The sequence below is a fragment of the Theropithecus gelada genome, chromosome X (genome assembly GCF_003255815.1).
Source record: "Theropithecus gelada isolate Dixy chromosome X, Tgel_1.0, whole genome shotgun sequence".
NCBI lineage: Eukaryota > Metazoa > Chordata > Mammalia > Primates > Cercopithecidae > Theropithecus > Theropithecus gelada.
The window spans coordinates 147,459,021-147,530,531 of NC_037689.1; the positions used below are offsets into that span (position 1 = coordinate 147,459,021).

General features: G+C 44.9%; 2 protein-coding genes and 1 pseudogene across 10 annotated transcripts; 1 reads left to right on the plus strand and 2 right to left on the minus strand.

Annotated features, from left to right (window-relative positions):
- Nucleotides 1-9,023: 9,023 nt before the first annotated feature.
- On the minus strand, nt 9,024-9,927 carry LOC112615862 (annotated as a pseudogene). Its single transcript, XR_003117487.1, has one exon. The product of XR_003117487.1 is annotated as a ferritin heavy chain pseudogene (transcript).
- A 5,562-nt stretch (nt 9,928-15,489) lies between these two features.
- On the plus strand, nt 15,490-16,991 carry HSFX4 (heat shock transcription factor family, X-linked member 4). Its single transcript, XM_025371865.1, is given in 3 exon segments — nt 15,490-15,715; nt 15,718-15,950; nt 16,419-16,991. Coding segments are annotated over 3 exon segments (1,032 nt in total).
- A 6,123-nt stretch (nt 16,992-23,114) lies between these two features.
- CXHXorf40B (chromosome X CXorf40B homolog) lies at nt 23,115-29,712 on the minus strand. 8 transcript variants are annotated; one of them, XM_025373404.1, is made up of 5 exons: nt 29,573-29,712; nt 28,350-28,396; nt 24,929-25,061; nt 24,546-24,827; nt 23,115-23,685 (listed from the first exon to the last, which is right to left on the minus strand). In XM_025373404.1, exons 4-5 carry the CDS (start codon nt 24,796-24,798, stop codon nt 23,462-23,464), a joined length of 477 nt encoding a protein of 158 aa, XP_025229189.1. In that variant the 5' UTR covers nt 24,799-24,827; nt 24,929-25,061; nt 28,350-28,396; nt 29,573-29,712; the 3' UTR covers nt 23,115-23,461. The 8 variants fall into 8 exon arrangements, with proteins under 8 accessions (XP_025229189.1, XP_025229186.1, XP_025229188.1 ...); XM_025373401.1 differs by lacking the exon at nt 29,573-29,712 and adding an exon at nt 29,104-29,430; XM_025373403.1 differs by lacking the exon at nt 29,573-29,712 and adding an exon at nt 29,104-29,430 and having other exon boundaries at nt 28,331-28,396.
- Nucleotides 29,713-71,511: the final 41,799 nt, after the last annotated feature.

The following is a 71,511-nucleotide window of genomic DNA, read 5'->3' on the forward strand; positions in this document are numbered from 1 at the left end:
CTGCCACCGTCCTCTGCTCGTACAACAGAGCTCTGAGTCACAAATGTCTTCTGGTGTTGTCCAAAATTGAGTTGTGATTCTGGTTCTCATTCTCTTGTGTTTTGGGGGTGAATTCAGTAGAAGGCAGAAACATCTTGCCTTCATAAATCTGTAAGTTTTCTTGAAGTGCCTAGCTACCTGGAAGGCAGCCTCCACTGGAGTGATTTTGCAATGAGACTGAATTATATAAAAATACCTTCATAATTTTAAAATTACAGTACAATTATTTTAAATGTATGACTATCTAAACCTATCAAGAGAATGATTTGGTTTTACAAACGTTGACAAAATGTGGGCTTTCTTAAAAAAGTTTTTTGTTTTAGTATGTTATTATCAAAGTTAGGTGATTTTACCTCTGGATTGAGGCAGATTACTTTTGAGACCCCATCCTAAGAAAAATAATTCAAGACAAGCACCAAATGAAATTGATCACTACAATGTTAAGTATAATTGTGAAAAATGGGATGATCTAAATGTCTAATGAGAAGAAAACTGATATGTGAATATACTGGAATGGTCTATTCAATATGGAAAATACGTCATTGTACTAAGTGAAAGAAGCTTAATGCAAAGTTGACTTCATGCTCTGGTTATAAGTATGTACGATACCCATTATTATCTTTGTTTTGCAAATTCTTCATTTGTAAAATGAGATAGTAAAATAACTACCTTACATAATCATCATGCGAATTAAAGGAAGTTTTTAGCTTTTGCCTTGCACACAGTAAATGTACAATAAATGCTAGCTACTACTACTACTGCTGTTACACAATGCAATGGTATATGCGTAAAGGTTGTGGGACTATGTGTGTTCCATTACCATTTTTTTAAATTACTTGTTCAATAAAAACAAAATCAAGACACAAAACATTACCTCCATAAAGAAACATTTCTATTATTGTTAAAAAACATATCATGTGCTAGGTAAATGGAATTGAGGAAAATAGGCCTTTACAGTGATAGTTTATTTTTATTTAACTAGGAGTTAAACTGTGTTTACTGTTTTGTGGAGCTAGAGGCTTCGCAGGTTGAACTTTCTTCTGGTTTCCTTTTTTTTTTTTTGGTCTGCCCCTGTCATCTTGGGTTTCCCCAGAGACTTCTTAAGTGAAGTTTGAGATGCACAGTTGTTTCAGTGCCATTCTCCTGCTATTACACAGGAGCCCTCCTGATGTAGTGGTAAGGCGTGGAGGCCTACACACCTATGAGCAGGCCTCAGTCTTTTTGTTAGCCTGTTCCCCTTGCTGTGACCTGCACAAGTACTTTTCATTTCCTCCTTGCAATCCCTCCAGGGTTTTTGGACGAAATTTCTTATCAGAGAGTAGGAATCACTGCCTGGAGTGTTTATGTGCCTGCCCGGCTGTGGTTGATGCTGCCGCCACAGGTTACAGATTCAGGACAGAGGCTGGCCTGGAGGTAGAGCAAGCAAGATAAAAAGGTTTTGTCCCTCATTATCTGTATGCTGTAAAGGCCTGTCTTTCTAGCTCTCGGTCAGTAAAGAAAAATCTTTCTCATAGATCTCTTCTTGTCCACACCTCATGTGCAATTCTCATATTTGGGCTGCCTTTGACTGTTGGATTGGAGATAGAAGGGGAAAACATGGTACAGGAATTTCACCACTACACTGATCTTACTGCAAATTCTGGTTTCTTTCCCCAATGTTCTTGTTACCATTTACCTTTTAGAAACCTAAACTTTTTGTTTTAGAACAGAGTTGGATTTAGAGAAAAGCTGCATATATAGGACTGAGGGTTTCCTTCACAAAATGGGTGGAACAATAGAATCTATCTCAAAGGGGAGTGGTAAGGATTAAATTAGATGTTTAAAAGGCATTGAGAACAGGCCTTGAGACCTAAGAAACACTCAAGCAAGCTTGTCCACTATGATTCTTCCCAGCAGTGTCCTGATCTGCAACTTCCTGGAGTGGGACATGGAGGGGCTGGATGGGTGTGTCAGGGTCCCAAAAATGGACCAAATGGGGGACCCCAAACCACTAAATCAGGTCTAGTAGCTCACTAGGAGAACTCATAGGACTCATGATATAGTCCTACCCATGACTACAACTTATTACAGTGAAAGGATACCAAGCACAATCAGCAAAGGGAAAGGGTGCACAGGGAGAAGTGCAGGAGACCAGACACAGGTTTCCAGAGTCATCTCATCTCCCAGTAGGGTCACACAGAATGCACTTAATTCCCCCACAACAAGGTGTGACCACACATGTAAAATGCTGCCAATCAGTGGAACTCAGTAAAACCTCATCACCCATGAATTGGACTTGGGCTGGTCACACAAGTAGTTCTTCCTGGCATGGACCAAAATTCCAGACTCCCAGGAGGAAAGCAGTGTGCAGCTTTTTGTTTGCACATACAGTTTAGATATAGTGAGCCACTCTGATCTGAGGAAAGTGGAATCCCTCCCAAATCCAAGTCCTCAGAATCCAGCCAGTGGACAACATTAAAAGACGCAGGGTTTCTAAGGAAAGCAATGAGGCTTGCTGTGTGAGGTCTTTTCTGCACAGTGCACCCCATTAGCCAAGGGATATTATAGGATAATAGGATCTGACACAGCAGGGTGACACTGAGCTGCATACAGATGTCACTTATGCCTGTTAGGGGTCCTGGACTGAAAAACATTATCAACCCCATTAACCACACAGGTCTTAGACAGCCACATGGATTGTCTTAAATTTCAGTACTAATCTGTTCTTTTTACCTGGCTGAGGGCATCAAGTCAGGTAAAACACAGCTCTGGCTAGCAAGTTTGAGCTGCCCTGAAAGCCATCCAGAGCCGAGGCAGTGTCATGACAGGCAGGGGACACACAGGATGTACAATGCCAGAGGGCACACATGGTCCCTTTCAAACACCGAGTGTACCATAGTTTTAGCACCCCAAGAGGGTGTACTGAAGTCAGTCAACACATGTTAACAGGGCCTCACCATGGACTCCCACTGTGGCACCTTCTGCCAGTCACAGGGTTTCCAGTACAAGACAAAAAATCCAGTTCCAACTATGGTTTCAGTTGCAGACAGTTTGGTTTGTCCATGACTGGTGCAGTGGATACCTACAGGTGCTCTGGGGGAACATGGAGGAGCCAGGGCCTCTCCCTCTGTCCCCTACTCAGCAGGGTCAGATGTTGTCGTGGGAGAAGCCATCAGTTTGGAGTCACAGAACTTGCAGCAGCTTGCAAAGGAGGCATGAAGAGTTTTCCTTCAGCAAGAGAAGAAAGCTTCCAGGAACAGTTCTGCAATATCAAGATCACAATGCCCTCCCCGACACCTCCCAAAATGTCTTGTTATATTTTTCCTCCATCCTTATAAAATCAGCATGGCCCACTCAGTAATAAAAGCTTTACATTGCTTCAATCATCCCCTACCCTCCCTCAGGCCTTCTCACCTGGCAGGGCTGTATGTCACAGGGACAAAAACATTTTCATAGAAAAATGCTGTCAAAAAACAAGATGTGAATGGAAAGACCCATCATGTTTAGGAAGCAGTCAGGAAAAAATCCTGCAATTCCAAAAGATTCCAAAATGGGTTTTACATACCCCGTTGCATCCTGCTCATTTATGCAGTGAATAGTGGAGAACAACAACAATTTTTAAAAATCCATCCCTTCCTGGGCCCAGCTGCATTTGATAATCCCACTGCCTGGAGTATGGACCAGGAGGGAGAGGAAGGACAGGAAGAAGAGTCAGTCTGTCACTGTCCCTAACAGCAACTGGTGTGGATTGTTGGACACAAGTCACCACCAGTGGACATCCCAGAGAAGGGGTCTGAGACTGGTCTGTCATGAGCGGGTGGAGGTATCACAGTCCCTGTGGGGTGCCCTCTCCCAATGCGCAGCTTTCGACAGACATCACCAGTTAGAAGTGCAACCTGTCTGCATCAGAAATGCAGTGCCCATGAGCAGCTCAACTCCAGCTTGCCCCATCTGAGAACAAGCCCTTCATCATGTGCATCTGAAACAGATGCAGATGGTCCAGGGCATCATCCGGAATGTGACAGTTTTGAGCCCCTGAAGAGGGTTGTCCAAAACCTACCAGAGTCCCAGAGTCAAAGACCCCTTCAGTGCATTAACCTATGACTGCTTTTTCTTTTCTTTTCTTTTTTTTTTTTTTTTTTTGAGACAGAGTCTTGTTCTTGTCACCCAGGCTGAAGTGCAGTGGCGCAATCTCAGGTCACTGCAACCTCTGCCTCTCAGGTTCCAGCAATTCTCCTGCCTCAGGCTCCTGAGTAGCTAGCTGGGATTACAGGTGCATGTCACCACGCTCGGCTGATCTTTTGTATTTTAGTAGAGATGGGGTTTCACCATGTTGCCCAGGCTGGTCTCGAACTCCTGAGCTCAGGCGATCCACCCGCCTCTGAGGGTGCCCAAAGTGCTGGGATTACAGGGGTGAGCCACTGTGCCCAGCCCCTATGACTGCTTTCTATTCAGCGCAGCTTTTGGTGAGTCTGAAACAGCCCAGAGGGGATAGTTTCAAGTTTCAGCAAAGATTCTAGATCAGCCTATTGAGACTTGTGAATTCAAGATTCCAAAAGAGTCAGAGAGTTTTCTATAGCCACAGGAAAGCTGAAATGCCTGCTAGACCAGGCAGCAGCAGCATTCCAGGACCCCTTTAGAAGTCCACCTGGTGTGCTTTCCTAAGGTATTGTGGCCTTCTTGGTCTTACAGCTCAGACCCACTCAAATCATGCACCTCGGCTCAATCCTCAGCCTCTAAGGGTCAAACATCTGAGTTCATAAGAGCTCACTGCAAGCTGTTTGGGATTAGGGGGCTAATCAAGGACAACAGTATGACTACCAGTGGCAGTATCACACAAGGAGTTTTATTGAGTTGTGCTTGGACAAGGTGCAGGAGAGCACATATCTTCAGAGCAGAAATCTGTCCAGAGTTTATGGATCTGGGGTCACCATCAGAAGAGGAGGAAAGCAGCGAACTACTGGGTGACATGGGAGTTGGAAAAGGGGCTTATGGGTCTAGGGGATGTTGCTTAGCAGCTAGGCAGAGTGGCTTGGGAATCTCCTAACCACAAGGCTCTATCTTATCTGTGGTTAGTAGGTTTGGGGAGAGATTTATCAGGGTATGGAAGCTAGGAAGGCTTTCAATGCCTAACAATCTGCTTGGCTGAGCTATGTTGAAAACAAGTTGGATGTGTGAAAATCTGAGTTTCATGCTGAGACCAACAGGTCTCAGCGTAGTGGAGAAAAGCAATAGAGAAACGTCAACAGTGCTGCAGGAAAGCTGACATGCTGCAAAGCCCTTTGACAGCAACATACCAAGTACAAACAACAGGCAACGCTTTCCTCCAGCCTAGGGGTTATACATACAGGTAATCTCTGATCCATTTAGAACATAACCTGAAAAGTGCTTTTAAAATCTCTGAAGATGTTATCTCCACCTGGAGACTGCCTCTCTTTTCCATGTGGATTTCTTTTCCAGGGATTCCAGTAGGTGAGAATTATCACCTGAAACATTTTCTAGTTTCCATGCTTGAAAAGTTTAACACAGGCTGGACATGGTGGCTCACACCTGTAATTCCAACACTTTGGGAGGGCGAGGAAGGTGGATCACAAGGTCAGGAGTTCAAGACCAGCCTGGGCAACATGGTGAAACCCCGTCTCTACTAAAAATACAAAAATTAGCTGGGAGTAGTGGCGCATGCCTACAATCCCAGCTACTCAGGAGGCTGAGGAAGGAGAATTGCTTGAACCTAGGAGGCAGAGGTTACAGTGAGCCGAGATCATGCCACTACACTCCAGCCTGTGTGACAGAGCAAGACTCTGTCTCAAAAAAAAAAAAAAAAAAAAAAACCCAGAAAAGTTTAACACAGACACAGACACACACAGAGAGAGTGAGCAAGCACACAAGCACTAAATAGATATTGATTCAGAAAAATTTTAAAACAATTCCTTACAGACAAACTTTCCTACAAAAGGATTTTAAGATACTATAGAAAACCAGTGGAATGGACACAGGGAGGGGAACATCACACACCGGGGCCTTTCAGGGGGTGGGGGGTTCGGGGAGGGATAGCATTAGGAGAAATACCTAATGTAGATGACAGCTTGATGGATGCAGCTAACCACCATGGCACGTGTATACCTATATAACAAACCTGCATGTTCTGCACATGTATCCCAGAACTTAAAGTATAATTAAAAAAAAAAAAAAGAAGAAGAAAAGAAAACCAGTAGAAATCATGAGCATCCAATTGTCCCTGTCTACAGCAAGGGACAAAAGATGGTTGATAACCAAAGCTAGCACAGCCCTCTTTAGAAAGGCTCATTAACCCAAGAGCCTCTGTGAAACAGTGTTCAGGGGAGGCCATTGCTATGAATTAGCATCCTTCACTAAGCCCCAGCCAACCACACCAAAGTAGAATGGGGTCACTTGTGCTGAGTGTACATAATCATACTGAACTTTCAAGTAGGCCAATTTTCAAAAAACAAATACAAAAATCCCAGAAGATTCAATTTAACCTAAGCCAGCATAATAAGGAAGTCCTCTCTGTTTTAATCCTAGATTGAAAGTAACTTTGAAATGATGTTCATCAGTTTCCTGTTACTATAAAAGAATACCTGAGGCTGGGTAATTTGTCATTAAAAGAAGTTTATTGGCTGGGCGCGGTGGCTCAAGCCTGTAATCCCAGCACTTTGGGAGGCCGAGACGGGCGGATCATGAGGTCAGGAGATCGAGACCATCCTGGCTAACACAGTGAAACCCCGTCTCTACTAAAAATACAAAAACTTAGCCGGGTGAGGTGGCAGGCGCCTGTAGTCCCAGCTACTCGGGAGGCTGAGGCAGGAGGATGGCGTAAACCCGGGAGGCGGAGCTTGCAGTGAGCTGAGATCCAGCCACTGCACTCTAGCCTGGGTGACAGAGCGAGACTCCATCTCAAAAAAAAAAAAAAAAAAAAAGAAGTTTATTTTGGCTTATGGTTCTGTAGGCTGTACGGGAAGCATAGTGACACAATCTGCTTCTTGTGAGGGCTCAGGAAGCTTCCAATTATGGCAGAAGGCAAAGAGGGAGAGAGTGTATCACACGGTGAGAGAGCAAGCAAGAAAGAAAGGGAGGAGTTTCCAGGCTCTTTTAAACAACCATGTATTAGTCCGTTTTCATACTGCTATAAAGAACTGCCTGAGACTGGGTAATTTATAAGGAAAAGAGGTTTAATTGATTCACAGTTCAGCATGACTGGGGAGGCCTATGGAAGTTTACAATCATGGTGGAAGGTGAAGGGGAAGCAAGGCATCTTATTCACAAGGTGGCAAGAAGGAGAAGTGCTGAGCAAAGGGGGAAGAGCCCCTTATAAAAACCTCATATCTTGTGAGAACTCACTATCATGAGAACAGCATGGGGGAAACTGCCCCCATGATTTAATGACCTCCACCTGTTCTCTCCCTTGACATGTGGGGATTATGAGGATTACAATTCAAGATGAGATTTGGGTGAGGACACAAAGTCTAACCACATCATTCTGCCCCTGGCCCCTCCCAAATCTCATGTCCTCACATTTCAAAACCAATCATGCCTTCTCAACTATCCCCCAAAGTCTTAACTCATTTCAGCATTAACTCAAAAGTCCAAGTCCAAAGTCTCATCTGAGATATGCCAAGTCCCTTCCACCTAGGAGCCTGTAAAATCAAAAAGAAGTTAGTTACTTCCAAAATACAATGAAGGTACAGGCATTGGGTAAATGCTCTCATTCCAAAAGGGAGAAATTGGCCAAAATAAGGGGCCACAGGCCCCTGCAATTCCAAAATCCAACAGGGCAGTCATTAAATCTTAAAGCTCTGAAATCATCTCCTTTGACTCCATGTCTCACATCCAGGTCATGCTGATGCAAGAGGTGGGCTCCCATGATCTTGGGCAGCTCCTCCCTTTATAGCTTTGAAGAGTACAGTACCCTTCCCAGCTGCTTTCCCAGGCTGACATTGAGTGTCTGAAGCTTTTCCAGGTGCATGGTGCAAGCTGTCAATGATCTACCATTCTGGGGTCTGGAGGATGGTGGCCCTCTCCTCATAGCTCCACTAGGCAGTGCCTCAGTGGGGACTCTGTGGGGGCTCCAACCCCACATTCCCCTTTCTCACTGCCCTAGCAGAGGTACTCCATGAGGGCTCTACCCCTGCACCACACCTCTGCCTTGACATCCAGACGTTTCCATAGATCCTCTGAAATCTAGGTGGAGGTTTCCAAACCTTAATTCTTGTCATCTGTGCACCCGCAGGACCAACATCACATGGAATCTGCCAAGCCTTGGGGCTTGCACCTTCTGAAGCAATGGCCTGAGCTGTACCTTGGTCCCTTTTAGCCACAGCTGGGATGCAGGGTACCAAGTCTTGAGACTGCAAGGCCTTGGGCCTGGCCCATGGAACCATTTTTTCCTTTTAGACCTCCAGGCCTTTAATGAGAGGGGCTGCCATAAAGACCTCTGACATGCCCTGGAGACATTTTCCCCATTGTCCTGGTGATTAACACTTGGCTCCTCTTTACTTATGCAAATTTCTGCAGCTGACTTGAATTTCTTCTAATAAAATGGGTTTTCCTTTTCTATTGCATCATCAGGCTGCAAATTTTCCAAACTTTTATGCTCTGCTTCCCTTTTAAACATAAGTTCCAATTCCAAACCATATCTTTGTGAATGCAAAAAACTGAATACTTTTAAGAGCACCAAGTCACATCTTGTGCACTTTGATGCTTAGAAATTTCTTCCACCAGATATCCTAAATCATCTCTCCCAAGTTCAAAGTTACACAGATCTCTAAATCAGGGGCAAAATGCCATTAGTCTCTTTGTTAAAGCATAGCAAGAGTCAACTTCATTCCAGTTCTCAACAAGTTCCTATCTCTATCTGAGACCACCTCAGCCTGAACTTCATTGTCCATATCACTATCAGCATTCTGGTCAAAGTCATTCAACAGTCTCTAGGAAGTTCCAAAACTTTCCCAAATCTTCCTATTTTCTTTTCTTTTCTTTTTTTTTTTGGTACCAAATTTCTTTATTTGAAGGAATGGTACAAATCAAAGAACTTAAGTGGATGTTTTGGTACTACTTATAGAAAAGGTAAAGGAAACCCCAACATGCATGCACTGCCTTGGTGACCAGGGAAGTCACCCCATGGCTATGGGGAAATTAGCCTGAGGCTTGGCTTTCATTATCACTGTCTCCCAGGGTGTGCTTGTCAAAGAGATACTCTGCCAAGCCAGATTCGGGTGCTCCCATCTTGTGCAAGTTGGTCACGTGGTCACCCAATTCTTTGATAGCTTTCACCTGCCCATTCAGGTAATGTATCTCAATGAAGTCACACAAATGGGGGTCATTTTTGTCAGTGGCCAGTTTGTGCAGTTCCAGTAGTGACTGATTCACATTTTTTTCCAAATGTAAAGCACACTCCATCACATTCAGCCCGCTCTCCCAGTTGTCATAGTCTGGTTTCTTAATATCCTGAAGGAAGATTCGGCCACCTGGTTGGTTCTGCAGCTTCATCAGTTTCTCGGCATGTTCCCTTTCCTCATGAGATTGGTGAAGAAAGTATTTGGCAAAGTTCTTCAAAGCCACATCATCGCGGTCAAAGTAGTAAGACATCGACAGGTAAACGTAGGAAGCGTAGAGCTCCAGGTTGATCTGGCGGTTGATGGCGGCCTCTGAGTCCTGGTGGTAGTTCTGGCGCACCTGCAAGGTGGACGCGGTCGTCATGGCGGAGGCTAAGGACAGGTGGCGGCGGTGGCGGCGGCGGTGGCTGTGCGGCACTGGAGCAGCGGTGGGGGCCTTGGGGCGGTCTGAGGACGCGGTGAAGAGGTGACGGAGGGCTGGCTATGGGCGGCTGGCCGGGATGGGGGACAAGCACCGGGTTCCGTCCAAGCACTGTTGAAGCAGGAAACCCCGACGACTCTCGGCGAAGAACGTTTGGCCTCCTATTTTCTTCTGAGCCCTCCAAACTGTTCCAATCTCTGCCTGTTATCCAGTTCCAAAGTCGCTTCCACATTTTTGGATATCTTTATAGCAGCACCTCACTCTCCATGGTATCAATTTACTTATTAGTCTATTCTCATGCTGCTTTGAAGAAATACCTGAGACTGTGTAACTTATAAAGAAAAGAGGTTTAATTGACTCACAGTTCTGCATGGCTGGGGAGGCCTCAGGAAACCTACAATCATGGTAGAAGTCACCTCTTCTCTTCACAGGGCAGCAAGAGAGAGAATGAGTGTAAGCAGGCAAAATGCCAGAGATGCTTATAAAACCATCAGATCTTGTGAAACTCACTCACTATCATGAGAACAGCATGGGGGAAACTGCCACCATGATGCCATTACCTCCACCTGGTCCCACCCTTGACACATGAGAATTATGAGGATTACAATTCAAAGTGAGATTTGGGTGGGGACACAGGGCCAAACCATAATCTCATGTGAACTCAGAGTGAGAACTCACTCATTACTGTAAGGACAACAACAAGCTATTCATGAGGGACCCACCCCCATGACTCAAACGCCTCCCAACAGGCCCACTTCCAACATTGGAGGTCACATTTTAACATGAAATTTGGAGGGGCCACAACATCCAAACTGTATTATTTTGCTCCTGGCCCTCCAAATCCCCTGTCCTTTTCACACTGCAAAACACAATCATCCCATCCCAATAGTTCCTCAAAAGTCTCATCTCATTTCAGCATCTACTGAAACTTCCAAAATCTCTTCTGAGACTTGAGGCATTTTCCTTCTGCCTATGAGCTTGTAAGATCGAAAACAAGTTATTTAATTCCAGGATACAATGGTGATACAGGCATTGGGTAAATATTCCCACTCCAAAAGGGAGAAATCAGCCAAAATAAAGGGGCAACAGGCCCCAGGTAAGTCTGAATCCCAGCACAGTCATCATTAAATTTTAAAGTTCCAAAATAATGTCCTTTGACTCCATGTCCTGCATCCAGGGCACACTGGTGCAAGGGGTGGGCTGCCAAGGCCTTGGTCATCTCTGCCCCTGTGGCTTTGCTGGGGCCAGTCCCCATGGCTGCTCTCATGAGTTAGAGTTGAGTGCCCATGGCCTTTTCAGTCTCAGGGTACAAGATGCTGGTGGCTCTTCCAGTATCAGCCCCCTTCTCAAAGTTCTACTCAGCAGTGCCCCAGTTGGGACTCCATGTAGGGGCTCCAACCCCATATTTCCCTGGGTCACTATCCTAGAAAAGTCTGTCTGCAGGGGATCTGCCCCTGCACCAGGCTTCTACCTAGGCACCCAGGCCTTCGAACATATCCTCTGAAATCTAGTGGAGGCTGCCAAGCCTCTTTCGCTCTTACATTGTGCTCCTGCAGACTTTACACCATGGGGAAGCCACCAAGGCTTACAGCTTGTGCCCTCCAAGGCTGAGCTGTGCCTTGGGCCCTTTAAGCCATGGCTGAAGCTGAAGCAGGAGGGATGTGGGGAGCAGTGTCCTAAGACTATGTAGGGCAGCAGGGTCCCAGGCTTGGCCTCCCCAAGTCATTCAATCCCCCTAGCCCACTGGGCCTATGATGGGAGAGGCTGTCTAGAAGATTTCTGAAATGCCTTCAAGGGTTTTTTCCCATTGTGTTAGATATTAGCACTTGGCTCCCTTTCAGTCATGTAAATCTCTCTAGCAAGTGGTTCCTCAGCAGCCCACTTGTATTCATCCTCAAAAATGCTCTTTCCTTCCTTACATCATGGCCAGGCTGCAAATTTTCCAAACTTTTATGTTCTGCTTCCCTTTTAATTGTAAATTTCAACTGTAAGTCATCCCTTTGCTCCCACATCTGAGAATATGCTGTCAGAAGCAACCATGCCACATGTTGAATGCTTTGCTGCTTAGAAATCTCTTCAACCAGATACCTTAAGCCATCACTCTTAAGTTCAAACTTCCACAGATCCCTAGAGCATGGACACAACACAGCCAAGTTATTTGCTAAAGTATAACAAGGGTGAACTTTGCTCCAGTCCCAATAAATTCCTCATTTCCATCTGAGACCTTATCACCCTGGCATTCACTGTCCATATTTCTATCATCATTTTGGTCAAAACTACTTGACAAGTCTCTAAGAAGTTTGAAACATCCCTTCATCTTCCTGTCTTCTACAGAGATCTCCAAACTCTTCCAACCCCTGCCACTACCCAGTTCCAAAGCTGCTTCCACATCTTCAGATATTGTTATAGCCACACACAATTCCTGAACCAGTTTTACATGTTAGTCAGTTTTGCATTGCTATAAAGGAATACTTGAGTCTGGGTAATTTATAAAGAAAAGATTTATTTTGGCTCCCATTTTTGCAGGCTGTACAAGAATCGTGGTGCCAGCATCTGCTTCTGGTGAGGGCTCAGGAAGCTTCCAATCACGAGAGAAGGCAAAAGGGGAATCTGTGTATCACATGGCAAGAGAGAGAACAAGGAACTGTCAGGCTTTTTTAAACAACCAGATCTCACGTGAACTTACAGAGTGAGAAGTCACTCATTACCATGAGGACAGCACCAAGCCATTCATGAGAAACATACTCCCATGACCCAAATACTTCCCACTAAGATCACCTCCAACAATGAAGGTCACATTTCAGATGAGATTTGGAGGGACAAAACAGCCAAACCATATCAATGACTAGTCTGCTCTTTGTTCTCTGTTTCTGCTTTCTCCAACAATTTTCTACATACGATGCCCACCTTTTCTGCTCAGATCACTGGAACATTTATTCTACTTGAGTGAGATTGTGAGTCTGACAGTCTGACCATGTGGGCCTATTCTGGCCCTGTTGCTTCCTCACTGTGGAACCTGCACCATGGCTCAATCCCTCCTCAATGGCCTAGGTTGGCTCATTGGAGAGATGGGCTCATTCCTAACACTCACCCGAGAGATGGTTGTGTAGAGTAAATGACACAGACCAGCGGAGTGCTTAGCAAAGTAGCATGACATAGGAGCTCACAATAACTGTCCTATCATCACTATTCTAATGCAGAGTCATGCCCGAGGATGCTAAACCCCACTCAGCTACTTATGACACAGAACTTTCTTCATTCCAACTTGTATGTATTGAAGGTCACATTCACACCATGGTCTTGGCCATACTCAAGGACCTCCTAGTCCAGAGGGGAGACAGCCCATCAACATGCCCAACATCGCAGGTATTCGGGATCCACCCAACCAATGGTGGAGAGCTGTGCTGGGCCAGCCCCGGGAACAAGTCTTGCCAGGTGACCTCAAGGAGTGACCTGGACCCTAACACACTGAGTGGCTTCTGGGTGGAAGGGCATTTCTGTAGGAGGGGCAGTACAAGCACCAACACCAGCAAGGAAGTTCACAGTGTGCTCAGAAAACAGCACTGGGGGAACCAGAGGTTGAGAATTGTTTTACCCAGGATCCAGCACCAAGCAAATGCTGAGTGAAGGAGGGTTAAGGGCAGATGTCTAAGTGTGTAAGAAAGAGGAGCCCAGTGGCTAACAAGGCTGGGAAAGGAAGGCCTGGGAGGTATGAGGTGTTGGTGCCTAAGCAACTGACAAGTTCCAAGTCACAGTTTAGAAAGACCCCTCCAAGATGGGATGAAACAACTGTATGGACACATCCTAGAGCCCAGAAGAGAGACCAGTAAGGAAGAAGCTCCTGGGAAGCCAGTGAGAGGACGAGGGAGGCCCTGGAGGAATATGTGGCAGGCAAGGCCTACACAGTGAGTCTTGCCCCATGGCTGGCTCCAGGCCTTAGGACCCCATAGTCGAGAGCTCAGCACTGTTCTCCATCACTAAACAGCTACACAGAAGCAGCAGTGAGTCAGGACTGAGACCACTTTCCATGGGGCCACTGGTCCTCATGCCTGAGTTAGCTGTGGGGGCACTATGAATGATTAGGGAACCCTGAGACTGAAAGGCACCTTGGGAGAGCCTCTTCCAACTCTGCTCGCGGTCAGTGGTGACCCTCAGAGACGGCAAAGGGTGCTACTCAGTGGAATGAGGACCCAGGGTCCTTTCAGCCTAGGGCCTTTCCACTGTATCACTCCATCTCTTTATACAGAGTGAATATTAAGAACAAAGTTGGCTACAATGGCTAGAGAAAATATATCACCAAAAAGACTGTTGTATCCTCTCATCTGTGGTTGAAGATGACTTTCATTTGGGTTTTCTCTGTCCTCCTGATCATCCCCTCATCACACACCCAGACTCTCATCTATTTTCAAATATACAATAATGGGCAGCTTTGTGTTGGATTACATGAAGTGAGCATGTCTTGGGCAATGAGAACAGTACTTATAGGCAAGAATAGAAACTAAAGATAATCTCCTGTTGTGATCTGCAAGAGGGTGAGATGCAGGGGCAAGCAGAGCTCCACAGGGGACTCCAAAGCACAGCTGAGGATGTGGCCATCCAACCACAAATGGTGCTCTGGGTAACACAGTGGTAGAGGAGTGAGGGGAGTGCTCCCACCATGCTCAGGCACAGCACCACTCTGGGAACAACTCGACCAAGTGGAATAAGGAACACTTCATCTGGGCCCATTGGAGCACATCCCACCAACCATTAGGAGTAGCTGGAAGAGACCAAAGCAGGAAGGAGATGGGGGGGCTGGAAAATGGGGTGCTACCAATCCAGAATAGGCCAAACAGTCTAGTACGGACCACCATCTCCTGGAAGGCACAGTCACCTGTGAGGGACCCGTCTGACTCAGGCAGTCTTTTTTTTTTTCTTGTGCGACAGAGTCTTGCCCTGTCGCCCAGGCTGGAGTGCAGTGGCGCAATCTCAGCTCACTGCAAGCTCCGCCTCCCAGGTTCACACCATTCTCCTGCCTCAGCCTCCTGACTAGCTGGGACTACAGGCTCCCGCCACCATGCCCAGCTAATTTTTTTGTATTTTTAGTAGAGACAGGGTTTCACTGTGTTAGCCAGGATGGTCTCGATCTCCTGACTTCATGATCCGCCCACCTTGGCCTCCCAAAGTGCTGGGATTACAGGCATGAGCCACCGTGCCCGGCTGACTCAGGCAGTCTTGGGGAAACCCAAGCTAGAGCTAAATGGAGGCTGGCCCTTGAGCAAATCAGAGAGACCAGCAACAGACCTCCCCTGTCTTCAGGGTTGGAAGTGGCCACAGAGCCATGGTTTCTCAGCTCATCTGGGGCCTGGCCCTGTCACACAATGTGACTTTCAGAAGATGGGAGACTTTTCTGGGAACTTGAACCACGCCTGTTTATACTTTTAGAAAAAGGAGAAGCTGAAGGCCATGCCACCTGTCTACTCCCCCAACACCTGGCCAGCGTCCCCTCTCCAGATTGGCTGAGAGCTACCTTTGTGACATCGTGCGACAAATACGGCAGATGGTGAGTTAAGCCGCTGGTTGCCCCGATACCGAGACTCTAGAATTTTGTGGACGGTATTTACTGGGCATGCCTACTCTGAATGAAGGCATTTTGGACTTGCTAGGACAGTGATAAGGGTCTTGGGTACAAAATGCTCCTGATTCTGGTGTAGCTCCATGGCGAGTCAGAACACCGAACAGGCATATGAAGACAAGCTGGCCCTGTCTGTTGGCGGAGAGCCAACAAGCAGGGACCCATTTAGTTCTTCACCTGATCCAAATCCAGATTCCAGCGAGGTTTTGGACAGACACAAGGACCACGCCGTGAGCCAAGATCCAGGCTCCCAAGTTAACTCACCACCAGAAGACCGAAACCAATGCGTGGTCAACACGGAAGACAACCACAAAGAAAGCCTTGGATGATGGTGGAGGAAGACACATTCAAGTCTGTGAGCTGGAACGATGATGGAGACACCATGATCATCAAGAAGGATCTCTTCCAGAGGGAAGTTCTTCAACGGAGAGGTGCAGAGAGGATTTTCGAAACAGACAGCTTGAAGAGTTTCATTCACCAACTGAACCTCTATGGATTCTGCAAAACACGCCCAAGCAACTCTCCAGGAAACAAGAAAATGATGGTAAAGTAGAAAGCATTTCTGTAATCCCTTTTCTCTCTTTCTCAAACATACCTTCATAAGACACTAATATAAATAATACACTGTAAGAGCTTAAGTGTCAAAGATAGCATTTTAAAATGTGAAATATTGTTTATTGAAAGATGAAAAGTATAGAACTTAAAAAGTATGGATTTTGATATTAAACTACAACCCCCTTAGAGATAATGTAAGCATCATATTATGCAGACCTGCATATTACCTCTAAGGGGGTTGCAGTTTAATATCAAAATCCATGCTATTTATATATTACTGCCTTGACCTATGAATTGTTTATCTTTAGTCAGGTCATGCTGTAGAGCATAACCACACTTGCTGCCACTTAAAACATTCTTTTCTCCATTGTAAAACAAGACCATCATTTTGGGAGGGGGGGATGAAAGGAATAAACAATTTATCCCAGAATTACTAAAATGTTTCATTTTGTTTCAGATCTACCACAACTCCAATTTTCAGAGAGACACGCCCAGGCTACTTGAGAATATCCAGATTAAAGATGACCTCAGAAACACCACTCAGCAAGCAACCCGTGTCCCAGCTCCAAAGAGAAAGAAGCTGGTACCTATAAGACACTCCCCCCGATTTCATCACAATAATGCCATGAAAGAAGCCAACAATATTCAGGGACCCAGTGACACCCAGTCCTTCATGTCCCCTGGTATGTGTTCCATGAACAGTATCACTGGGCATTCCCTGGGAAGTGGGCCCCCACAGGAGCCAAATGACCCAAGTGGGGAGGGCACCTCTGAGGATGTCACATTTGCATCTTTGACTACTGCACAGCGGAAGTGCACAGGGATGGAAAGCACAGGGGAAGTGCCTAGTACCTTGGTTTACCCAGACTATGATTGTGTAATGTCTTTGTACAATACCCGTTACTCTATTCTGTCGGTTGCCATCTCAGTCATGTCTCCAAATGAGCCCCCTGATGAGGAGGAGGAAGGCCCCTCAGACTACAAGTGTGTACTCTGTGAACACGTTAGGGACAATCTTCCAAGTCCATGAACTCACAGGCCACTGATGACTGATAAAAGTTGGCATTTTCTAGTGAGAAACACATTTTTGGTCCTAACAAAGAAAAACAAAATTCTATGAGAATAAACAATTTAAATGAGAATTGCGGGTCTGTGCTTTTTCTAACCTACTATCCTATACACATCTCATTGGGACAAGCCAGGGGAGGCTGAAAATCCTGTCCAAGAAAGGCTTTGGTCCCCACTGTCCTCATTCATTTGGAGAAGCAGCATTTTCACACACTCAGCAGAGGATGTTGCTAGGGAATGTTGAGGCCAAGCCCAGGAAGATCTGGTCCCCTGAGTCTGGCCTGCTGGTCAGGAGACAGAACAGCCTTGCTCCTGATTCTGGCAGTATCACCTTACATGGTTCCTGTATCTTCAAACAGGAGATTCTATCCTCATGGGTCCCTTCCAGTGTTGCCAGGAAGTATCTGATCACTTCCTGATCAATAGCAGCTCAGCATCCCTAGCCTAGCATCCAGGGGCCTCCAGAGGCCCATCTCAAAGTCAGGCCACCCCATCTGCCAAGGGATGTACGACCACTATAACATCCTGGCTCAGAAGAGAAAGGCCACTGCAGTTAACATCTAGGGGAAAAAGTCCATCATCCTCATAGATAACAACCACTAGAAACTGCTAAGAAATTACTGAAAAAAATTACTAAAAAATAAAACAACACTAATCAGTTTTCAAAGTTAACCTGACTCTACCAGAGCTTTATTTTGGATGTATTGCTAGGATAGGAAGTAGCTATGTGATGCAGGTAACACACATGCTTCAGAAACCAACAGACACTTTCACAACACGGTGAGAGTAACCTGAAAGGACAAACACCTGCTCTAAGTCTGAGGCCCTCTTCATCCTGGATGAGTTAGTCCATTAATGGCTGCTCACTATCAGGTCCCACACTTTCCATGTTTCCTGGATGTTAGTCACACATTTGATGACTTCTGACCAGAACAAATACAGGGGAAAACACAGTGTTGTAGGACTTTTCCTTAGTTCAGCTAAAGATGGGGTCCTTATCACATGGCCACAAAAATTTAGGCTCACAGATGATTTGAAGGGTGGGTAAGGCAGGGTTTTATCTGTGAAAAGGAAAAAAAAGGGGGGACAAGGACCCTCACCAAAGCCAGAGTTCTTGCTGGTATGCTTCCCGCCTCATAGATTGAATCCCAGGTTCTACCCAGGAGGAGCCTGGCTCCTCCCCACGGCAAATGGAGTGAACTTCTGTGGCTCCACCCCAGTGTGTACTCCTACCAGTGCACAGGCTGGTTGGAGTTTCTCTGGGGAACCCCTCCCACCTGGCTGTCTCATTCTTCCCTCTAAAAAAGTCCATCTAGCTTCCATTAGAATAAGGACAAGGTCAGATCTTAACTGCTTCCTGCTGAAAGGGACCCCTGTTTTGGAAAAATGGCAGTCAGAGCTCCTTCAGAAGCCAATCTAAGCATTCCCAGCAGAAGGGGCCATCGTCAGGGACTCCAGTTGCATGACCATTTGGAGTCTGATGGCCTGAAGGCAAGCAGAGACAAACCATGTTTTTAGAAAACATGTATCAAAATGAAACAAGGGGAGTGTTAAGGACAGCTAAAAAATCCTGAGGCCTTTTACCAGTTTGCACAGGGAGAGGGAGGCCAAAAGCTTGACTGGGAAGAAATACTTTACCCTTTTTTGCCAACATGTTGGGCTTCTGGGTTCCCTTCCCCTGAGTCCAATCCTGAGCCAACCAGTTAAAGGTTCAGGAAATTAACTCTTTCCAGTTTGAAGGATGTATCCAAGGGGAGTGTCCCACAGTATGGAGACACAATTACCTATCTGTGAACAGAGAACAGAGGAGGAGAAAGGGAAAAAGGTGTTTTTCAAAGGAGTCCCAGGAGTTCAGGATACATTCGAAAGGGGTACAGACTGCAGATGAATGGTTACTCATCTAGAAAGAGGGGAGCAGGCGTCCTTGGTTCCCTTTTTTTCCTAGCAGATACCCAGGGTACATGAGGGAGAGAGGGAAGAGTGTTCTCTTTCCCTCTTCCATCCTTGCCTCCCAGAGTCCTGGGAACCTTGGCAGGTGCTACATGGGTGCCAAGGTGGCTTGCACCCATGAAGCAAGGGGGCCTACCGGATAGGAATCATCTAGTCTTACCCACGTACACCCTGATGTCAGAAACCTTGGATTCCTTAGACCTCATTTATGCCATGGATGCTAACATGGCCTTTGAAGCTTGGCTTAATTGGCAGGAATCAGCCACGCTCACCTGTGCTGTGCCTTTTAAATTCCATTATCATCTGCCTCTGGATTCCTCAGATCCAGTTTTCCTTCCTAGGGCTTTGACCCGAAGCTTGGAATTGAGTTTGGGACAAAAATGTGTCTCAGCGGGGACTGCACGAACTCCTTATTATAAGCCGAATGCTAAGGTGAAGCTGTGGAACTGAGTCCTCCTCTGAGGGAGAGAAACGGATGTCCTGTGATACACCCAGACAACTGGTAGTTACAGTTATGCCTGTAGGGTTTGGGTGCATGGTGCTTGCTTTCGTTGCTCCCCTGGTCTTACTTTCCCAAAAGGCGACCTCTGAGAGATGGGCATCCTATTTATTCCATCCTCTGGCAGGATTTGCAGGATACCTCCTCAGAACTAGGATATTGATCCAGAGTTTTACATTACCTGTCCCTTTTGTTCTTTCTGAGCTGCAGCCAGAGATTGCTGGTTGGTTTACAGGAAAAAACAGATTTAGTCTAAAATGTAGGTGAACACCTAAAAACAACTGAGTTTAGGATTTAATGACATACACGTTTTAAAACATAATTTCTCTCTCTTCAGTCCTCACTTTTTGTTTAAAAAAAACAAATCATAGGACTCAGTGGTTTGCAAAATAGACTTCAGTCTTATATTTGACCTGATTATCTGCATAAAGTATAGCAAGAATAAGTATTTCTACATAGGCCTTTTGGATTGGTTTTGACAGAACTCTGTTCTACAAGGAATCTTAGATAAGACCTTTTAAAGCTGAGCCCAGCCATGGGTTTGTATCCTCAAATACCAGCGAGTTGGGTGATCCTCTCCTCTTACAGTCCCAAGATAAACTTGGAGCTCCTGGACCTGTTAGAAAGTGACATTCTTTATTGACCACAGGTCAGGAATCCTGTACAGGGACTGCGCAGGCAAGGGTATGAGGCCAGTTTCCCCAATCGGCTTTTATTGGCTCTGCAAGTCGAAATTGACTCCTTAAAGTGAAGCATACCCTTCCAGTCAAAGCCTTGGTAAAATTATCAGTTTTTCCAATTGCGTCCTGTTGCAAAAGAAAAATGGATTCTTATTGCACTGATGCCAACAACTATATTGCCATACGTTAACAATATTCACAGTTTCCAAATTCTACAGGAACCAGACAGAGAGAAACAAACATGCTCCAAATTTTGCTCACCAGAGTATACCTTGCTTAATTATTAAATGCTGTAAATAGTTCAAAGTAAGTTTCTTTGACTCTGAAAAGCAAAACAAGGATCAACAATATTCTAAGCAAAAGTCAAAAAGGTTGCTTCAGCTTTCTGAGTTCAGTCCATTTAGTTCTTGTTTTGCTTCAGTTCATGAACACTTCAGCTATTTTTGAGTCCTGTACATTTTTCTTTATTCCAATGTCACAATCTCCAAAGTTATCAGACAGAAGCCTGTATTTGAGAGCACCTGTCAAAGTCCTATAGCTTATTATAAGCCATCTTTTGAAAAGGATTAAAACAAGACAACAATTGTCTGTGAACAGCAAAATGTCCAGGATAATTACAGTCAGAAACGTAACTGACAAAGAAGTTTGGTTATCTCTGTGGTTTACAATAACATAACAACCTTAATTATGATTGAGAGTATATACTTAGACATTATAATTTTAGAAATCCCATATACTCTTGGAACATACATTAGCATTATTCATAAAAATATAACCTAAAGAAGACTGAACATCATTTTGGCAATCCCACGTACCTAACTAAACATGTCAAATAATCCTGTTGACCTCTTTTCTGGATGTTTCAGGGGCCCTCTGAAGTATCCGAAAAGCCAAGTGTCAGGAAAGACAATTTTGAAATTGAAGTTTGATTTTGGAAAGGCTGTTAAATACGTTTGTTATGAAATAGAATTCCAGATTACCATGTTATTTATGTTGCCAAAATGATGACTCAGAAATTTTAAAGCAAAAATCTTTTAAAATCCTTTACAAATTTTGCCAAAGAGCAAATTAGCACCTTAAGAAAACCTTGTTGTGTTTTTATTTCAATAATCAATTTACAGAAAAACCTACGAGGTAGGAATATAATGTAATACCTTTCTGCAATTTAGTCAATTTGTTCACATAGAGAACCTTTTCTGCAAGATTAATTTCCATAGTATTTCCTCCACTTGTTTGAACCTTCAGCTTTATCTTACCTAATTTAAAACAATCCTTTAACCCTAGGCAAACATTTACATTTCCAAGCTTTCTTATAACCTTTTACTAAAAAACACATTTTACTATTCTCACACATCTTCCATGTACATCTATTTTTCAGTAGTTTCCGTTACATGTTATAATGGTAACTCCTAGCCATTTTTAACTCTAATGTAAAACCTTTTGTTTTAATTGTGTGCTAAGTGCCGCCAAGGTTTCCTTCTTAATTCAGGGTGTGGTTAGTTCCAAACATCTCCAGACCCTACCAATTGTGAAGCAGGCAAGACAGACAGTTCTCAAAACAAAAAAAGTAGTTTATAACCTTAAAACATTTAGCAAACCTTGCATCTGACCTGCATAATTTAGTTCACCTATTTACATTTTAATAACACCTGCATTTTACCAATAATCTTTAAGGCTATTTTTATTTCTCAAACATTAAAAACATGTGAACTTAAAGGTACCACAGCTTTTATCTTCCCTTTAAAAAATATTTGATCCAAGCACTTGTCTTTCTTTAGGCCAAATTAGAGCTCTTTTTACAGATATCTCACACACACACACATACACACACACCTACACAGACAGGAAGGAGAAAACCCAGCCCCTGGGTGGGGTTAAGAGACAGGGCTAGGAAAACATGCAGATATCAAAAAAGAAAGGAACTCATTCCCTAAGGCAGGGTTGCTAAACAAAGCCATGCCCCCCCAGGATGTAAAACAAGAGAAGACGACTGAGGGTTGCAAGGAAGTTTGCTACAAACCATAAAGGCAAGCAAAGCACAGCAGACTGTCTACAATTTAACACATCCTTTTTCACAATTAAAGCTTTACAGATAATATAAACAGTGATCCTTATTTCTAGCCTAGTAAAACATCTTCTAAAGGTAGCAGGGCGGACCTCTAAAAGCTAACTGCTCATAGGGTGGAGAAGAGGAAAAAAAAAGCTTAAAAATGCCGGGAAGAACCTCTTATTCTTATGCAACCGGTTCCTCCACCAGGAGAAAAGCTTAATTACTGTCCAACAGAGTTAAACCCCTTGGCTTGGGAAGAAGGCTCCAGCAGCGCGTGACATGGACTGCCAGTCAGCCACCCAGGGAGCCTTGAGCCATGCGTCCTGGCCCTGGCAGGCAGGAGAGGGTGGTGGGGAGCCATTGCTAGCTGGTCCATCCCCCTCCAAAAAGGAAAAGGCCATGAAGACCAAGGCCAACCTTCCCAATGCCTGGGAGCAACAGGAGTGGGGGCATGGTTTCCTGCAAGCTCAGAAATCTGAGGATGAAAATGCTTAGATGCACAACAGTGAGAGGTTTTGAGCATCAATGTTGCACACCAAACATGTTGCAGGACTTTTCCTTAGTTCACCTAAAGATGGAGTCCTTATCACACGGCCACAAAAATTTAGGCTCACAGACGATTTGAAGGGTGAGGCAGGGTTTTATTGAGTGAAAAGGAAAAAAGGGGAAACAGGGACCCTCCACAGAGCCAGGGTCCCTGCTGGCGCACTTCCTGCCTCACAGATTGAATCCAAGATTCCATTCAGGAAGAGGAGGGGCCAGGCTCCTCCCCAATGCAAGCGGAGTAAACTTCTGTGGCTCCACCCCAGTGCACATTCCTCCCAGTGTGTAGGCTGGTTGGAGTTTCTCTGGGGAACCTCTCCCACCTGGATGTCTCAATAGAACAGAGCCTCAAACACTAACCCGTCATCTACAACACATTTATTTGTACAATCCAGAAACTAGCAGGACCAAAATTAGCAACAGTGCCGAGACATTTACTGGCAGCTTTTCCTTCTACCCAAAGGTCAAAGTACTTGAGACATTGCCTGTGTGTCTAAGAAGGCATCACACCAGGAAAGCCCCTCCCCCTACTTCCTTCATCTGAGAAAAGAAACCTGTTTACACGCACAGTGCTTAGTGGGTGGGACTCTCCAAAGCAGTGGAAATTCAGATTTAACCTAATGTATATAGGTCTGCGTCATGATGGTGAATTGAAGGTGTCATGATTTAGCTGGTTTCTCTGGAACATTCCTCTCAGGAGCCCACACTTGTCACACTTCATGCCCCGAAGGGATCAGGTGCTCTGGGATGTCTACCTGGAACACATCTTTGCCTCCTTTCCTAGGTATGGGCTCCAGTAACCACCTGGGGTTTGAAATCACAGTCAGGTACTTCTGCTTCAGGTTGGTCAGTACAGCTTGATTCTCTAGTTCCACAGCCTCATCGGGAGTTAAGTCTTCGGGGCATTGCAAAGTTTCCCCAATGTCAATGAGTCCTGTACACAAAGAGAGATACATATGAATGCCTTTCACTTCCATAGCCCAAGGCCTGCCCATGTGACAACACGGTTACTCAAAGTCACAATCAGAGAGTAAGGTGGCATCAGCAAAATGACAAGAAGGGAGTCAAGTCCTTCTTCCACTGCTTTGATAACGAGCCAAACCCGATTCAGGAAATGCTGGGAGAGGCGGGGTAGGGCTCCAGAAAGGCAGAGGAGAGGGCCTTGTCCTCGATGAAGCCACACAAGTAAGAGGCAGGTCCAAGCCAGACTTCCGAGGGCAGCGGTTGCAGATTGGAAGGGCACCAGCCACTGCCTGGGAAGCTACAGGTGATGCCTGAGCAGGTCACCAGGGGACAGATGCTGTTGTCAGGCCTCAGTTACCTAGAGGTTAGGGGACTTGCCCAGGGTGCTGTGAGTGGTGGGGCTGGGGCAGGCTCGTGAAGTCAGGCAGGCAGCCCAACTCTAGAGGCCACCTGACCCATTCGGCAGGCTGGGCTGCTTTTCATGGTCTCTGCCACACATGTGCACTCACACATGTATGCACACACACACATACACACACAGCCAAACACCATAAGCACCACGTGTACATGGACCTGATCTGGTTTCTCACTGAGATCAGAAACAGGAACTGAGGCTCAGAGTGGAGAAATGATTTACCAGAGCTCACGGAAGCTAGGCCTGCCAACCCCCAGCCCAGGGCCCTTGCTGTCCCTTTGAAGGTGTGCTGCCAAAGGAAACTGTGGTATACATGCCAATCAGTTCAGACGACAACAAAAGTCCCCAAACTCCCAAGCAAGATCTTGGGTGGCAACTCTAGGCGTTGTCTGCACATTTGGCACATCGTCACTTACCCGCTATCACTCCTCGACCAAACTTCTCCCCTTTCCTGAGCAAAGCCTGAATCTCAGCAGGAGTCATCCCCAGCCTCTCCACCAGCAGCTCCTGCCAGGCATCGTCATCCCAGTCCCTGTGAGCAATGTGGACGGCGATGGTACGGTTCTGCTGGCTGCTCAGCAGGGGACGCCAGCGTGTCTCCACAGTCTTGACTCCATTTAAGACAAGGCCAGCATAAGGCTGCCGGAAGGAGAGGCAGCCAAACTTCATCTTCGCAAGCGCCCCGGGCCTCCTGTGGCCTGTGGAAGCACAGAAGCGCGTCACATGCCAGCCCTCCAAGCTCATGGGCAGTGGCCTGACCATACCCCTGTGTCTCTCAGGTGGCCTAAATCCCACTGACCCTGATGGTCCGCTGCTTCCACCTGTCACTGATGTCCCGCGCCACGGCAGGCCCAAGGGAAGGGGCTGGGATTCGGCTGACTCAGGATCATCCCACAGAGTCTTTGGGGCGGTCTGGAGTAGGGCAGAGACAGCTAGAGGAAGGCACAGGCAGGATAGCATGTGGTTAGTGCTATGACAGAGATCACCGAGCCCTAGCGCAACACAGAGGACAGAGGGCCCCCTCGGCCTAGCCAGAGTGGAGAGTCGGGGCTGGTGTTAGCCGTCTTCCAGCACAGAGGGACAGTCCCAGGCTCTGCTTCTCTTCCTTTCCCCCTGCTGTGCTCTGCCAATACTCTCAGTGCCCTGGCCCTGCCGACACCAAGGCACTGACCTTCCCAGCTCCTACTCCAGGGCTGCTGAGCCCACATCGTTGATATCCAATCTCAGCTCCGCTCTCAGGATGCACTGTGACCTCAGATGGCCCTCAGTCATATATCTCCTCTCCACCCCTCTGGGTACCACCTTCCTCAAGCCCCTTCCCCCACCACTGCTCTCCACTGTCAGCAGATGCCCCTGACCCAATCTGAGCGGAGAAAAGAAGAATGATAATCAGAACAACTGGCACCCCCACACACATGCCTTCCACGTGTCAGCCTCTGGGATGGCACGATCCTTGGATCATCAGATTGAATCTTCAAGTGACCCAGCAGGGTCAGTGGTACTGGGAGGCCTACTCTATGGCTGAGGAGAATGACGCACCAGCCCAGCCCACGGTCACACGGGCTTTGACTTCCCACAACTCTTGCCTGGTCTCCTGCGTGTGTGGCTTGGGAGAGGGTCCCCTCCTCCTGCATGGAGGACAGCCCTGTGCCTCGGCAGGAGCCCTGGGCTTGAAGCCAGAACTTCAGCCCAGTCATAGACTCTTGAGATGCCTCAGTTTCCACATGGCTGTGAGGATGGGAGATAAGGCACCAAGAGCACCCAGCCCAGTACTTGGCACCTAAGAGAACACTCACAAACAGTGGCTCCCCTCACCCCTCACCGTCGTCATCATCATCAGGCCTGTGGCTCCGTCTCATGGCCCTGAACACCCTTGAGCTGCCCCCCTCCATTCTGGTTACTATCTCTCTGTCCTTCCTTTCGGCACATAAACTCGACATCTAATACATTCTATGATTTTAAGAAAATACACCCACCCTCATGAGATAAAGCCCTGACAGGACCAAAGCTGCCTGGTATTCACTCCTTTCCCAATCTGCAGTGCAGCCTTCTGAGCGCCAGATCTCCTGCTCTTCTCCCGCCTCTGGGGTGAGCTGCCCCAGCCAAGCCGGTTGCCTGCTGTGCTCTGGACCCTGCTCCTCTGGCTCACTCCGGGCCCTGGGTGCCACCGGCCACCATCTATGCTCGCTCAGCATCCCTACTCTGAGCACACGCACGCCTCCTGCTCTGCCTCCCTTCTCTTAAACCCTGAACAGCCGAGACCTCAGAAAAGCTGTCTACATGCACAGTCTCTACTTCCTCTCTGAACCTTCTGTCCCCACCCCCACCTTTCTCTCTTTATTCTCCACCCCCCCACCCACTCCACTGACTGACCTATCCCCACAAGCACCCATGGCCGGCCTCATGCCAGTCCTGTCTTCATCTTATTCCATGCTCGGCAGCCCCAGCAGGGCTGAGCACACTCCTTCCCTCCTTCCGGGACCCCCACATTGCTCACCAGCCTGCTCTGAATCCCGCAGTGCAGGGCCACGCCCCTTCAGACTCAGCCTTAGGTGGACAGGCCTGTACATACTCAGGACCCCAACCACCACCACCAAGTCCACCTCCCTTCCACTGTGAGTGGCATCACCAGCTACGCAGTGTTCCTGCCCCAGACCTAGCTGCTCTCTGCCCTCCCTCTCTGCGGCCCACATCCCGTGGCACTGTGTCCAAAACCGACACTGAATCTGATCTCTTTCCATAATCTCTATGGCCACAATTCCAATCCAATCCGCTAAAACCCCCTGCCTTCTGAAGAAGTCTCCTGATAGCACCCCCACTCCCGTCTCAGCCCTTGTCCTCTGCACTCTTGTGACCACACTGCCATCAGAATGATCTTGGTACAGGGACAATGAGATTATATCACTCCTCTACTGAAAGCTTTCAAGGGCTCCCTGCCCCAACTAGAACACAATCCACACTTCAGGACACTCAAGGTCCCTCCTGATCTGTCTTCCCACCCCAGCCATGTCCTCTCCTCTCCCCTTTATTCACCACCCTAGAGCCACGGGGGCCTTCCATCCCCTGAGGGAACATGCCAAGCTTGTTTCTACCTCAGGTCCTTTGTCAGTTCTGATGGGTTGCATTGTGTCCTCTTAATGCGTATGTTGAAGTCCTAAACCTCAGAATGTGGCCTTATATATAAAGACAGAGTCATTACAGAGGCAATCAAGTGAGACTGAAGCCATTAGGGTGGACCCATTCCAATGTGGTTGGCGTCCTTATGAAAAGGGGGATTTCAGAGACAGTCATGCACACAGGGAGAACACCATGAGAAGATGAAGGCAGAGATAAGGGAGATGCTTCTACAAGCCAATGAGTGCCAAAGATTGCCGGCTAGCCGCCTGCAGCTAAGAGACACGGACGGACCAGATTGTCTTTCACAGCCCACAGAACAAACAAACCTGGCCAACACTTTGATTTCAGACTTCCATCCTCTAGAACAATGATTGTCTGTTGTTTAAGCCAGCCCCTTTATGGTCCTTTGCTTCAGCCATCTTGGCAAACTGCTGTTCCCAACACATCTCCACAGGATAGGGCATGAGTTTTCCATTTGACAGCACATCAAGTCCATTCTTTCCACCTGACAATCTTCATCTACCTTGTTTTTCACTGCCTGTGTGATATCCCATTGTTGGCCGTCTCATAATTTGCCTGACCATTCCTCCACTGACGGAGAGTTACAAGCTGCTTCCCACTTTTGCCACTAGAAATGATATTACCTCTAACGCTGTATGAAGACATGCTGAAGGGAATGCCTCGGCCGCCTGGCATGCCCATCTAAGATGCTGATATCTGCCAGCAAATGACTTTCCACAAAGACTCACCTGTGTATCCTCCACCAACCCATCCATGGTGCCATTTCCTCACACACTTGTGGCCCCTGAGCATCATTATTCTCCTGATGGGTGACAAAACATCACCAGGTCCCTAAGTTCTGGATTACTTCTGACGGAGACTGAATGTCTCCCACAGGGCCTGGCCACTTCCATCGGGATACATGGCTACAGTAAATGCCTCTTTTCTGCCGCCCAGTTTCTTAGCCAACCCTTTTCTCATCATCACCACAAAATCAGAACAAAGGCAAACTGTGTGTGTGTGGAATCCCTAGTAGGAACTGATGTAACTGAAAAGGCAAGAAGGGGATTGACTCCCCTCCTACCTGGTGCTGCAGAGAGTACCTGCTTTGCAGCCAAAGGAGAAAACACTCTTCACTTAGCTTCTTTAGCTGCACAACAAGGAAGATAAAGAGGAAAGGTCATTAAGTGCAAGACAGCAAAGCTGGTTAATGGCCCTAGGAAGGTCTTCTACTCAGCAGGCATTGGAAACCAAGAAGAGCTGAGAGGGCCGGTCCTAAGAGTAACACACATGTGCACCTCACTCACGATTTGGTTCTGCTAATCACAGCAGTGGGACCCTCCGCATCTGTCTGGGTCATAGGGTGCACCAGCCCGCAGGGCAGAAAATCATTTCAGCAAGTTGAGTCACATTCCTACAGCTGAGCACGCTCCATCCGAGGGGAGAAAAATGCCACTTCCCCTCCCATTGTCACCGGGCGAGGCTTTGGGGGGCCTAAATCCCATTGTCCACTGTTTAATTCTGGGTAGGTCATGCTGAGCACGGGGCCACAGGCCACAGAGCTGTGCACTGCCCGGCCTCGGTTCCAGGCGAACTTACGGGGCCAAGCGGGAGGCAGGGAAGTCCGGGCCGAGGTGGGGTCGCTGTGTGTGGAGCAGCACTTGCAGACGCTCGTCGCAGGTACATGCGCTTAGAAGGAGGGGGGCCGAGACGCTGGCGAGAGCAGGGGACACGAAAGGGTGCCTTGGGCGCGCCCCGCACGGGTTCCCTGCCCCAAACCCAGGGGAAACCCCAGCCCTCAGGCACCGCCCGCAAGAGGGCTGAGCACACAGGTTCCGGCACCACGGGCCCTGGTACCTTTCAGCGGCGGCTGGTCTCACGGCCTCCGGATCCTGCGAGTCGTGGGCGTACAGGGTCGACTCTGGCTTTTGGTCACAGGGAAGAACAGTCCTCCGCCTCCTCACGACCCAGGGAGGCCACCGGAGCCAGCGAGGAGACGTGGCCGCAGTGAGAAGAGAGAGCAGCCGGCTCGTGTCAGGGCTGCAAGGTAGCTGCCGCTAACTCCGGGAATCCGGGCGCCAGTGACAGGTGCTAACGGTCCATAACTCTTTCGCTTTCAATCAGCTCCCCTAATCCTTTCCGCAAAGAACGTACGTGTGCACGTAATCACGCAAGTACGTACACCACGCACGTACGCAGGAGGCACGTACTCAGCCACGCCTATAGACCGCCAAGTCGTTAGGAATCCACGTATCACGAAGCCACGCACTGACGTCATCACGCACGTACGCACGCACTGCCCGCCAGGAGACGCTGTTCAGTTTACCGGATCGTGACGCGCGCCAGCCAACCAGGCCAAGGCCAGGGGAGCTCGAAACCGGCAGCCTGGACCAAGAACCGGAAGGAGGAAAAGGAACCCGAGGGAGGAAGAGGAAGAGGAGGGGCAGGACGAGGCCACCAGGCAGGAGTTTTAAGCCCAGAGCTGCGAGACCAGCAGGGAGGAGCTGGGAGAAACCACTGGGGAGGGGCTGGGGCGCGGGGCTGAGAGGAGGAAGACGGAGCTGGGGGAGGGGAAGGGTGGGAGTGGGAAAAACCGCTGGGGCGTGGTTGAGAGCGGGGCGGGAATTAGAGGGGGCGGGCGGGGCTGAGGGAAACCACTGGAGGCGGGTTGTGGGCGATCTGAGCGATGAGAGGCTGTAGGAGGAGCTCGTGGACTCCTGATAACGAGCGCGGGGAGGGAGGGGGCTGATGAGAGGACAAAGGTGGGGCTGAAAGAAACTACTGGGAGGGGCTGGGGGCAGGGCTTTGAAGCTGGAGCAGGAGAAGCAGGGCGGGGCTCGGGGAGGGGTGGGGCGGGGCTCGGGGGGGTGGGGCGGGGCGGAGGGAAACCTCTGGGGACGGGCTGGGGGCGGGGCTTTGGAAACTTCCCCTGGAGAAGCGGGGCTGGGGGCGGAGCGGGGCCGAGAGGAACCCATGGGGTGGGGCTGGGGGCGGGGCTTTGGAAGCAGACGCTGGCGAAGTGGGGCTGGGGACGGGGCCAAGATAAACCCCTGGGGTGGGGCTGGGGGCGGTGCTTTGGAAACAGCAACAGGAGAAGCGGGGAGGAGCTGGGGAGAGGCGGGGCTCTGGGCGGGGCGGGGCTTCAGAAGCAGCCGCGGGAGAAGCAGGGCGGGGTTCGGGGCAGGACGGGGCTGAGGAACCACTGGGGAGGGGCTGGGGGCGGGGCTCCGCAGGGAGGTGCTGGAGGAGTAGGGCGGGGCTGGGAAGGGGCGGGGTTGAGAGACCGCTGAGGAGGGGCTGGGGGGCGGGGCCTTGGAAGCAGATGCGGGAGGGGCGGGGCTGAGAGAAACCACTGGGGAGGGTCTGGGGCCCGGGATTTGGAATCAGTGGCGTGAGAAGGGGCAGTGGGAGAACTGAGCGAGGAGTAGCTGCGGGAGGACCCCGCGGACTCCTGAGAACCACCTTGGGGGAGCGGGGGCTTGGAAAGGTGTAGGGTGGAATCACGAGAAAGCTCTGTGGGAGGGCCTGGTGCACAGCTAAGCTGCAGGGTGGAGCTGAGGGAAAGCCGGGAGGTCCCAGAGGAGGAGAAGGGCGGGGTTGTGGCAAAGCGCTGTGGGAGCAGATGGGGCGGGGCTGCGGGAAAGAGCTGGAGGAGGAGGAGCCACGCTGAAGTAACGCTGGCATGTGAGAATGGCGTGGGAGGTGCTAGTGCAGAGCTGAAGGAAAGCTGAAAGGTGCTGGAGTGGGCAGAGGGGTAGGAGAAGCGTGACGGGACTAGAAGAGGCGGAGCTGGGAGCGGTGATGAAGGGGGAGCAGGGCGGGGCTGTGGGAAAGAGCTGTGGGAGGAGGAGGTGGGGGTAAGAAGCTGGGGCTGTGGCTGCAGTGGGAACTGGGCCAGAGCTGCTTGGGGAGCCGCATGCGAGAGGAGGGCGTAGTTGTGGGAAAGAGCTGCGGGTGGAACTAGTTAAGTGCTGGGTGGAGGGGGGCGGGGGCGGGACAACTGGGGCGGAAGTGTGGGAGGAACAGCTGGGGCGGAGCTGAGGGAGGAGGAGCAGGGGGGCAGAACAGCTGGGGTGGAACTGTGGGAGCAGCTTGAACGAAGCTGCAAGAAGAGAAGTTGGGGACGGAGTTTCAAGAGGAAAAACAGGGGTTGGAGATGCTGGTGGAGCAGAGCCGAAATGGGGATGGAGCTGAGGCGCTTCTGTGATGCACCCTTAGGCAAGAGTCCAAACTTGCCTGCGGCGACCTAACGGCCCCTCCAGTGTCTACCGCCAGAGGGCATGGAAGTAGTAAGAAGGGCTGGAACACTTGCCTGGGTTCCATGCAGCTCTAGGCTAAGTCTTGCAGGGCTGAGCGCCCCCAGGCCTGCTCTCCTGTGTCCTAGTCGCTGTCAGTGCCTGCCAGTGGGGTCCAGAGGGACCTTCTTTTTGACGCCTCTTTTGCAAGTGATGAGAAACATCCACACTCTTAATGTCTTGCCTCCTCCGACCTAAGTCGCCCCACACACAGCCCAACTTCCCTGGCAAACTTGCTTTTCAAACTCTCTTCTCCATCTCAGTCAGGGGCTCAGATTCTGTAGTGCTGCCATGCTTTACTCCTCTGTCCCTCCCCTTATCTAGTCTCCCGCATTGACTTTATAAGCAAGTTTTGAGTCCCTGCCTCTGGAGTGCCTGATGAGACAAAACTGCTCCTCGTCCTGCATCCCCGCTGCTACTTCCAGAACTCAGGGCTCGTGGTCTGGAGCCTGCACTGTTCCATGAGCCTCCTGCCTAACCTGGAAGCCTCTGTCTTTCCTCCCTCAGGTCTGTCCTCCACATTCCTTTGGCTCAGTTTCTAAGTCACAGATCTGTCCCCAACAATCCTCTAGTGAAAACGCGGCCGGGCCTTCTCAGGTTTAAGTCCTAACAGTTCAGGGAGTCGGCTCAGCTCTCCCCACCTTTAAGCCGAATACTCTTTGGGTTCACGCTGTGCTGTTTAGTCACTGGTCCCCACCAGCCTGCTGTTCCAGGTCTCCTTGCTTTGCACCGTTAGTTCCCATGGCCTTGTCCTGGTGTACTCCTGGTATCCTTCAAGGCACAACTTTAATGTCACCTTCACAGCCCCACCCCAAGTATTACGGACTTTTGTCTCCAGCTGTGATAGCATTTTGTACATCCCCCATTCCCACCCCACATTAGGCTCTTGCAACTCCAGGTGGTAATTGCTCTGTAAGAGTCTGTGGCTGCCGCAGGGTCTCTTGAGTTCCTTGAAGGAACCGCTGGTGTTTTACTCATTTCTGAGACTGGGTGCCCAGGGCACAGTATCTGCTTAGTAAGTGTTTAATCAGCAAAGGGCTGCCTTCTTGTTTTTTCTAGTGAGATGCACCTACTTCTCCCTGGAGAAACTCGAGGAAGCAGGAATACTGAAGATGAGGTGAGGAGGAGAGGGTCCCTCTTTATGGGATGTAGGCCGTAGGGCTGCAGGGGACCTTCAGATCACCAGTTGCAATTCCTATGCATGCTAGCATCCCCTCCTGGGTTCCTTCCCCCCAAGACTGGTTGCCAGCTTCTGCCAAACACCCCAGAACCTGCTGGGAGTGGTTTCAAATCATGAGTGAGGATCCCCGGGATGGTGGGTTGCTGTTGCTCCGCCTGTAGCGTCTTGTATGAAGAACTAGAACTTGCATAATGAGCTGGAGAGTCACCGTGTGGCTGCTAGCGGGGAAGCCCATGGTGGCCACATAAGGGCTCCCTTTTCCAACTCTCCCAGCTGCCCCTCACTCTCACTCCTGGGTGTGCTGGGCAGTGGGGTGCAATGCGCATGTGGGTGCACACTTTCCCTGAGACCTCCCACAGAGGTCTCATCTGTGGTCGGATGAGGAGAGGAAGTCCAAGTAAAGCAGCTGCAGCGGTGAGTGGGCCTAGGAAGAATGGCATCACCAGGCCAGGTAGGGATGCGGGTGGTGTTCAGCTATCCCTGAGAAAGGGACCAGAATGCACCTGAGTCTTTATTTTCATTCCCAATAGCAGGTCAGCACCAGACCCGAAAACGCTCTGATTTCTGCCCTCCACGCCATACTCTCTTCACCTGCTGCCTCCTCATTCCTCCCATTAACAATGTCCTGGCAGGAACAAGACTTTCCCCTCCCTCTCTGTTTGTCTCTTAGCAGGTCAGGTCGGCCTTCACCTCCCCAGGCCCGTCCTGCTCCTGCCTTCCCCTGTGGGGCCCTCTGTGGATGCTCTGGAGCCCCAGGCAATAGCCAGCTGTGAGCGTGCATGCGGGGCCTTCTCGGGTTCTTTGCTGTGCTCCCATGAAACCGCTCTGCTTGGCTGCACCCCACTAGCACACACTCAACTGACCCCAACTCCTGGGGCTGGGGGTGTGTCTCCTCAAAGTTTGCTTTCTTTTTCAGGCCTTGCTTGCATGCCCATTGTGCTACACGTTGTGTCTCTTTTAGGAAGTCCTTGTCTTTTCCAAAGATCCTGCTTTGCAGCTGACCGTACCCGCTGCCCGTCTCGGCCGGGATACTGCCTCCTTCCTGAAACCACAGCCCCACTCAGGTCTTCCTTCCATCCTAATCCCTGGGGAGCCCCCTGCAGAGCTCCCTGTCCATCCCAGTGGCCTTCTGAGCCTTGCCTCCCCTCCCTTCTCTTCCCTTCTCTTCCCTTCCCTTCCCCTCCCCTCCCCTTCCCTCCCCTCCCCTTCCCTCCCCTCCCCTCCCTCTCCCCTCCCCTTCCCTCCCCTTCCCTCCCTCTCCCCTCCCCTCCCACCCCCTTACCTCTCCCTCGCCTCTCCCTCACCTCTCCCTCCATGGCAGGCTAGCCTCCCTGGCTAGAGCTGTCCCCTGGGAATTTGCCGTCACTTTCCCTCTCTGTGCTCAGCATCCCTGGTTGAGAGGTTTAGGAGGAAGAGGAGAGGACGAGAGGAGGAGAAGAGTCCCTCTCTTCTGCCCACATGCTCCCCTAGGGAAGCATTCTTTTTGCTCAGCGTGATTTCTGTGCGACTCCTCCTGTTTTCTGAGCCTGTCACCCCCTTCCTCTTCCCTTGGCTCCCCACTGACACTTTCCAGAGTGCAGCCACTTCCCCTCGCTGTGCTTCTTTGACTCTGAGGCCCAGGAGGAAGTTGCCCTCCTCTGGAGAGAGTTCACGTTTGATCCAGCCTAGTGTTCTGGGACCGCTTTGACCCTAATTCATGATTTTGCTTCAGATGCTTCTTGTTTGGCCTGCCTTCCTCGTCTAGGAAATGGATTTTGCTCATTTTTCTATTGAGTCACTTGCCTTGTTGGTATGGAGTTGTAGGAGCTCTTTCTGAATTCTGCCTCAAACCCCATGTTGGTTTTTTGTATTTCAGAGACCACATCCGCCCAGGGGCTTACTCTTCCGTCTCTTTGCAGGGCTGTTTTGGACTCAGTATTCACCTAAGCACTCCAAATTGTAAGTAATCCCAGAGGTCATGGAGTGTCCCACTGCCCCTCCTTCTGGAGGCTGTGGCCCCTCCCCCAAAGAGGAGGTGCTTGCATGCGTCCAGTGCCCTGCCCATTAGATTAGAGAGGGCTCCCTTCTTTGCTCTCTTGCACTCATTTGTCCGCTTTTTAGCTTTCCTTTTCTGCCCCGGACTCACACAGGGTCGCGTGAACGTGTGGTGTAGCAGGAGGAGACAGGTAAAGTGGAGGAATGGGAGCTGGAGGGGAGCAGGAGGGAAGAAAAGAGGAGGGGGAGGGGAAAGAGAGGGAGTGGGTGGAAGGAGGAGAAGGGGAGGAGGTGAAGGAGGAGAGGAGGACACAGAAAAGAGAAGAAAAAGGAGAGGAGGAGACAGGAGGAGGAGCAGCAAAGGAGGAAGAAGAGGAAGAGGACAAGAAGAGCAAGTAAGGAGGAGGAGGGGGGAGTAGGAGGAGTAGGAAGAGAGAAGGACCGAAGGAAAAGGAAAAGGATAGGCAGATGTGGAGGAGAGGAGGCGGAGGAGAGGAGGAGATGAGAAAGAGGAGGGAAAAAGGAGAGGAGAGGGATGAGTGGGGAGGAGGAGGAAGAAGAACAGGAAAAGGAGAAAAGGAGGAGGAGAAGAGGAGGAGTGAGAAAAGAGGAGAAGGAGAGGAGGATGGGGGAGGACGAAGAGGAAGGGAGAAGGAGAGAAATAGGAGGAGGGAGGAAAGGAGGAGAGGTGTAGGAGGAAGAGGAGAGGAGGAGCAGAGGAGGAGGAGGAGAGGAAGAGGAGGAGATTTGGAGGAAGAGGAGAGATGGAGGAAGAAAGGAGGAGGCGGAGAAGAGGAGAAAGCAGAGAGGAGGAGGCAGAAGAAAGGAGGACCAGGAGGAGAGGAGGAGGAGGAAAGGACGAAGAGGAGGAATAGAATAAGAGGAGCAGAGGAAAAGGAGGAGGAGGTGGGGGAGGAGTGGAGAGGAGAGGAGGAGGAACAGAGTTGGAGGAGGTGGAAGAGAGAAGAGGAGAAGGAGGAGAGGAAGAGAGAAGGAAATGAGAAGGAGAAAAGTAGGAGGAAGAAGAGAGAAGAGAGAGGAGAGGATGAGGAGGAGGGGAGGAGAAGGAGAGCAGGAGGGGGAGGAGGAGGAGAGTAAGAAGAGGAAATGAGGAAGAAAGAAGGACAGGAGATGGAGAGGAGGAAGAGAGTATTAGGAGGGGAGGAAGAGGGGAGGAGGGGGGGAAAAGGAAATGAGGAGGAGGAGGAGGCTGCAGCGCCCTTATCAGGCTCCAGTTCTCGGTGTGCCCCGTTCTGTAAGACACTCCGCTGTGGTCAACCCTGGCCTGCAGAGGATTCCCGCGCTGGATCTCTGAGGGATGCTGGCGCCCTCTCTCCAGCACATTCCTGATGCCCTTGCTGACGCATGTGTCCTCTGGGCCCTCTCCGGAAACATGATCTTCCAGGGTGTCTTCTGGCCTCACCTCTTCTGTCCAGTTCCAGCAAACTCACTTTGCTTAGCCTTTGAATCCCTTCCTTCACCATCTGCCATGACAATTCGGGCCTTTCACCGTCACTCAGGCCTGGACCATCACTGATGCCCATCCCATGCCATCCACAGGTTTGCCCCATCCCTTCGGCTCCCTAACAGGGCATTCAGTTGTGTTGAGCAGCAGAGTGTCTCCAAGTCCCTTGTGTAGTTTTCATTTCCGGCCCCCACTGGTTGAGCTGCATCCGGGTCCCATCCCACAGGGACCCCCCGGCCGCTGCAGGTGCATGCTGATCCTGCAGCTCCTCAGGGGTGTCATCGCTTTCCCTCTTCCCAGACCCAGCACACCCTGCCTGCGCAGCTCTGTGCTGCACCTTCACTCTAGTCACGGGTGTGGCAGTCAGCTCACCAATTCCTCCTGCTTCCCTGGGACTCTCTGGCTTTTAGCACCGCAAGTCCCTCAGCAAACTGGGACTGTTGATCACCCTACCCGGCAGCCAGTGATAAGGTGAGGGCCACTCCTGGGAGGGAGGACACCTGTGGGGAAAATTCTTGTGTTATTTATTTCTCCTTCGGGATAGGGTGCCTGCAGTGCTTCATGGGAGGGGGTGGGCTGATGCTGCAAGCTCAGAAGTTTCAAGGGCATCTAGGGAGACCAGATATTCAGAGACTTTCTCCTAGATGTGCGTGTTCCATGTATCAGGGATGCAGGTTTTCCCAGCAGGACTCGTGTCATTGGCATGACAGACCTGCCTTGGCTGAGCGTTCAACTGTCTTTGGAGTTCAGCCACCTTAGCAAGTCCTGGGTTTGTTCTTCAGACTTTGCTGCTTGCCCATTGCTTGGATCGGGGGCTACTCTGTAAACCACCAGGAAGACTCCAGTGTTTCTGCTTAATTTTTAGATGTTTGTTAATTGCCCTTGGCCTCTCATTAATCCCGGTGGGTCCTTCAGGAAACATACCGTTCCCTGAGTTTTCATTTCCAGGCATCTGCCCTGCCTGGATCTCCTCGCCTTCCAGGAGCTTCCTCTTCACAAGCTGGCCATCCCAACAAAAGTTCTAACATCGAAGGTCTAGCAACTAGCCTGCCATCTTGTGCCTAGAGCCACCTGCGTGCCACCTACCCCCGAAGATGGGAACCTCGTTGCCAGTTGGGGAGATGCAGGGCAATCCTGTACCAAGACCCCATCTTACCACCTGTTTTCTCGGACCACTCTGGAACCCACTGTCTCAGATTGGGTCCTCCAGGAAGCAGACTGTGAGAGGGAGTTGGCAGGACCAAAGGTTTACTGGGACTAACTAACCCTCAGGAAAGGGACAGGAAGGAAGCAGGGCTGGAGAGCAGGTTGAGCCCGACCTGACAGTCTTGAGCAGCCCAGCAGGGAGGTGTGGAGCAAGGGTTGCCCACTAGAGGGGCCTGCATTGGGCATGGGTGGTGGGGTCCACATGGTACCTGGCACACAGCAGGCTGTGCAATCCATATTAACTGCCTGGATGAATTAATGCCCAGGAAAGGTGCCCTGGAGAACGGGTATGTGCTGAGCACAATAGGGAAGGGCCCAGCATCTGCCTTGGCATAGGCCACCCGAGAGCTGCTTTCATCTTGTGTGTGCATTAGACAACTGCCAGGGGCATGAAGGGGATGTGCTTCCAGGGCATTTGCTGGCAGGGTGTCTCGTGATCTCTTGGTATTGGTGTGAGCACAGCCTGGCAGGAGAGGGCAGATCTCAGTGCAAAGTATCATGTCAAAAAGCAGATCGAAACCAGGCCCCCTCCTGGAAGAGGCTCCTTGAAGGTAGGTGCACACTCATGTCTTTGTTACTTGTAAGGGGGCATCTTACAGGCAAGAGGAGTTAGGTGAATGGGAAGAGGAAGGAACTGCTCACTCTGGGCAAGGGGCTGGGGGAGGCTTCGTAGAGGAGTGGGTGTTTGAGCTGGGCCTTGAAGGTCGAAAGGGTTTTGTTAGGTGGGAAATGGGGGAAGGACAGCCTGAAGGGGTTAGGTACCTTCAGGGAGCCCAGAGAAGGTTGGTGGCTGGAGCAGACCCATTCGTAGAGTGAAGTCATGGGAGAAGAGGCTGGGAAACTAGATTGGGTCCAACTCCTAAAGGCCCACTGAAGGAGTATGGGTTGCACGCTGGGTGCAGCAGGTGAGTGTCCTCACTTGGGTTTCACTGTCAGCATTTTTAAAAGGCAAACTGGTTCTCTTCCTGAGGAGAATTCACTGATTCACTCATGTGGCCAGTAAGTCATCTGGGCCAGAGGTGGGTGGGGAGATGATCGGGGTGCAAGTGTCACCTTCAATCACAGCATAATTGCCCTTGCTTTCTTATCTCTCATTTAGATATTTCAATACTTGCTCAGGTTTCCTGTACCCTCCTTCATTCTCCCTTCCCAGCCATACTACTTATGGGGAGACTTTCTCTTTATAAAATGACCGTTAGTCTTATCAAATTAATCCTAAAGTAGTACCATCAATTTCCCCCTAAAATACCAACAAGACCCCTGCTTGAAACTACTTGTACATTAGGGACAGAGAAGAGTTCATGAGAATGAGCATTTTCTGAGGACTCCATCTGTCTTCTGAGAGAGAGTTCTCCTGCTGGTGCCTCCTCTGTAGTAAAGCAAAGGTAACATTCCTGCAAGGCTTTGAAGCTTATAACATACTTGCCTTTAGGTTCTTGTGTTGTGTTCTGGGTCAGCAGGAATGCCTCTCCAGGTCCTTTTTCTCATCCTAATGTGCCACTGAATTCTTCACAGGCTCCTGGGACCACATTATCATTCTCTTCACTCAAGAGATGAGGATGCTGAAATTCAGAGAGGGGAAGTGATTTGCCTCAGCTTGTGCTGTAAGTGATCAAGGCAGGACTCAACCAGTCTTTTTGACCCTGACTATGGTGATGTGATCTCTGTACCCACAAGATAGTGGTGGAATGGTGGAGTATGGTACCTAGAAGGCCCTTTCTAGCTCAGGACACATTTGATGGTGTGACTGTTTAGGAATTCAGTCCTGACCAGTTTAAGAGGTTGTGATTCTTAGCTGTCTCTGGCTCCTGGTTTGCCCAGTTTAATTCTGGCCTGCTCAGCAAAACTTCTCTCTGTCTGTGGTCCAAGAATCCTGACATCTCTGAACTAGTCCTCCTCCTATCCACTCAATATCGACAGAATCTCATGATACATCCTCCTGGCTCAGCCATGGAATAAAGCCAGCTCTGTTGTTTTGATCCTTGTGTTGTGCCCCAGCTTAGGAAGAATAACTCTTCAGGCTGCCTCTCCCATGCTAGGTCACATGCAGGTCACACATTCCCAGGTAAATTTTGCACTTTGTTTATCTGGAATTTGTCTTAATTTCCTTGTCCTTGTTTCTGATTGTGTACTTTCTTCCGTTCTGTCTCATTATCTGGGCCCTACGTCTTTTCTCATGGTTTCTCTTCTGTAAGTCTCTAGACCCCATGCAAGTACACAGTGAAGTGAATGAAGTTTAAGATAAAGCTTCAGTGTCTCTTGCTTACACAGCCCCTAGCGTCATGGTCCTACAGTTGTATGGTTTGGAAAATCTACAAAAGATACTTTAACCACAGTTGGTTCAGGGAATCTTTCTTTCCACTATGCTGTCTCTATCCCTCTTGCCTATGTGTTGGATAGCAATGCAATAACCATGGTCATGTTGGGAATTCAACTAAGGGGACATTAAGTTGGGATTCATTTAGTTTAGGATATAGGGGTCCACAAGCAATTTCATGTATTTCCCAGTTATTGCCAGCTGCCCTTTATTATTGAAATAGCTTGCAGGAATACTTCTGCTTACTATGCTAATGCATCCGGTGTTAGGACAAGAGGGGTGAGGCTGGAGGGTACATTGCAATGTCACTGTGACTTGCAGCACTTGACATCAGGGGTATGTTGTGTTGGCAGTGGAGGAGAACCAAGATTCACAGTGTACAGCACCAGAAGCTAGTCTGTGGAAAAATCTTCCAGTCATCAATCAGGTGTGTAAAATTATAAGTGAAGGATTCCATTTTCATTGAAAAGCAAAAGTGCCCTCTTGTCAGGAATATACCCAGCGTACAGTGTACGCAACTGTAAATACAAGATACGTTTATTTGCACATTTGGAAGGGGGTTTTGTAAAATGGCATTTTTCAGAATTCCTGTGATTGTAGGACACGAACCTGTAGGAGGACTAGAAACATTGAATAGTATGCAGAAGAGTTTTGCTGGACAGGCACAGAATTAAACTGGGCAAACCAGGGGCCAGAGACAGCTAAGAAACACAACCTCTTAAATTGGTCAGGACTGAATTCCCAAACAGTGACAACATCAAATGTGTCCTGAGCTAGAAAGGGCACAGTCACAGTTCCTGTGACTGCTACCCTTAGAAAGACCTGCTTAGAAGTTACGCTCCCCGCTGGCATCTGGAAACTTGACTCTCAGAATTTCCCTAGTCAACAGTTAACTGATAAGGTGGCTCACTGTGCCTTGACTGTTAATACAAACAATGTAGTTTATGCTGAACACCTGCTTTCTTTCTGGGAGTCTGGAATTTTGGTGCATGCTAGGCAGAGGATGTCTCTGTTACCAAACCCCAGTGTAAACTGTGGGCGATGCATCTGGGCTTCTCTGGCCAGAAACATCACGCGTGCCACTGCATATTTGTTGCCGAGAAAAGCATGTGCTCTGTGTGGCCCCTCATGGGAGGGAGAAAGCATAAGGAAGTCTGTTCATGGGCTCCTCCAAACTTTGCCTGTGTCTTTTCTGCTTGTGATCTGGCTGTGTGCCCTAAGTACATTGCTGTAATAAATCTTAGTTGTGATTATAACTATATGCTGAATCCCGTGTTTCCAACTATAACAAACAAGAAAAGCAGGAATAACATACTACAGAAGTGCATGAGGCAATTAAGTACTAAAGATAAGTAGCTATTTATGTATTTTTTCCTAAATTTTCAGATGTTTCTAGCATTTGTCAACTTTTTCAAATGTGTGTGTTCTTTTTTTTTCTCATTTTAAATATTGGCTTTTGTTCCCAATTTTATATTGGTAATTTTGCATTCTTATACTTAAAGGCGGCCCCAAATGTTACAAGCTTCAAGCCCCACAAAACCTGGATCTGTGTCTGTCTTGGATCCAAGACTTGCTGCCTCATGTCGATTTTCCTGTTGTCACTTCATATTACACAGGTGGGGAAATTAAAACCAAGAGAGGGGAAGCTAACCTTACTTGGCAAAACCGGGACAGGATCCAGTTCTTCCAGTTCTCAATTTAATGAATGCTCTTTCCCACTATTCTGTAAAAGTTTTTTGATAACTTGTCTGTAAATATCGGTCATGGTACATTGTCCACTGGGTGGCACTCAAGAGACTGAAATTCGAGTTCCTTCTCTTTGAGTAGATGGCTAATCTTGAACTAGTCCCTTTCCCTCCTGGGACAGATTTTCCCAGTTTTTATAAAGGGGCTGGATTAAATGCTCTTTACAGACCTTTCTCTCTCAGATATTCCCTGAGTTTTTCATTCTAGAAATGCTGGAATCATATAATTGTAATTTAAACTAGTAAAGTTCTTCTTGTTCTTGAGTCTTCTTCATCTCTAAAATGGAAATAAAATACATACCTCTCGTGGTTATTATGAAGCTCCTGGCACTGTTCATGGTAGAGCAGGTGATCAAAAGTTGCTTGCATCCTTCTGTCCAATTGGGAACAAAAGCTTTCATGTATAATTCTCACTCCTCTCACTTGGAATCGATCTTATCAGAAAACCTAAAATTTTTTTTCAATCAATTTAGAAGTTTATTTTGCCAAGGCTAAGGACATGCCTGTGACACTGTCTAAGGGGGTCCTGGTGACATGCCTAAGGTGGTCAGGCCACAGGTTGGTTTTTAGGGAGATATAAGACATCAATTGATATGTGTTGAGATGTACATTGGTTTGGTCTGGAAAAGCAGGACAAATGGAAGTTGGAGGACTTCCGGGTCATAGGCAGGTTCAGAAATTTTCTGACTGGCATTAATAATTGGTTGAGTTCTTATCTAAAGACCTGGAATCATTAGAAGGGAATGTCTGGTTTATGATAAGGAGTTGTGGAGACCACAGTTTTATCATGCAGATGAAACCTACAGGTAGCAGGCTTCAGAGAGAATGTAAATGTTTCTTAGTAGACTTAAAGAGTCTATTCTATCAGTCTTAAGGTCTGTGTTCATGTTAATGGTAATGAGGCATGTCCGACTCCCCCTTCCCCATCATGTCCTGAACTAGTTTTTCAGGTTAACTTTGGAATGCCCTTGGCCAAGAGGAGGGGTCCATTCAGATGGTTGGGGAGCTTAGAATTTTATTTTTGGTTTACATTCTTTCCTTCTGGCCAGGATTTGTCAGAGGCAACATCAATGGCCAAACTTTTATTTTGTCCCATAGCATTGTGGAGATGGTGTGGCTGCCTGCCCCAGGTCCATCCTGTTCCTTGGTAGGACCACTGTGGCCAAGAGACTTACAGCCAAAAGACTTATAGACAATTTAAATTTTCTAGACCAGACAGGAATGGACGTGGACAGGCATTTATTACTCCTTAACAATTTTTAAGTAATGTAAAAGCCAACAAACAAAAAGTAAAAGGCAAGATTACAAAATTGGCTTATCTATCTTTAACTTCTATGCATTGAGCTACTGTAATCTTGGTTTTAGTTACAGACTTACAGCAATTGGCTATATAAGCAAACCTAAATTTTAAAAAGAAAAGAAAATGAAGCATACATTTAAAACTTTTTAAACTTTTTTTTTTGAAATAAGGTTTCGCTTTGTCACTCAGGCTGAAGTGTAGTGATGTGATCATAGCTTTCTGCAGCCTTGACCTCCTGGGCTCAAGTGATCCTCCCACCTCAGCCTCCTTAGTAGCTAGGACCACAGGCATACACCAGCACACCCAGCAAATTAAAAAAAAATTTTTTTAAAGATGAGGTCTCACTATGTTGCCCAGGCTGGTCTGAAATTCCTGGCCTCAAGCAATCCTCCTGCCTCAGCCTCCCAAAGCACTGAGATTACAGGCATGAGCTACCATGCCTGGCCTAAAACATTTTTAATGGAAGTATAATTTGCAAATAGAAAACATGCCCAAATATTAAGTGAATGCACTGATGAACATTCACAACTTAACAAGATAGCCAGCACTTAAATCACAAAATAGAACACCGCTAGGACCTCTTTGTAATACCCTCCAAGTCACTACTTCTGCCCAAAGGTAATTGCTATTTTGCAACATTTTTTATTACTTTACATAAATGGGATCATACACTATGTACTCTTATTACTGTTTGGATTTTTATATTAAATATTGCTTGTGAGATTCATCCATGTTGTCATGTGAGCAATACTTTGTTCTCATTGCCATGTACTGTTCCATTTTATCAGTATACCATGATTTATTTACCCATTCCACTATTTGTATATACTGGAATTGTTCCCAGGTTTTTGTAATACAAACAAAGCTGCTATGAACATGCTTGGATTTACTTTTTTTGGTGAATATGTGTTACTGTTATGTATATGTCTAGAGGTAAAATTGATGATTTATGGGATATGCATATGTTTAATTTTAGCAGATATTGAAAAACAGATTTCTAAAGCGACTGTAGCAATTTACATTACCACCAGCAATGTGTGAGTTCCATTTGCTCTCCATCCTTGATAGCACATGTTGTCACTTAGGTGGGTATGCAGGGGGATCCTTTTTTGGCATGTTTACTTATTTTTTTACATAGTGCAAACTGGTGTGGTGTACCGTTTTATGGCTTTTGCCTAATGCCATCACTACAGTTAAGTTACCAAACGATTCCGTCGCCTCAGCAATTGCTTTGTACCTTCTCTTGGTATTCAACCCCTTCTCCATTCTCAGCCTTGGCAGCCGCTGATCTAATTTCCATTCCCATAGTTTTCCAGATTATCAAAGAAACAGAATGATATGGTTGTAACCTTTTGGATGTGGCTTCTTTCAGGTAGCAAAATGCTTCTGAGATTTAACTATGTTGTTGTGTTATCAGTAGTTCATTCCTTTGTGTGTGTGTGATAGTCTCGCTCTCTTGCCCAGGCTAGCGTGCAGTGGTGCAATCTCGGCCCACTGCAACCTCTGCCTCCCACGTTTAAGGGATTCTCATGCTTCAACCTCCCAAGTAGCTGGAACTACAGGCGTGCACCACCGCGCCTGGCTAATTTTTATATTTTTTGTAGAGATGAGATTTCGCCATGTTGACCAGGCTGGTCTCGAACTCCTGGCCTCAAGTGATCCACCTGCCTCTGGCTCTCGAATTGCTGGGATTACAGGTGTGAGCCACTGCACCCAGCCCAGGAGTTCATTGCTTTTTACTGCTGGGTCATATTACATTGTATAGATGTACCACATTTTGTTTATGAGTCCTATAGTTGAGGGATATTTGGTTTGTTTCCATTTTTTCTCTATTATGGATGAATTGTTATAAACATTTGTGTACAGGGTTTGTGTGAACATAGTTTTTATTTCTTTTGAGTAAATATTCAGGAGTGAAATTGCTGGGTTACTTGGTAAATTGCTGGGTTATAGTTCTTTTTAAGAACTTGTCAAACTTTTTGCAGAGTTGCTGTACCATTTTGCATTCCCACTAGCAGGGCTTGAGAGTTCCAGTTGTTCCACATTCTTGCCAGCACCTGGTACTGCTAGTTTTTCTGTGTATGTTTTTGTTTTGTTTTGCCACTCTAAGGTGTATAGTGGTATCTCTTTCTGGTTATAATTTGCATTTCTGTAATGATTATTAATGTTGAACATCTTTTAACATGCTCATTTGCCATCCATATAACTTCTTTGGTAAATCTTCTGTTTATATTCTCGTCCATTCAAAATATTGGGTTGCTTGTTTTCTTATGGTTAATTTTAAAACTTTATTTGGAAATAATTATAGATTTAAAGGAAGTTGCAAAGAAATGTATTCCCTTCACTCACTCTCCCCCAGTGTTAACATCTTGCCTAACTATGGTACAATATTAATATCAGAAAATTGACATTGGTACAATCCACAGAGGTTATTCAGATTTTACCAGTTATACATATACTTGTGTGTGTGTGTTTCTATGCAGTTTTATCACATGTATGGTTTTGTGTAGGTTCCACAACAATCAACGTACAGAACTGTGTCATCACCACAATGTTCCTCTCATACTACCTCTCCACAGCCTCACCCACTTCCTACTGTATATCCTTTACCCTTGTCAACCACTATTTGGTTTACCATCTGTATAATGTTGTTCCAAGGATGTTATATACATGGAAGCATACTATATAGTGTGTTTCCTTTTCGTATTTGCTTTTTTTTCCGCTCAGCATAATTCCTGGAGGTTCCTTCAAGTTGTTACATGTATCAATAGTTCATTCCTTTTTATTGCTGGATAGTATTTCATAGTATGGATGTACTATAATTTAAGCATTGTCAATTTTGGTAGTTTCCACTTTGAGCTATTCCAAATAAAGTTTCTGTGAGCATTCATATACAAGTTTCTACATTAACATAAGTTTTCATTTCTCTGGGGTGAATGCCCAAGAGTGCTATTGATGGGTCATTTCGTAAATCTATTTTTTTTTTTTTTTTTGAGATGGAGTCTTGTTCTCTCACCAGGCTGGAGTGCTGTGGCACGATCTTGGCTCACTGCAACCTTCAACTCCCTGGTTCAAGAGATTCTCCTGCCTCAGCCTCCTGAGTAGCTGGGATTACAGGCATGCGCCACCACGCCCACTAATTTTTATATTTTTAGTAGAGACGGGGTTTCACCATGTTGGCCAGGATGATCTTGATCTCCTGACCTCATAATCCGCCTGCCTTGGCCTCCCAAAGTGCTGGGATTACAGGCGTGAGCCACTGTGCCTGGCCAATCCATTTTTAGTGTTCAAAGAAACTGCAAACCACCGTAGCACATGTATACCTATGTAACAAACCTGCACATTCCGCACATGTACCCCAGAACTTAAAGTACGATAATAATAATAATAATAATAATAATACTAGTAATAATTTTAAAGAAGAAACTGCCAAACTATTTTCCAGAGTGATTGTGCAGTTTTACATTTTGACCACCGATGTCAGTGATCCATTTGCTCCACATCTTCGTTAGCATTTGGTGTTGTCACAGTGTTTTATTTTATCCACTTTGATAGGTTTGTAGCAGTATCTCATTGTGGTTTTAATTTGCATTTTCTTGAGGGCTAATGATATTGAACATCTTTTCATGTGCTTATTTGGCATCTGTGTATCCTTTTCAGTTAAATGTCTTTTGCCTCTTTTCTAATTGGATTTTTTTTAATGTTGAGTTTTGAGAGTTCTTTATATATTCCAGATATAAGTCCTTTGTGGGATATATAACTTGCAGATTTTTCTCTCCATCTGTAATTTGTCTTTTTTCATCTCCTTGAAAGAGTTTTTCACAGAGCAAAGTTTTTAAATTTGATGAGGTATAATTTTCAATTTTTACTTTTATGGGTCATGCTTTTGATGCCAAGTGTAAGAACTCTTCACCTAATCTTATATCTGAAGATTTTCTCTTGTGTTTTTTTGAAAAGTTTTACATTTTTACATTTCATACTATGTTCCATTTTGAGTTAAAGTTTGAGGTTTAAGTCAAGGTTCATTTTTCTTTTTCTTTCTTTCCCCCTTCCATATATGTCCAGTTGCTTCAACACCACTTACTGAAAAAGCTCTGCCTCTTCCTTTGAATTGGTTTTGCACCTTTGTCAGAAATCAGTTGGGCATCTTTGTGTGGATCTATTTCTGTCTCTGATATTCTTTTTCTTTTCTTTTTAAGAGTCAGGGTCTGCATGCCCAGGCTGGAGTGCAGTGATGCAATCATGGCTCACTCCTGGGCTTAAACAATTCTCCTGCCTCAGCCTTCTGAGTAGCTAGGACTACAGGTGTGCGCCACCATATGCAGCTTTTTAATTATTATTATGTTTTGTAGAGACAGAATCTCCTTCTGTTGCCCAGGCTAGTCTCAAACTCCTGGCCTCAAGTGATCCACCTTGGCCTCCCAAAGTATATGCTATTCTGTTCTATTGTTCTATGTGTCTATTCTTCCTTCAGTACCACACTGTGTGGATCATTATTACTGTTGAATTTTGAGGGTTGTTTTTTTTTATTCTGGATACAAGTCCTTCTTCAGATTTATGATTTGCAAATATTCTTTTTCAGTCTGTGGTTAGTCCTTTTATTCTCTCGAAAGTGTTCTTTACAAATATCTTTCTTTTATTAATTTCCAATATCGCCTGATAACATACTTTTTTTTTGGAAACACAGTCTCACTCTGTCACCCAGGCTGGAGTGCAGTGATGCTATCTTGGCTCACTGCAACCTCTGTCTCCCAGATTCAAGCGATTCTCATACCTCAGCCTCCCAAGTAGCTAGAATCACAGGCGTGCACTAGCATGCCCCGCTAATTTTTGTATTTTTAGTGGAGACAGGGTTTCTCCATGTTGGCCAGGCTGATCTCGAACTCCTGGCCTCAAGCAATCTGCCCGCCTTGGCCTCCCAAACTGCTGGGATTACAGACGTGAGCCACCACGCCCAGCTCCTGAGAATATACTTTTAATGATTTCAATTCTTTTAAATTTGTTGAGTTTTTTATGGCCCACAGTATGGTTGATCTCTATGAACAGTCCATGTGCTGCTGAAAAACATGCATTGGATGTAGTTTTAAAAATACATATCAGTTAAGTCAAGGTGAATAGTAGTGCTGTTTAAGTAATTTATGCCATCACTAATTTTCTGCGTACATTTTCTTTCAGTTACTAAGAGAGAAGTGTTAAAGTTTCCCATTATAATTGTGTATTTGTCATTTTATTTTTTCAGTAGTGTCACAGTTTGTCTAATATATTTTAAGCTCTGTTAAGTGCCTGCACATTTACAATTTTTATATCTAATCGGGGAATTGACCTCTTCATTGTGTAATATCTCAATTTCTGACAATATTCTTTGTTCTGAAGTTTACTTTGTCTGATATTACTATAGCTACTTCTGCACAATATTTTACTCCTAGTAATATTTTAGATCAGTTAATTTATTTCTTTTTAGCCCTTTTGATTTATTTGTGAACATTTATGTTTCCATCTAATATATTCCTTCGGTATAAAAAAACCTCTTCAAGATTTCTTGTAGTGTAGAAATATTGGCTAGGATTTCCATCATTATTTTTGTTTTCCTGAGAAAGTCCTCATTTCTCCCTCATTTTAAAAATCAGGCTTATGGTGATAAAATTTACATATCGTAAATTCACCCTTTTAAGTGTACAATTTAGTAACTTTTAGTGGATTTACAGTTATGTAACCAGTAACATAATCTACTCTTAAAACATTGCCGTCACCTCTGAGGATCCTTCATGCCTATTTGCAGTCAGTCACCTTCCTATCCCCAACCCTGGCAACCAAAATTGTTATTGTAGATTTCCTGTCTTTGGAATTTCCTATAAATAGAATCATACAATATCTAGTCTTTTGTATCTGGCTTCTTTCACTTAGCATAATGTTTTTGAGGCTCATCAATATTGTAGCATGTAACAGTATTTTGTTCCTTTGTTTTGCTGGCTAGTATTTCGTTGTATGGATGTATCATATTTTGTTTATCTGTTTAATAGTTGATGAACATTTGGATTGTTTTCACTTTTTGGCTATTGTGAATAATGCAGTCATGAGCATACTTACAAGTCTTTGTGCGGACATAGGTTTTCATTTTATTTATTGCCTAGGTGTTGAATTGCTGGTTCACATGGTAAATTTATATTTAACATTTGAAAGAATTAATGGCCAAACTGTTTTCCAGAGTGGCTCCATCAGTTTATATTCACACCAGCAATGTCATCATCTTTATTTTTTATTTTATTTTTATTATTATTTCAATTGTTTTTTGGGGAATAGGTGGTATTTGGTTACATGGGTAAGTTCTTTCGTGGTGATTTCTGAGATTTTGGTGCACCCATTATACAAGCAGTGTACACTGTACCCAATGTGTAGTTTTTTATCCCTCATCCCCCTCCCACCCTTACCCCTGAGTCCCAAGTCCATTATATCATTCTTATGCCTTTGTGTCCTCATAGCTTAGCTCCCACTTACAAGTGAGAACATACAATGTTTGATTTTTCATTCCTGAGTTACTCACTTAGAATGATGGTCTCCAACTCCATGCAGGTTGCTGCAAATGCCATTATTTCATTACTTTTTGTGGCCAAATCGTATTCCATGGTATACGTGAGAGATACCATCTATCTATCTATCTATCTATCTATCTATCTATCTATCTATCTCATATTTTCTTTATTCACTCGTTAGTTGATGGGCATTTAGGCTGATTCCATATTTTTGCAATTGCAAATTGCAAAAATAATGACTTCTTTACCTGTGGTTAGATACCCAATAGTGGGATTGCTGGATCAAATGGTAGATCTACTTTTAGTGCTTTAAGGAGTCTCCATACTGTTTTCTGTAGTGGTTATAGTAGTTTAAATTCCCACCAGCAGTGTAAAAGTGTTCCCTTTTCACCACATCCACACCAACATCTATTATTTTTTAATTTTTAAATTGTGGCCATTTTTGCAGGAATTGTGTGTGGTTTTGCCTGGCTTATGATCTGAGAAACTTGCAGCCTCCTTTTAGTATGTCTGGTTAGCTCTGAGAAGTGGCTTGGTTTAATCTAGACCTCCTTCTCTAAACACGTAGAAATTCCTAGGGAAAATGAAGTGTTGTTCTATCACTCCAAGGTTTCTTTGGGGTCTTTTAAAGGATAGGTTCCTCTTCTGAAAGCTCTAAGTCACCTGTGATTCTGGGTGAGAGCAGGAGTAGGTTAACCTAAGCAGTTGCTCAGTAGGCTCACGCCTGTAATCCCAGCACTTTTGGGAGACCAAGGCAGGCAGATCACTTGAGGTCAGGAGTTTGAGACCAGCCTGGCCAACATGATGAAACCCCCCCATCTCTACTAAAAATATAAAAATTAGTTGGGCATGGTGGTGGGCGCCTGTAATCCCAGCTACTCAGGAGGCTGAGGCAGGAAAATCGCTTGAACTCAGGAGGTAGAGGTTACAGTGAGCCAAGATCAAGCCACTGCACTCCAGCCTGGGCAAGAGAGTGAGATCCTGTCTCAAAAAAAAAAAAAAAAAAAAAAAAAAAGCACAAAGGACTGTTCAATACTTTTACATTAGCTAACAACTAATTTATGCTAACTTCTTTTTTATATGCAAAAAATAGTCATAGGATCTTAATAAGTTGTGTAATCATGTTATTTGAGATTGTACAGTATTACACGATATGTAGCTTATATCACATTCGTTATTTTCACCTGAGGATACCTTAACATTAGGCCTACAGAAAATTAGCATAATACCTTTGTTCTCTTCAAAAGGCTGCAACAAGTGATCTCTAGAGGTGTTTTCTGACTCTCAGATCTCTAACTCTTGGATTCTGCCTCATCCAGAAAGGTTTGGGTTACCAAAGCAAAGTACCACAAACTGGATGACTTGAAAACAGTAGAAATTTATTTCTCATAGTTCTGGAGGCTGGAAGTCTTAGATCAGGGTGCTAATATGAGTTCTGGTGAGGACCCTCTTTGGGGTTGCGGATGGCCATCTTTTTGCTGTGTCCTCAGAAGAAAGAGTGAGCTAGCTCTCTGGCCTCTTCTTATAAGGGTACTTATCTCATTTATGATGGTTCCACCCTCATGACCTAATCACCTTCCAAAGGACCCATCTCCTAATACCATCACCTTAGGGGTCAGGATTTTAACATATAAATTTTGCGGGGACACATTCAGTCCATAACAGATTCTTTCCTGTTATTATTTTAGAATGACGTGAACTCTTTCCCAGTCCATTTGGGTTAGGATTCTTATCCAGCCTGGAGGCAGAGCAGTACCCTGTATGGCCTATCACATTCCCTTTGGTCTGTGTCTCTGGTTACTTGTAGAACTCTTATTTATAATTATTGTCTAATTCTGGGATTCTCCACAGAGTGCTGCTTGGAAAAATTTAGCTTCTTAGAGACAGTTGCAATAAAAGAATTCTCTCAAAAAGAATTCACTGAATTGTGATCACAAACAAAATAACTTTGTGGGGACAAAATGTACTCCAACAAGGGAGGCTTATGTTTGTTTTTCAGCCTCTCCTCCCAGTGCTGCACTTCTAATCTCTCTGCAGAAAGAAACATTTCAACAGAGAACCCAGTGGAAATTATGACATGTTATCTTCTCAGAGTCCTGAACTCCCATCCCTACCTCAGAAGAGACTCCTCTGTTCACAGAAGCTAAAGGCAGTTCCTTCCCAGTGGCAACTATGTTTGGATGTTGGATCTACACTTTCTCAAGCACTGTGATCTTCAAATGTAAGTTTAGTAACATAAATATCTTTTTGCAGCCTGAAAGAATTTTATGTCTCTGTGTTATCAGGTAATGTTACAGTATCTCATATTTTGCTGGTAACATGTGGAATGTTTATCTCATAAGGAGAATTCAGAGTTATAGTTAAATTTCTTTATCTGGGTTAGATGGGAATCCTTTATTCTGGGGAAAGCAGAGTTCTTTCTATAAGCCTGTGTTCTCATAATATACAGACTGGGAAACTTGGGAAAGAGTAGGAGCATCATTAGTTTTCATTTTATAGGTGGGAATAACAAAGCATGGAGAGACAAACATATTTGCCAAAATAGTTATTCTCAACCCCTTGTTTTGGGAATTCTAGAGTGTTTCATAGGATTTCAAAGTACCTCACAAAATTGTTCTAAATTTCTCAAAGCCAAATTCATTTTAATTAACTTTCATTTTTTTTTTGAAAAGTTACATCATTCTTGGGGGTAAGATAGGTACATTTTATAAAAACAATACAAACAATTGTTTTGCTTAGAACCAGTGAAATGTCAAAACTCCAAAAATGTTTGGGAAGCACTGGATTAGTCAGTAGCATAACAAGCAATAAAACAACCCAGGTCAGGTGCAGAGAGGTATAAACTCTTGTCTCATCCTCCATGGATCTATATTTCCAAAGGCAGAGTCTTGTGTGACAGCATGTCTGAGGATATGTCTCTTCTGGACAGGGTTTTTACGGTACTTGAGAATGATCCTAACAACCTTTTGGGGTGACTCAATTTTTTTCAGTGCTAGAGAGTTAAAAAAATATTGACACAGTTGAACAGTGAGAAATTTAGTTTGACTGGAGCACAGGCTCATAATTCTACCATTATGAGCCTGTGCTAGGCTGTGTGGGTTTGGCCAAATTGGGTCAAGTGAAAACAGAAAGATCAGTTATAAACTTGAGACAGTTTCGATAAAAGATGTTATGGTGGTTGTCCAACTTTATTGTGAACTCTCTTATTGTACTAGCGTTTAAAAGCAGATAAGCTGTTACCTCTTGAATCCCACAGGCTGTCTAGTTATACCGGTCAGGATCTCTTCCAGCTCATTTTTTTTTAAAAAAAATCCTTTGCCTTGACTTCCAAAGGCACTTGTTAAGAGTGGACTTCTCAAGCTGCGTAAAATACTTTTGGCATAATCAAGTCTATGTTGTTCCATGAAGCTCTAAGTCCAGAGTAACTGTCTTTAGTTGATCATATTGAAAGCAAGAACATTTCAAACAAACCTAGTCTGAGATATTTAACCCACATGTGCTTTCGGAGCTGGTATGTGTGAGCTTGAGCAATGAAGCCTTATTCCATTTTGATGTTATAAAAAATGGAGGGATTTCCCTGCACTCAGTTTCACAGCCACTATTTGACTTATATTTGAAGGGGGAAAGATAAGGGCTGTGTTCTTTTCATCTGAATTTTTCTGTTCCTAAAAGGTTTTTTTTCTAAGAACACTAGTCAGTACCTGGAGACACTCTGACATATTTAAAGAATTAATTTGCTTTAATGAAAAAAGTTGTTTCTTTAAACATTTAAATAATTACTTTTTCTTCAGTGAAAAAATTAGTTTGCTTTAATGAAAAAAAGAGTTTTTCATAACTTTCATTACATGAACCTTTAGCAAAGGAGATTTCTCCCATTATATACTTCTTATGATCACTAAATTCCATCATCTCCCCACTAAGAGAAAGTGCTCAAGGATGATAGAATAATTTTAAAGTTATGGGCTACAACAGCATCCACAGGAACCTTGTGTAAGTACCATGAACCCTGACCCTCAGGGTTAATTTGTAAGCCTTTGGCAGTGAGATGGAATGTCTTCTTTCAGTTTGAAACAAAGGAAACCTATTGCATCACAGGTAAATTTGTATATTGATGCTATATTGACTTTGTAGCTGCCGTGCCTTTATACAGACACCTCATCTAGCCCCCACTGTTCCATTTACTGTGATGGTTTGTATATCTTTATTTCAAAGAAGATCTGTTTGAACCAGGTTTAATTTCTTCCTTGACCTGCTTTCATCACTGCCCATGCCTACCCTGGTGGCATTCTCATCCACGAGACTGTCACATCCATGCCACTAGGTGGCATTCTCATCCATGAGACCACTGCACCTGTGCGCTCGTCAAGAAGTAGCCAAGCCATGGGCTGGGTTGTGCTTTTCCTGAGAGGATGAAAGGCTTCATGGATATATGCTAGTATCCATGTTCCTCTATTCCCAAGTCAGGCACCAAGATGATATTTCATACCTGCCTGCCTTTCAAAGTCTCATAAATGTTAATTGAATATCCACTCTATGCAAGGCACTAGGGTAGTCACAGAGGCAAGCTTTGAGCTAAACTACAGGCCCTGCCCTCGAGGAGCTCCCGGTCTCATGGCAGGGTGCAGAAGCCGGAATAGAGGGCCATGATGTGGGAGAGAACTCTGCTGACTGGGAGCTCTGAAGGGTTAGGGGTCCATGAGCCTGATTTATGGGGCAGTTGCCATAGGATCAGGGGCTCCCTGGCATTCAGTGAATGGAGAGACGAGCATCGCTGTCTTATTTCACTGAGAGGGCACCAATGTTCAGCCCCTGAGACTTGGGGAGGAAAGCAGTGGCCATGAATGTTCCCTCCCATCCCGGGGACTGACTGGGCTCCTCCCACAGTCTCAGACACAGAGGAGGAAGTGTACTCACACTGCCCCAACACTAGTGAGTGGAAATATTTATCGGTCTCTCATTTGGTTTTAATTTTAATTTTTTTATTTTTCAAAAATTAAAGAAAATCACACTTACAAAATTAAGCATTACCCACATTCCTACCAACAAGAAGTAACCATTCTTAACCTCGTAATATGTTGGTTTCCAGATTTATATTTACGCTTTAAAAAATTATGCAGATAACATATTAGTACATTGCCCCTTTTCTCATTTGTTTTAATCCATGTTCTTCCCATTTATACAGGACCAATTCTTGCATTCAGTTATGGGATACTATAAATGCCTAGTATAATGGCAGCAGAGAGAATTATTATGGTTTTATACCTTTTCTCGCTCCTTGCTTGCTCCTCAAATGCCTAGAGTTTAAAATCTATTGTGGAAAATTTGTGAAATGCAGAAAGGTGAAAATAAACAAATTACCAGTGGTTCTTTGGCTTCGGGAGAACTGTAATTGATGTTCATTTTGGTATGTTTCCCTCCAGTATTTTTTCCATATAGTTTTATTTTTAAAAATTATACCCCATATATGTATATGTGTATACACATATATATACACACTTAGTATTCACAAAATTAAAAATTAAAAAATTAAAAATGTATAAAAGAAAAAATTAGCCTCATTTTGTATTTACTATTTTATAATCTGCCTTTTTGCTTAATTTTCTTTGTCATTATATGTTCTTCTACCTCATGATTTTTAATAGCTACCTAGTATTCCATTGTATAGCCATAGTTATTTCATACTTTATAATTGCTAGACATTTAGTTGGTTTCCTTTTTTTGCTGTTATAATAATATGTGTTCCTATACATAAATCTTGTGAGTATCTGATTTTAAAGATAAATTTCTAGCAGTGAAACTTCTTAGTTAAGAGTATATACATTAAAATACACTCTTATTGTATTTTTCTTTACCAAAGTAATATATGTTTATTATAGAACATGTACAAAATCACAGATATACAAAAAAGACAGCATATAAGTTACTTGTATTCTTCCCACTCAGAGATAGCCACTATTAGCATTTTATTGTAACCACCCAGCTTTCTTTTCTCTATATTCTACATGCTCTTTCATAAGCTTTTTTACTGAATGTATTCAGAATACCTAAGTTCATTGTTCTTTTTTTACCTTCACTGGTTACATGGCATTTCATTGAATGAACATACCAGAATTTATCTGATGAATCTTCTAATGCTGGGCATTTCAGTCACTTTCTGTTTTTCTGTACTATAAACAATATAGAGGTAAGTAGTGTGTGACTACGTCTTTGCAAGTCCTTGATTGTTCCCGGTGAAGAAATTCCTAAATGTGCAACTGTGTTTCACCTGTATGTTAATTTTTAAGGCTTTTCATGGGTATTGCTAAATGTTCCTATAACAATTTTTATCTTAGAGGCAGAATATTGGTATATCCTTTTTTTTCCAAATTCTTGATATTACTATTTTGCCAATTTGACTACAAAGAATTATCGTATTTTAAAATTAACATTTATTTAATCACAAGTAAAACTGAACTATTTTTTTCTTTTTTGCTCAATTTTATGTTTTGGTATAGGTTTTTCCTTGTTTATTAATAGATTTTAAAAATACATTTAAAATATTAATTTCTTGTTATTTGTTCAGGTTTTCTCCTTCAACTGATTGTTGTGATGAATTATATGTCTAGACTTCCTAATAATAAATTGCACTCCTGAAATAATCCCTCCTTGCTCATAATGTCTTGCCAGATTTGGCTTGCTGACATTTCATTTAGGATTTTTGCATCTATATTCCTAAGTGACATCAGTCTTCAGTTTTCTTTCTGTGTGTATTTGTGTGGGTGTTTGTCAGGTTTTGTGATCAGGATAACTTTAGTTTTATAAAATGAATGGGCTTATTTCTTCTTTTACTTTATAATGAGAACCACTTGTAGAGCATGGAAGTTGCCTGTTCTTTGTAAATTAAAAAGAACTTGCTCATAAAGCTGTCTGGGCACTGTAACAATCATCGGAAGAAAATTTGTAACACCCTATTTTTCCCCATGTTTTCTACTTCTTTGTGATTCCAGTTAGCTAATTTTCCTAGAAAATTGTCCTTTTTATTGAGATTTTCAAACTCTTTACCATTTTTACAGTTTTATTGAGATATGCATACAAGTCACCCACTTAAAGTGATTTTTAGTGTACTCATAGAGCTCTAGACCATCACCACAACCACCACAATAAATTTTATAACATTTTCAAAACCCCAGAAAGAAACCCCATACCCATTAGCAGTCACCCTCCATTTCCCCTTAATTCCCCCCACTAGTCCTAGATAACCGCTAATCTACTTTCTGTCTCCATAGAATTCCCCTATTCTGGACCTTTCGTATAAATGGAATCACACACTATATGGTCTTTTATGGCTACCTTCTTTCACTCAATGTTTTCAGGGTTCATCCATATTGTAGCATGTAGCAGCACTTTATTCTCTCTCTGTTTTTAAGTTTTTGTTTTTAATTAACAGACTACTTTTTAGAGCAGTTTTAAGTTTACAGAAAGTTGAGCAGATAGTACAGAGAATTCCTTTATACTCCCCTTCTCTCCATTCCTGACCATAGTTTTGCCCACAAACATCTTGCGTTGGTGTGGTACATTTGTCATAATTGATGAATGGATATTGACACATTATTATTAACTAAAGTCTGTACATTTGGGTTCATTCTTTGTGTTGTACAGTTTTATGGGTTTTGATAAATGTCTAATGTCATATATCTACCATTACAGTATCATACAGAGTAGTTTTGATGAAAAGGTAAAACACAGGGAACTTTTAGGGCAGTCTTTCCCTCCGCCCTGTCAACACCTACCAACCACTGATCTTTTGATTTGCTTTCCCAGAATGTTATATAATTGGAATCATACAGCATGTAATCTTTTCAGAGAGGCTTCTATCACTAAGTAATGTGCATGTAAGCTTCTTCCCTGCCTTTCTTTGGCTTAATGGCTCATTTCTTTTCATGGCTAAATAATATTCTATTGTGTGGATTTACCACAGTTTATCCATTCAGCTTTTAAAGAACATCTTGGTTACTTCCAATTTGGGGCAATTATGGATAAAGCTGCTTCAGTCATTTGTGTGCATGCAGGTTTTTGTGGGCTCATAAGTTTTCACCCAATTTAGGTAAATACCAGTGAGCATAGACTATGTTTATCTTTGTAAGAAACTGCCAAACTGGCTTCCAAAGTGGCTTTGTCATTTTGCATTCTGACCAGCAATGAATAAGAGTTCCTGTTGCTTTACATCCTTGCCATCATTTGGTGTTGTAAGTTGTTTGGATTTTCGTCATTCTAATAGGTTTGCAGTGGTAGTTCATGGTTTTAATTTGCAATTCTCTGATGACATATGATGCTGAGCATCTTTTTACATGCTTTTTGCCATCTGTACTTTTTCTTTGATGTGATGTCTGTTTAGATATTTTTCCCATTTTTAAATTGATTGTTTTCTTTTTGTGTATGGTGGATACAAATCCTTTATCAGATAATGTGTTTTGAAAATATTTCTCACATGAATTCTGTTTTCATTCTCTTAACAGTACCTTTCACGGAGTATAAGGTTTTTGGTTTAATTTTACTGAAGTCCAATTTCTTTTTATGGCTAATATTCCATCGTATGGATATACCACATTTTGTTTATCCATGTATCTCTTGGTGGACACTTGAGTTGCTTCCTTTTGGCTATTGTAAATAATGTTGTTATGAACATTTGGTAGAATTTTTTTTTTTTTTTTTGGAAACAGAGTTTTGCCCGTGTTGCCCAGGCTGGAGTGCAGTGGTGCCATCTCGGCTCACCACAGCCTCCACAATTCTCCTGCTTCAGCCTCCCAAGTAGCTGGGATTACAGGCATATGCCACCATCCCCGGCTAATTTTGTATTTTTAGTAGAGACGGGGTTTCTCCATGTTAGTCAGGCTGGTCTCGAACTCACGACCAAGGCAATCCACCCACCTCGGCCTCCCAAAGTACTGGGATTACAGGTGTGAGCCACCACGCCCAGCCTGGTAGAAGTTTTTATGTGAATATATGTTGTCATTTATCTTGAGTAGATACCCAGCAGTAGAATTGCTGAGTCATGATAACTCAGTGTTTAACTCTGAGAAACTGAACAACTTTTCCAAAGCGGCTGCACCATTTTACATTGCCATGCCTCCTACATTGCTAGTAGCATTTTGCATTGTCACTAGCAGTGTAGACGGGTTCTGTTTTCTCTGTATCCTCACCAATGCTTGTTATCATCAGTATTTTTTATTATAGACATCGTAGTGGGTGTGAACTGGTGTCTCATTATGACTGACTTGTATTTCCCTAATGACCCATGACATTGAACATATTTTCATGTGCTTATTGGCCACTTGTATATCTTCTTTGTCTCTTCACTTTTGATATTCTTTTCCATGGGAATTTCATGGATTTCACTAAAACCTTTGTGCAGATGATTTCCAATGTTTACTTCCAACTCTGATCTTTCTCCTAAGATTGTCGCAGTTTCCCATCTGTTTCTTAGCCATTATTGCCCTAATTGCAGAATCAGTGTATCACAACTGAAATTCATTGTCTTTCCTCCCAATCAATTTATTCTTCCTCTGTGTTCCCTATTTCTGTTAATCATATGACTATTCTTCTAATCATCCAGACTTTCAATTTGGCATCATATTTAAATGTAAGAGAAATGAAATAGGAAAGAGTCAATTTGTTGCCAAGTTCCACATTACTTTCATAATATTTTGCGTATGTTTTCTCTTTACTTTGTATTCTCTCCTTCCTGATCTCTATCCTCTTCTGACTTTTTTGATCCCTTACTCTTCTGGTTCTCCTGTCTTTGATCATTTTATTTCAGGTTATTCTTATCTGCCCCTTAAATTACCTATCTGCATGATCTCAGTTCACTGCAACCTCCGCCTCCTGGGCTCAAGTGACCCTCCCACCTCAGCCTCCTGAGTAGCCAGTACCATAGGTGCACACCACGATGCCCACCTCAGCCTCCTGAGTAGCCAGTACCATAGGTGCACACCACGATGCCCAGCTAAAGGGTTTCACCATGTTGCCTATTCTTGTCTTGAGCTTCTGAACTCCTGAGCTCAAACGATCCACCTGCCTTGGCCTTCCAGAGTGCTAGGATTACAGACACAAGCCACTGTGTCCAACCGTCCACAGTCTTTTACAAATCGATGTATACTTTCCTTCTTGGCTATTTGTATGTAATCTTAAGATATGAACTATCACTTACACACATAACTCCCAAATAAATATTTCTAGGCTTGGAATATTCTGAGAACTTCAGACATATATATCAAACTGTCTGTGGGACAGATGTCCAACTGGATAGATGGACATTTGTAGAACAGATGTGCAATTGTATACATGTCCAAACTTAACTCTCCCCACCTTAGCTGCCCCCAAACTTGTTCCTCCGCTCATATTTCCAGTCAATGGCAAGACCATCCATCTGGGGTTCTCAGGACATATATCTGACCATCATTCCTCCTTTCTCCCTCTCCCCTAAAGCCAAATATTCACCAAGTCAGTACTATTCTAAAACTCTCTTTGATCTTCTATCTTTATCCCCATGCTGCTGCTTTGTCCAGGCTTTTATCATCTCTCATTTAGACTATTTCAATGATTTTCAATCTTGCCTTTCTGTCTAGTCTCTTACCATGTCCCCCAACCCCCTTCATGCAGTCTACTGACAAAGTGAATTTCTAAATTGAAAATTTAGTCATGCCATTTCACTGCAAAGAACAAATCAAAATAAGAACAAGTACAACAATATTTACAGTCTCCCTGGTGGCTACTTACTTTTCTAAAGAATATAGTTTAAGCTCCTTAGCCTGTCATATTGTACTGCTCCCTGCCTACTTCTTCAGCTTTGTCTCTTGTCACTCCAGAAATATTCTTTTGTCTTTTAATGTGTTCCCTCTGCTCAGACACTTCTTCCTGCCTTGTTTACTTAGTGAACCACCATTTGAGATTTCTTGGAGGTAGACATGATCACATGGCTGGAATCCAGAAGGGATGGTCGATAAGAACCGGCTTCAGTGAATGTGAATTTACATACTTTCTGGGAGCTCTGTATGTAAAGGAAATGCTTCCAGCCCTTCCTTGCTTGGCTCTTGGCATATAACTTCTGATAGTTCTCCTGCTTTAGTAGTCACTTTTGGAGCAATGAGTTCTCCTGCTTTAGTAGTCACTTTTGGAGCAATGAGAGATCAGATTCTTTTAGTGGCCTGGGAATGATGTCTCATGGTGTTATTGATAGAAGCCTGCAGAGCTTGGGATTCTGAGAAGCAATCTTCAGACTAGAACTTAGCCCAAGAGGATGAGCAACTCTATGGTAGAGGGTGAGAGCCTCAAACAGGCCCAAGAACCTTTAGTCCAAGGACTTTGGGAAGTTTTATGGTCCCATCTAGGCCTACAGGATACAAGCACTGAGGGATGGCAGTGTTTTTGAGTAAAGAATAGTGCAGGGCTCGGGGCTCAAATTCCTTAGGGCAAACTAATCAATTTGGCTCCCCTCAGCTCTGTGGGACTAAACTTTAAAAGTGCCCCTGGGATTGACCTCCCCAGGATAATCTCAGGGGTCTCAGTAATCACCTGAGCAGACGGGCTCCAGGAAGACCTGGATGAGTCTCTGGAAATCAGCTTTTTAGCTCAGTTTTGCCTGCTCCACCAGGATCCACACCCTTTACTTTGGAAATCTGAGTACAAGTTAGGGCAGATGTCAGTGAGGAGAAGGATTGGAGCTCAGTGACCTTTCCTCAGTAGTGCTTACTTGTGAAGCCTATGTCCTTAGGAAATTAGCACTGCCTCTGCCAAAGTGGCTTTTTACTGTCTTATGCTTTCCCAGAGTGCACTTCCACTCTCGTTTAGGCCAGTGTAGTTCCTGTTGAGTTGAGTGGCTGTGAAAAAGATGTTTTCTGAAAAGGAATTCGGAGGAAAGATACCTTATTCCAGTGAACAGTTTGCAAACTCAGGAGACACAGCCTTTTGTATAAAAGGAAGGTACATTTCAGAGAACAAAGAGAGTGTTTGGGTTTTATAGCAAAAGTTTCTGCCTGAGTTCCTAATCAGGTTTATTTATGCAAATGAAGGATTGAAATGGTCTTAGTTCTAGTTGGGTGATGCAGCTGAGTTCTGATTGGTAAATACAGCTAAGCCCTAATTGGTTGGTATAGGTGAGCTCTGAAAGTCCCAAAGTTAAAGAGAGGTGGGAGTTTTGGGGAAACTCAGAGTATGTGTGTGACCTCTAGTCAGCAAATGGCTGCCTGGCTGTATTTTAAATTTAGGCCCAGTTAGCCACTTGGGATCCATCTTGAAGGATTTACTGTTTTAGGTTCATATTTGTTTACATGGCTTTCCCCCTCTGATACCTTGGTGAGCCTAATGGAGACTAAAGCTTAGTTGACTTTGACCTTAGGGAATGAAATTATTTATGGCTGAGACCCTAAGCAGAAGCTAAAATTGCAGAAATACCTTTGTAATACTATGTGACAGTTTACAAAAATTCTCACATACATTATTCAATTTATTAAATCCTCACAGAAGCCAGCGCCTGTCCCTTAGTAATCACATGTTTGGTGTATGAATGAACATGGAGGTTTTTGTTTTGTTTTATTTTGCTTTGTAGAAAGATAGGGTCTCACTCTTGTTCAGGCAGGAGTGCAGTGGTGCAATCATAGCTCACTGCAGCCTTGAACTTCTGGGCTCAAGTGATCCTAATGCTTCAGCCTCCCAAATAGCTAGGACTAAAGGCATGCACCATCACTAATGCCTGGCCTTTTCTTTTTTTTTGTTTTTTTGAGACAGGGTTGCCCAGGCATGTCTTGAACTCCTGGCCTCATGTCTTGAACTCCTGGCCTCAAGAAGTCATCCTGTCTCAGCCTCTCAAAGTGCTGGGATTACAGGCATGAGCCACCACACCTGGCCAAACATGGGGATTTGTTGTGCCTGTTTTACAGTTTGGCGAACTGAGGTCTAAGCGGCTGAATTGAGTTTCCTAAAATTCAACTCTACAGTTAGCCACGTATGGAGCCTACACTTGAAATTAGATCCATTTCAGGTGAACATTTACTTAGCGCCTACTGAGTGACAGGTACTTATCAGTGATGAATAAGCATGTTCCTTGGTTTTGAGAGCTTATAGGCTTGTCAGACATATGAGCAAATAATTTCAATACAATATGCTAAGTGTCATGATAGAGAACTTTGTGTGATGGTATGGAGTCATGCAGGAGAGGCACCTAATCCAGTCTGATGATGTTGCGAAAGACTGCCTGAAGAAGTAACACCTCAGTTAAGTTTTGAAGGTTCAGTGGAGATTGGTCAAGGGTAGAGATAACATTCTAGGCTGAGAGATCAGCCCCAGTCGGGGCACAGAGGTGCAAACTGGTATGGTACGTTTTTAGGATTGCTGGAGTATTCTTGGCAAGGGGAAAATGGCAGAAATGATGACTTAGAGATAGGCAAGATTCAGATCATTGAGGACGTAGACTTTGCCTTGTGCACCGTTAGTTCCTACACATTGCTGAATTATTAACATCATCTGGGGAACTTAGGCATTTTCTTAATTAGCTAGATTTGAGAGTCACGTGTGGAGGCAGTGAGTAACATAGCCTGCCATGTTGGATCACTCTGGTAACAGTCTATATGGAGGCAGGTAGATTTGAAAGGGATGCCGCTAGACGCCTAGAGACCATTTTGAAAGTCACTGAATTCATCTAAGATACGGTGAACTGAATAAGGCAGTAGCAGTGAGGACAGAGAGGAAGAGGCAGATGCAAAATGGTGAAACTCTTAGGATGTTGTTTTTTCTTATTTTCAAGCAGAAATGATATTACAAAAAGCTAATAAAATATTGCCAAGTAGAGGTCTTGAATGAGTATGCTCCACTGAGTAGGTGCAGATCATTTGACATCAGCACACTAATTATTTATATGCAAATGAATGTTAGAGATCTTGGAAAGAGTTGTTCTCTGAACTGGGTTAAACGTTCCCTAAGAGCTCATGTTTATACTCTTAATTTACTCAGAAACCTGTTGTTGCTCTTTCTTTAATAGATAGAGGAAAGGTAAAATATGCCAGCCATGATTGAGTTATCACAAATTTAGAAATGGCATGAATTGAATTATACTTTTCTGTGTTTATTTTATTGCCAATCACTGATGTGACACACATTTGCTAAACAAGTTCTAATTTTCTTGGTAACTTTCCCTACAGAAAGCTTATTTCGCTAAATGAAAGATCTCTACCCGTGCCATTTAATGAGGAATTATCTTTATGATTGTTGAGGTGACTTCCTGGCTCTTTGAAAAACATCACAAAAACAATAGCCCCAAATAATAGTAATTTTATTCCTAGAAAATATTCTACTAGGGATAAGTTGCTACGAACCATATAGAGGTGAACAATTTTGAAAAGTCAAGAATTTAGGAAAGTACATTCAGTCTTAATTATGGTAGAATCAAATTTCATCTTCCTGATGCTTCCATAGGCCCTTCAAGATCTTTGCAAAGCTCTGGTCAGCTTTTGATTATTTTTTCATTGTACTATGGCTATGACAAAGGTTGCCATTGGGGAAAGGATAAGGAAGTTGTGTTTTGCAATTCCTTCCTGTGGAAAAAAATTGATAGAACTTTCTAGTTGATGTTTTTAAAAAGGAAAGACGTTTAAATACTCTTGCCTTCCCTACCTCATTCTACACTTCTGGTTCTCATCTGCAAGTGCACCAAGGGAGAGAGTACTCCAGCTGTGGTGTCCTAGACTTTGAATCCTGGGATGAGGGGGCAGGGTGGGGTAGAAGATTCAAGAACAGAGGAATTATGGAGGGATGGAAGCTGGGAGGGAGGAAGAAAGAGTGAGAATCTAAAAATGAACCAAGGGAGGAGCCGAAGGGTCTTGGTCTTGAGCCAGATCATAGGCAGTTGGGTCAGGGTTAGAGGTAACAGTTGTAAGGAACAAGTCTAAGCCAGCCAAACCCTGGTTGAGCCATGGTGTCCGACCTTGTGGGGGGCCCCTCATTATCTTTCTTAATGCAACACATTGTTAAACTTTGGTCTGACCCCAGGGGGAGGCTGAGCAGCTCAGTAAGTAGGCCATTCCTTAAAAGCCTGAGTGTCTGTTCACTGACAACCCTGTGGATCTTTCTTTGTACCAGTAAATTACCCTATACAACCCACTGCCCAGACATTTTATGTCTCACTTTTGGTGGGGATGATATAGTGTGCTGGGAAGAGCTCTCCATGGAGGTTTGTGGGAGAGAGGGCAAGAGGCTTGGGTTTTAGCTAGTGCTTTGCCGCTAATTGGCCATGAAGCGTTAGGCAAGTTATCTAAATGTTTGGTGCCTCAGTTTCCCCATATATACAATGAGGATCAAGGAGGCACAGATGTATAGTTCATCTATCAGTTGTGAGTTCTAAAGCATAGAAAAGAATTCTGTGGCTTTGGCATTTGGCTTTTTTGACTTGAGAAAAGTAAATACACCCTAAGCACTACATTTGAGTTGAACCTATGAAAACCCTGAGAGTCAAAACTAAACTATAAATAGTAAAATCCTTTCCCCAGCTTGTTTGTTAGAGTCAGGAGTGTTGAAGACAGTCAGCTTTTTAGCGTTTGTGGAAATGGCAGGAAGCAAATTGAATAGGATTGAACAGTTGTGCTCCTTGACCTCTGAGATGCAATATCTTACATACCAGTACTAAACCAGAGGTTCACTGTGTTCCAGGGACTCTGATGGGGCTGATAGACCCCCTAGTGACGCACATACCACCAGCAAGCTGGATGACCTTCCTCCTTTGCCAAAATCACACATGGCTCATTTGCTGAGGGCTGCAGTAAAATTAAGTGCTTCTTCTTGCTTCTTCTGAACTGGCCACCCTGTTGGTCCTGCCAGTGTGAGACAAAAGATGTAAGGGCTACCAGTGGACTTTAAAATTTTAATTTTAAAAATAACCCTTAATTATTAGAAATAGCCCTAATTATAGCTTACTATAGGCAGGCCACACATTTCTGAATAGTTTAACAAATGCGGAAATAAGTGAAGAGTTGATAAGTGCTGGTGGATTCATTTGCATGCTTTCCCACACCCAAATGGTAATACTGCAACACCACAGTCTTCAGTCAAATTACGAGTACAACAAAGTAACACAATTTGTTAATTTCCTTTTTAATTACACTACGAACAGGAGTATTTCTGTATTTTGACTTTTTTTTTTTTTTGACACAGATTTCATCTTAAAAGCAGAAAGACTTTAATATAGCTAAATCTATAACAAATAAAGCTTGTTTCATTTTCCTCACCCAGCTGGCTAAGATTTATACATTAATTATTCAACCGATGCATCTTAAACATCCTAGTTAAAATACACACAGTTGGCCAGAAATTGTTAAACCTCCAGCATATTTTTGTTTGCCTGTAAGGAATAAATACTTAGAACTGTAAATGGATAAACTTAATCTTTCCATGTGGTGAGGTCAACAGAACTCATGGTGAACATACAAAGAATAGGGGACTAATTATTATTGAGATTCAGGTAAGTGATTTCTTAGGCATTTTAGCTGTCATGCTGTGGAATAATTGTAAACTCACCGGGAAGGAATTGCAAAACACAACCTACTTATCCTTTCCCCAATGGCTATATAGAATTTTTTTCTGTCCTGCAGTTTGTGCCAACTCTAATCATTAAAAGGAATGTTATTTTAAGTATTGCTTCCTCAATAACAGTGTTTGACAGAAACTCTACAGAATGGTGACTTTACCCAGAGTGTGGCTTCAATATGCTAGTGCGATTTAGGCAATCAGAGCTATTGGTAATGGAATGCAGATCTCTGTAGCAATTTTATTTAAAGTTTTGCCTAAGTTACTATTACATCCAACTAATGTAACCATCTGTATCTGGCCCCATCAGTGACGACATAAAACTGTTAAACACCATTTCATAGGCATTAAGTGCTTTGGCTTTGGTATAATTTTATGATCATGCCTTATTCTTATTGTAGTACTTCATTACTATCTTTTTTTTTTTTTTGAGACGGAGTCTCTTTCTGTAGCCCAGGCTGGAGTGCAGTGGCGCGATCTCAGCTCACTGCAACCTCTGCCTCCCAGGTCCTGGTTCAAGCAATTCTCCTGCTTCAGCCTCCCGAGTAGCTGGGATTACAGGCACGTGCCACCATGCCCAGCTAATTTTTGTATTTTTAGTAGAGACAGGGTTTCACCATGTTGGCCAGACTGGTCCTGAACCCCTGACCTTGTGATCCGCCCACCTCAGCCTTCCAAAGTGCTGGGATTACAGGCGTGAGCCGCTACGCCCAGCCACTGTCATTTAAGTATCAGTAACAGCAGCAGCAAATATTCTAGGCATAGCACAGAGACCAAGGTAATGGGTCTCCCAGCCTTGTGACTAAATTATTCCTGCCTCTAGGTCTTCATGTAGTCTGTTCCATTGTCTAGGAATGCCCTTCAAACCTTGGTTTAAAGGCCTTTTCAGATGAGTCTCTCTTTTTCCCCCTAGTATTCTTGATCACTATACCCATTTGTCTTCTCCCTAGTATTTATCACAATTTAAAATTATACTTGTATTTTTTTTTAAAAAACTTGTCTCCCCAGCTAGAATGTAAGCTATACAAGGACAGAGACCATACCTATATTTTATTATTTTTGAAATTTTAAATTTTTAATTGTAAATTAACAAATTGTTATAATTACATATATTTATGGGATACAGAGTGATGTTATGATTTATGAAGACAATGTGGAATGATCAAATCAAGCTAATTAACATATCCACCACCTCAAATATTAACCCATGTATCCTCTTGCCTAGCAAAGTAAGTAGGGACTGTAAATATTTTTTGGAAGGGACTTTAAGTACTTTAATGAATAAATGAGGCAATGTGGTGTAATTATAAGGAGGCAGGGGCTCTATATGCTGAGGACTTCCAAGTTAATCTTGTGGTTACATTTGAGCTGCCTAGGCCTGTGTGACTTTATACCAGTATAACGAAAGGCTTGCTGGACATTTCTTCCCAATGACCCCAGACATCTCACAGTCAACATTCCAACCTATAATCTGTCTTCTTGCCTCTCAAATTTCTTTTTTCTCCCCAGTCATAACTTGGATAGTGTCACCATCATGTATGCCATCTCCCCCTCCCTCCTCTGGAACATCAATCAGCGCACAGTCCTGTCAGTTCTCCGGAATGTCTCTTGCATCTGTCCTTTTCTTTCTACCTCCATTGACGTGGCCTTGGTTCAGGTCCTCATTATCTTGTCGCTATCTAGACTACTGCCAGTGCTTCTTCCTCCTCCCTGCCTCCCTAATCTTATTCCCTAAAGACCACCTCCCTCCTTCCAAACAGGCAAATGCTGTTCTCTCTCTCTCTCTGGATCCAGAAGTCAGTAAGGGCTGCCAATGTGCAGAAGTAGCTGGAACCTTACTAAGAGATATTCAAAGATTGCAGAGACATATGATTTCTTCAAGATTAATTTCCTTTTTGTTTTTCTGCTATGAATCCAATGGAATAAGTTATTAAAATGCTGTAAGCTTCTGAACGAAAGCACGGAACTATGCCAGCAGGAACAACGTAAAGGTTTCCTTTATTTTCCTCTAGCATCTATCTGATGGACGATGTGATCATGAATCTTCACTTAAATATGGAATTCTGAAATACCATAAAATCCCAGAGCGTCAGGGCTGGCTGGGCAAATCAGTCTGAATCCTATGTCTGAGGCTGAGAGAAGGGAAGGGCTTTAACATCACAGGGCGAGTTAGCTGCGGAAGTAGGACTCAGACCCAGTTCTCTCTATTACTCGAGTGATCATGAGGCTTCATTTAGATGCATTGTTAAAACATTTGGCAGCTCTGTGACCCACCCCCCCAGATGACTGTGGCATGACTTCCTTCATCTGATCATTTTTTGCTCCTCTTAAGCCTGAGTGCTAATCAGTGTGATTAGAAAGAAAGGAACCCATTAGCTGGTTTGCTCCCCAAGTTGAATATTCTAAGTAAACCATACTTTTGTGGTTTTGTGTTTATTTTAATTTTTATCCTTCTGTTTACAATAATAAAAGACAGGAAAAATCCAGGACATAATAAAGTGACATGTGCTTCAGTGGTGATTTTCAAATGGGGCACCTTGGAGCACCAGGGCTTTCTTGAAGTTGCCTTGGGGTCTCATATATATCACTCATTGAGGTGTCAAGTGAATAGGGCCCTGGGCTGGCAACCCCTGTTTCAGCCAGACAGCTGTGTTTGTATCTGTTTTATATGGACTTACACTACCATTGCATTTAAATAGGTGATTCTATGTTGTAAAAGTTTTAAAAATGACTGCACCTCAGGAATACATTAGCTGGTTTACTCCCCAAGTTGAATATTCCAATTAAACAATATTTTTGTGGTTTTGTGTTTATTTTTATTTTAACCTTTCTCTTTACAATAATAAAAGACAGGAAAAAATCCAGGCTTGCTCATGTGGGTTTGGTAATTTGAATATAGATTGTCTGTGACTAGTTAGTGGACCAGTGCCTAAGACTGGGGTTTTATGGATTCTTGGCTATGTGGTAGTATGGGTGGGTCAGGTCTACATAAAGGGTCCCAACCCTCCTTCTCAGGCCAGGTCATATGAATGATTGCTTGGTAGGAGGTGTTATTGTTCAGTGTCTGATGCTGACTACCAACAGGCAAGGTGGAATGTATTCTTTCTAAGAGCCAGACATTGTAGTGGAGTAGTAAAACGCCATGTAAATGTCTGTGGAAGGGGGCACTTGTGTTGAACATTGATGACGTGTCATTGTGAAGGGTCTCAGAAGGTAGTGTTCCAGTTTCTGGCATGGGGGGTGATCGTGGGAGGGATATATAGGCTATGAAGCAGGGACAAATTGGACAAATGGTGTCTCCCACTTGACTTTCTTTGTTGCCCAGGGACAGCATACTTTTGATACTTCTCCTTGGCATGATGAAAGGTAAGGCCACTCCTAACTTTGGGGGCCTGGGGCAAGGGTGTAAAATACAGACTCGCTGCAAAGTCCCACTTCTCTTCAACATTCTCGCTCTGTTCCTTCCCCTAAGAGGACTTCAACACATTATATTTGAGGAGCCTTGCTTCTCAAAGTGTGGACCCCAGTCTGCAGCATCAGCATTACCTGAGAGCTTATTAGAACTATGGACTCTCAGGCCCTACTCTAGGCCTGCTGAACCAGAATCTGGATTTTAATAGGATACTAGGTAATTCACATGCACATTAAAGTTTGAGAAACACTGCCATAGCCCACGTGTTCAAGTTCCATCACCACTGAGTGGAGGGGCAACAGCTGCCCTGTGCCACCCCTCAGTCACCCTTCAGGCCTAGGGTTTAGTCTATCCTTAGGAAGACAGAACTAGGAAAGAGGATCACACAGGCTACAAAGGCAGGCCTGAGACAAATAGACATAGGCAGAGGATTTCAAGGTCATGAGTATCCTGAGGATAGCCTCTAAGAGGGAAGCATAGACTTGGGGTTGGCAAGGCCCCTTGGCCCTCTATACCCCTTGCCCTGTGAGGAGCGTGGCTGCAGCAGGGCCAGAGTAAGGCCCTGCCAACCATGGGGCCTAGGGCAGGATCTGGTTGTCCCAATCTAAGAGTGATACTATTGAAAGATGTCCTAAATATTCAAGGGGATGGAGATTGAAAGAGTAATTCATAGCTCCTTGAATTCATAGCTTTGCACAGAACCTTGTATGTTGCTGTGACCTGAAAGCTGCAGTGCTAAGGAGAGGACAACCTAAATCTAAAACTCAAGTGCTGGTGAAGACACACTCACAAAGGAAAGACAATAAATGGCAGAATGATCATCATTTCTTCATGCACGGACTTAGGTTGCAAAGCACTTTTCCATCCATCATCTCACTAGAACCACCCAACATCTCTGCAAGGTAGGCAGCTCCTTCATAGCTCCTGGCCAGCCGCCAGGGTCTTGATGGCTCTTTGGAGTATGGGGAAGTTACAGTGGTGGGACCATTACTGCTTTAAGAGGGAATCAGTGTAAACTGTTATAAGCAAAGTCTTTGGTTGCTAGAGACATATTCATTGACTTATCTGTAGAAGGTGTACAGTGAAGGTGCCTCCTGTAGTGCCTAATAACAATTTGATTAGATCAGCTACTAGCCTCCATAGGAGACAGGTGGATGTGACTGTGGAGGGCTTTGAACAACTTCCTTCAAACCTAAGAAACAGGCCACTTTTCTTAAAGAATTGAGAGCAGCATCTGGTGTGGTTGGGATGGCGTGGCTGTTGGAGGGGCAAAATATGCCATTTTGTGTCCAGCACCACCTGTATGATGCCATGGTTGTGGGACGGAGGCAAGTCTGAAATGAAGATCAACAGATTGCTATCCCAGCTCCCACACCCCACCTCTTTCTCTGTAAAATGGGTCTAACAGTCCTTGTCCTGCCTACCTTGCAGAGATGTTGGGTGGCTCCAGTGAGATAATAGATGGAAAAGTGCTTTGCAACCTGTCAAGTCCGTGCATGAAGAAATGATGATCATTCTGCCATTTGTTGTCTTTCCTTTGTGAGTGTGTCTTCACCTGCACTTGAGTTTTAGATTTAGGTTGTCCTCTCCTTAGCACTGCAGCTTTCAGGTCACAGCAACATACAAGGTTCTGTGCAAAGCCGTATCTGCCCCTCTTCCTGACACCTTCCAGCCTCTTCCATGCAGATACACTGCTGTGATTCTCATTTTTTAGTTCCACAGATTTGGGATGGAGATTTTATATTGGCAAATATTTCTGAAGAGGCAAATAATTGCCTCTGGAAAGAGGCTTCTTTTCTCTTCCAAAAATTCATATCTGCTGGTTTAAACTGATGTGACTATTTTTTGGCTAGAGCTCTGCAGCATTTCACTGAGCAGTAATTATTCCTTTGGTGTTGCAGGAGTTTTCTGAGAGAAGGGAACTAAATCTAAGAGAGTGAATCCATCTGGTACATATGTTGAAGCTCTCTATGAGGCCACTGACACTGAAATGTTAATGCTAGATTTCTATCAACTGCTATCATTTAGATATTGATACAATATGAGCTAGTACCCTGGGTCACTGAACCAAAGGCTGAATTCCATTTCCTTATATGGCACTGGATTCCTGCACCAGTGGATTGATGATTCTTGGCAGAGTACGATGGTAAGATAGACCCTGCATTCCAGTCCTGTCACCCGATTGTCAGACTCTGGCCGTCCCAGCCCCAGTCAGGAGTAGACATTAAAGGCCAGCAGCTGGCAAACTCAGTGTCTCCCAGTACCTGAAGCATTGGTAGGTAACTAAGTTTGA

Coding starts and splice junctions, on each gene's coding strand:
- CXHXorf40B (XM_025373400.1), bottom strand. CDS start 24,891: ATGGTCAGGCCACTGCCCATGAGCTTGGAGGGCTGGCATGTGACGCGC. Junction 23,686..24,545: donor TGGTCGAGGAGTGATAGCGG/GTAAGTGACGAT, acceptor CTTTGTGTACAG/GACTCATTGACATTGGGGAA.